This window comes from Hoplias malabaricus, chromosome 12 (assembly GCF_029633855.1).
Source record: "Hoplias malabaricus isolate fHopMal1 chromosome 12, fHopMal1.hap1, whole genome shotgun sequence".
In the NCBI taxonomy this organism is placed as follows: domain Eukaryota; kingdom Metazoa; phylum Chordata; class Actinopteri; order Characiformes; family Erythrinidae; genus Hoplias; species Hoplias malabaricus.
In genome coordinates this window covers 39,958,291-40,030,379 of record NC_089811.1, presented here as the reverse complement: position 1 = coordinate 40,030,379, position 72,089 = coordinate 39,958,291, and the positions used below count along the sequence as shown (strand labels likewise).

Genomic DNA, 72,089 nt, shown 5'->3' with positions numbered 1-72,089 from the left:
GTTGCTGTGGAGGAGTTGTGAAATGAGCGCTTCTGAAACACAATACAGAAAGACAGAAGAACAACAGCTGCAGCATGGAAAGGTGCAATGTCATTTTTAGTACAGAAGCCACTAATTGCAATCAAATTGGCAGCTGAGGGAAAGGTGAAACACAGAAACACAATGTGTTATCACACTCTATACAGAAAATGGCTCTTGTTCATGCCAAAGTTCAGATCATGGAAAAGAAAAAAAGGAAGAAAGCCACTTTAATATTTCTGTAGTTCTTCCTAAACAAAAAGACAAGATGGAAAAACAAAAAGCACTATTGCTTAACCCTTTAAAGCCTGACACATTAAACAACAATACAATAAAACTGATTGTTTTGATGATCACACATTATGTGGCCCTTTAACTAAAAATCCTAATGTAGTTAAATTATACATTTTGAATGCATCATATTTAGGCATTTACCAATATATTTCTTTCTTTAATCGCTCTTTCACTTAGTTCCCTGTGATTTCAGTTAAACAATGAATAGCAAATGATTGTCTCTGTTCTTCAGAACTTTTCAGGTAAATGTAACCTTGAGCCCATGAGACACACTGCTCCAGAGGTACTTCACCTATGAGTACTCTGTTCTTTTCTCTGACCTTTTTACATTTCATATACTGGTGGTAATAAAAACACCAAATCTGCAAAGGCTCTTTTTAGTTTATCTCCACAAACGTTTCCACATTTAGAGGAACTACAGTTGTTTCTGTTACTGTCTGAAACTTGGCTTGAGGTCTGAGGTCATTCAACAGACCTCCCACACTCCTCTGTATCATCATCTTCTTCCTCTGAATCTCTCTCACAAAATCTATGTCCACAAGTGAGCTGACACATTCTGCACACAAAGGCTTTTAAAGAACAGATTGAATTTTCTGAATATTTATGATAATTAATGAGCATTTGACAGGTAGAATACACTACAGCCATGAAATAGAACAAAATGCTTAGTTCTACTACAAGTAACATAATTTGTATCCAGAGGCGATTGCTCTAAGACTGCAAGGGAAGCTCAGCTTCCCCTAAAACGTCAAAAAATAAGTGATCAAATATATACTGTTGTGTGTACATGTCATTGAATAAATATGCACTACAACGGGCTCAACTTTTGTTCAGAATCAGCTTCTTATCACTGGTAAAGACGCGGCTTTCCTCTCAATCATTCCCGCAGCTTCACAGTGTTTTAAATGGTGTAGACGCTGAGCGTCCACAGAGTTCAATTGCGAAGCAGCGAAGTGCAGCGAAACGAGACGAGTCATTGGATAAATGCTGGGCTTTGTCCCGCCCATCGGACGCTCAGCGTCTCTGGGGGTCTATGGGGCAGTGGGCTGGCCTCGGCTGGCCCGGACGCTCAGCTTCTGCATGATGATTGGATGATCTGTCTGAGGCTGAATGCCTTTTTGATTGACAGCGAAGTGAGCGAATCAGTGATCCTTTGGTGTAAAGATCCGTGGGAGCATTACATTTTCATTCTGTTCTGAATTGAACCAGACTTTCTTAAACCTTTTAGCAGCATTTTCTTTGTTAAAAACGACTACCAACAAATCAAGCTTCTATTTCGGGTGGGTTTTTTGTAGCTGCTTGTGTTTGGAGACTGACTTCTATCACTCTTTCTGACTTCTATCACAGTTTCTGTGCAGCGGGTGCTGCTGAGCCCCTCCACCGTCACACACACTCACAGGCGGACACACTTCACATGGGCCAAGGCCGTTTAAGCAGCCTAGCTCTGCTGGCCATTGAGAGGACACTAGTCAAGTCCCTGGAAAAGACGCCTTGTTGGTACGACAGGGTCACAGATCATTTTCTTGAAAAGAAACGGAGGGTAGAATTTACGTATAAATAAACCGACACATTTTATGATGTAGGCCGAAATTGAGCTTCCCCTCCTTGAAAGACCAGCATCCGCCACTGATCGTATCACACCTGGAGTTGCTTGAGTTTGGCAAAAAAAAGTAGCCTTTAAATTTTCTCCTGTGTTTTCATGAAGAAAGCAACAATTTGGTAATGGTTTGGTAAATGCATGGAAATGCTTCCACTTCATTCACAGTTCAGTAGAGAACTCAGAACACTTGCCCCAAAAGGATGGAAGTTTGTTTTGGTTTTTCTCTTCATTAGATGATGAAAGAGCCACCTCCAAAGATCATGTATCATATTTGATACGTTTGGCTTTAAAGGGAGACTTAAGTCTCCGACTGCTCAGATATTTCTCCTTAAAAAAAGAACCCAGATTTCTGGTGTGTGCCTCCCCTTGAGTTTAAGTGAAGATCTCAACGAAATCTCACACTGAACACACAGTCCTTTTTATCTGCAACTGGACGGAGGGTTAAACAACATTTATATATTGAGCCGAAATATCTCAAGTGTCTAATGCTATTTCTCTTAAGGAATTTTAGGAGAATCATCATTAATTCCCCTGAGCAAACAGCGAGCAACATTTCAGCAATAAAACGTACTGTATCAGAGACAGTCATGTTCTTCTGAAACCTCTCCTGATTTTCTCCCTTGTGCCCTTCACCGAATCTGCCTTAAATTATTAAGGCTATGTCACGGGTGGGTTTAGGTTCCCATGGTGGAACTAGGGACTGGAGGAGGTTTGTTCCTTACACTCGAGTGTCAGGTTTCAGAGATCATTGTGTTGTAACAGGAGAGCTGCTGGAGAAGCAGGGGCCCTGGGAACATATTTCTCAACTGCTTCAAAACCCTGACCTGAAATCAAGTTTGTACTGAATCAGTTTATTACTTCCACACACCTTGTATCTACACACGTAGGGCATTGTATCTGGTACGTCTGCGACTGCACAATTAATCATGCGGCCTCTACTCTAGAGTGCATCTATCTATTAATCACAAAGTAACTGTCAGTAAAAAGTACTAAACATGTACAGCACTGTGCAGAAGTCTTAGGCCCCTAAGATAGTGATATATATTTAAACTAAAGCCTCCTCAGTGAGTGTGGGGCTGGTATAAAGTTCTATATAATCACAGTAAACACAGACTAATAATAATATAAAACACATCAGAAATATAAGATAATGTTTCTCTATAAAGCAGTGGGTGAGAGTGAGTTTGAAGAACAGTGTTTTGTTCATTATTAATTCACCACTAAAACTAGGCACTGGATGATCACCTCAAATAATACAGACTCCACGAGGAGAGACTTGGACAAAGTTAAACACATTCACACACAGAGGACCACACTGGAGGAATGTGACTGGGTTTATTCTAATGGTGGGGTGTTATTTGTTGTTTGTTTTTTTAGGAAATAAACACTTCCTGCTCAGATAAATACCTTTTAAAATCATAATCTCTGCTGCCTACAACCTTTGCACAGCACTGTGCATTTTTTGTTCACTAAGTTACGAACAATGAAAAGGAACCCTCAGAATACATTGGCCTTAAGGAAATCAATCCCAAGACTGGTCACAGCCTCCGTGAACACATTTTATATATTGAGTTTTTTGTATTACTCTAAACTTGAGTGTTATCTAAAACACATGGAAGAGTTTAACTAGAAAACACAAAGCAGAGATATAAAGATATGACACGCCTCAATAATCACCAAAATGCTCTCATCAGACCTCTCTAAAGATGGTGTGGGTATTAATAGTCTAATGAACCTGTGAGACTGACAGCCCTCTAACACTGGAGAACATAGTTTTAATAATTTGAGGCACAGAAATTGCATTTTTTGGCGTTATATTTTGAGGTTGCATAACTTTAGGGCATACAGAGATTTTGATCTCTGTAATTGAGATACCAGCCCATTTATATGTACACAAAATAATGGCATGCACAGAGAATACGAATTATACAGCCGCAAGTGTACAAACCTAACATTGAGAACCTTGAAGGTAATTCAGAAGTTGGGTTTTCTCAGTGGGAGCCTCTGAAAGACTGAGCTTTGGAGCCAGTGATTGAACTGAAAAGTCTATATACGATGCAATTATGATTCTTAACTTAAGGCACTAAAAAATTGATGAGGCTACTTTCCCAGTGTTGAGAGGTAATGCCCCATAAATATTTCACTATTTTTTATTGTATAAACCACAAAGGTACAAACCGGATTCCAAAAAAGTTGGGACACTAAACAAATTGTGAATAAAAACTGAATGCAATGATGTGGAGGTGCCAACGTCTAATATTTTATTCAGAATAGAACACATCACAGATCAAAAGAGAGAATGTTAAACTGAGAGAATGTAACATTTTAAGGAAAAAATATGTTGTTTCAAAATTTCAACAAATCCCAAAAAAGTTAGGAACGGAGCATTCATAAAAACTTGTGTTATCCTTGTCCTCTCTGGTCTGGATGACATGGCGTCCCAGTGTTCCATAAAGAAATTCAAATCGTGACTCATCTGACCACAGAACAGTCTTCCATTTTGCCACACTCCATTTTAAAAGACCCCTGGCCCAGTGCAAACGTCTGAGCTTGTGGAGCTTGCTTAGAAATGGCTTCCTCTTTGCACTGTAGAGTTTCAGCTGGCGACGGCGGATGGCACGGTGGATTGTGTTCACTGACAATGCTTTCTGGAAGTATTCCTGAGCCCATTCTGTTATTTCCTTGACAGTGGCATTCCTGTTTGAGGTGCAGTGACGTTTAAGGGCCCGGAGATCACGAGCATCCAGTAGAGTTTTATGGCCTTGACCCTTACGCACAGTAATTGTTCCAGATTCTCTGAATCTTTTGATGATGTTATGCACGGTTGATGATGATAACTTAAAAGTCTTTGCTATTTTACACTGGGTAACACCATTCTGGTATCGCTGCACTATCTTTCTGCTCAACAATGGTGGAATTGGTGATCCTCTTACCATCTTGACTTCAGAGAGACACTGACACTCTGAGAAGCTCTTTTTATACCCAATCATGTTGTCAATTGACCTAATTAGTGTTAATTGGTCTTCCAGCTGTTCATTATGTGCTCAATTTCCTTTTTCCAGCCACTTACTGCTACTTGTCCCAACTTTTTTGGGATTTGTTGACACTGTGAAATTTTTGAATCAACATATTTTTCCTTTAAAATGTTACATTTACTCAGATTAAACTTTTGATCTGTCATCTATGTTCTATTATGAATAAAATATTGACATTTGCCACCTCCACATCATTGCATTCAGCTTTTATTCACAATTTGTTTAGTGTCCCAACTGTTTTGGAATCCGGTTTGTATTTACAGTGTTCCATATATACTGCCAGCCCTGGTACTGCATACAACAGCGTTTTAATCTGAAGCAAATTTAAATCTGCACTTGATAATCATGCATTCATAGGCCAAAATGCGAATCTTCTCCAAGACCTGAACTTCTCTTTCCACCTGATTACTATAGACAACATGGCAAGTGATGGCACAGAATGCAATTTCTCTCCATAATGTCCTTTCCCCAGACCCAATTTACCGGCAGATACAAGATAATAAGATGATGTTCCTTTCCAGTAGTGTACTGTATATTTCCCTTCAATTTGCAGAGAAATGCAATCATTATGGGTGAGGCCACTGTGCAACAAAACGTCTCAAGCACCACAAAGAAGCACATGTTATGAATCATGAAAGTGGAATTTATGTGAGTATACATGAGCAATCACAGCACAATCAAAGTGCCTCTTCTTTTTCAGCGTTTTTTACTTGCGTCTGAGATGCATGTTATGGCTAAGTGTTGTCTCAGACTGAAGGCACATACACATTCTCCAGAAGCTCAGATGTGAATGGTGAAAGGATAGATGGGGTAATTTAAAGTGCTATACACCGAGTCTACATTAAAGATGTTGTTACATAAGAGCTTTTCATTCTTTATTTAGCTTTCTTTTAACACTGAGACTATTCAAAATTATGAATATGTACTGTTCTGTGCAGAAGTCTTAGCATTTGAGCACATTATTTTAAAGAAAATATCTTGGAATAATTTGTTAGAAATAAAGCCATATTCTACATGACGAGGTTATGGACACCTTCCAACATTACTCCTGAAATTAGAGGCATTAATAGGCAGTTTTCCTCTCTTTGCTGCAGTAATAACTGTTACTCTTCAGAGAAGGCTTTACGCTAGATGTTGGAACATTTGGTGAGGATTAGATTAAATTCAGAAAAAAATATCAGCGAGGTCAAGAACTTATGCTGAAAAATCCAACTTCTCAAACTCATACTAAATATAGCTGATGGTGATCGATCACACCAGAGAATGTTGTTCAACTCATTTACAACCAACTGTGTGTGTGGGGGGGGAGGGGGCTTAAGATGGTGCATCTCATTCCTCTTCTAGCTTTGTGTCCAAAAGTGACATTCACATAAAAATTGTATTAAATTCTGAGCATGTTTCCTCGCCAGTTGCTAGCACTCCGGTCTAAAGCATATATGAAACACCAGTGTCTGTAAATGGGTGTGAGGAGTGTGGTGTGTACTCCCTGTGTCTGCGTGGGTTTCCTCCGGGTGACTGTCTGTGAGGAGTGTGGTGTGTTCTCCTTGTGTCTGCGTGGGTTTCCTCCGGGTGACTGTCTGTGAGGAGTGTGGTGTGTTCTCCCTGTGTCCGCGTGGGTTTCCTCCGGGTGACTGTCTGTGAGGAGTGTGGTGTGTTCTCCTTGTGTCTGCGTGGGTTTCCTCTGGGTGACTGTCTGTGAGGAGTGTGGTGTGTTCTTCCTGTGTCTGCGTGGGTTTCCTCCGGGTGACTGTCTGTGAGGAGTGTGGTGTGTTCTCCCTGTGTCTGCGTGGGTTTCCTGCGGGTGACTGTCTGTGAGGAGTGTGGTGTGTTCTCCTTTGTGTCTGCGTTGCCCTGTGAAGGACTGGCACCCCCTCCAGGGTGTATTCCCTCCTTGTGCCCAATGATTCCAGGTAGGCTCTGGACCCACCGCGACCCTGAATTGGATAAGCGGTTGCAGATAATGAATGAAGGTAACTGAATGAATGGATGGATGTTGAAAAGCATGAACCTAGATAAGGATATCACTCTATTCCTGCTTTATAGTTGGGTAAAACAGACTTATATATGATGTAGATGGAACTGACTCTAAATACAAGAGAGCACTACATTTGTGAAAATAAACAGAAACAGACTTGAGTACAGATGAGTGGTAATTCAAACAGTGAATTAAAACTTAGACGAGTTCAATTTTGGCCACATACATTTTTCATTTACTCCCACAAAATACACTGTTCCACGTTAATGCAGACACCTCAACAAATGAGAGAACAGCGTTTTCTACAACACTGCCTTTAAAGGGATGTATCTGGACATTTTATATTCTCTTCTACTTCTATTGAAAGTTAAGAAGGTTTTTTTCCTTCTCCTAAAAAATTACAATTATGGAGATGTTTTCTTTGGACAGTAACAATAGTCTCAACAAAATGAAATTATTAAAAACAGATGGACATTTGTCTTAAATATTAAATATTTCATGCAGCATTAAAATAAAATTCAAACAGGAGCAAATGTTAATCTATTTGAGTCAGGCAATTCCAAATTTTCTAATTAACACAGAATGATCCTATTTACATATTCAGTGACAGTGTGTGAAATCTTCTCACCACTAAGTCCTGCATGTGATTAAATCATGGGGATTTCTTTTGCATTAATCTCATTTCTTTGTCATGAAGGCTCTTTCAGATGGAAGTGCAGAAGTAGGAAAAGGCTTAAAAGCCAAATAAATATATAGTTCCTGTCTTTTATTCAGGGATTATTTCTGCTGGAATATTTCTGTGTAGAGGCACAGGACAGAACCAGGGCGTAAAGTGCACTGCACCTGTTTCTCACATGCGCACAGTGGCAGAATGTCCCACTTTTTCATAATGCTTTAAAAGATGAGTGCAAAAGTTTGGACAGTCATTCATTCATTGTCTGAAACACACACACTCAGACACTTTTGAGTCGCCAATCCACCTACCAACGTGTGTTTTTGGACTGTGGAAGGAAACCAGAGCACCCGGAGGAAACCCACCTGGACACAGGGTGAACACACCACACTCCTCACAGACAGTCACCCGGAGGAAACCCACGCAGACACAGAGAGAACACACCACACTCCTCACGGACAGTCACCCGGAGGAAACCCATGCAGACACAGGGAGAACACACCACACTCCTCACAGACAGTCACCCGGAGGAAACCCACGCAGACACAGAGAGAACACACCACACTCCTCACAGACAGTCACCCGGAGGAAACCCACACAGACACAGAGAGAACACATCAACTCCTCACAGACAGTCACCCAGAGGAAACCCACACAGACACAGGGAGAACACACCACACTCCTCACAGACAGTCACCCAGAGGAAACCCACGCAGACACAGGGAGAACACACCACACTCCTCACAGACAGTCACCCGGAGGAAACCCACACAGACACAGGGAGAACACACCACACTCCTCACAGACAGTCACCCGGAGCGGGACTCAAACCCACAACCTCCAGGCCCCTGGAAACTATCTGCTGCACCACAGTGCCGCCCAAAGTTTGGACACTTGTCAATTTTTGGAAACAGTTAAATGTGATCTGTCTGAAAATTTTAGCTCACAATTTAAAATTCTCTATTCTGCATTAAAGCGTATGCAAAGTGTGTTCTTGGTGGAGGATGTTTACTCATTATGACCCGTAAAATTCAGCAAACCATTTCAACTGACTAGAGCACACACCTTTGCACATGACTGCATATAAAAACTGATCTTTGGGCTGACTTTATAAAATTATCCCCAGTAATGGTAAGAGTGGTGTAGGTTTACAGACTGTGAGCTTTTCAAAAAAAGCTGCATTTTGTCTGTTGCATCTATAGAAAACCATGTCTCCATCCTTTTCGTATTTACTTTTTTCCTCATCATTTTTACACAGCTGCTGCTCTTTACCTAAAGTGGGCAGGCCTCATATTGAGCCTGGGTTATCTGGCTGAGATATCCTGCTTTGTGAAACACTTCTTTGATGTAGAGAAAAGGTCCGTTTAAAGCACTTTGATGTAAACCTGCAGAATGACGATAACCCAGTGGGTTGTACAGATAGAACAAGAGCCTGGCAGTCGCTTCATCAGAAGATAACAGAGCTGTGTGTCCACAGCCAGCACTGACAATCACAGCATCACAGGAGGCAAATGAAGTGTCTCAGCTAGAAGACGAGATACAGCTTCAGCCAGGACAGCACAAAGAAGGGACGGAAATAAACATGTGGAGTGGCTTTTCTCTGCAACAAAGGCAACAAAAAGAGAATGACCTTCTAGGCCAAACAATTCCGTACCTCAAACCAAGCATACACGTTTCAATTTAAGTAAACTTGTTCTTGTTCCTGACGATTCACACTGCTAGTTTGAACCACCCAGTGGCCAAAGTCAGTGATTCATACTGTCGCTGTTGGAACATTGTCCCCATATCTCTATCCTTGGCAGTTAATTTTTTACTTGATTTCAAAATTTCAAGACAGGCTCCCTCTGTTGGCTGCTGCAATCCAATATCAAGTTGGCCTCGCTCTCACTCTGGGTGGGTGGCCCCCTCTCTCCCAAACTCTCAGCAATATACAGGCATCATGTGGGCATCTGAAAGCTAACATAGTATAATCAGCAGTCTTTCAAAGCAGTGTGAGTTTTAATAATCAATAACAAAATGGTACTATTAACTTACATTATATTTCTAATTCATCTATGTTCAAAACCAATACTTTCTAATTATTTCCACCCATATCTCAACCTGAGTGTTCTTCCACATAAACTCTATGAATGTTCATATCCAATGAACAAATGCATTCTTTGAGAAATCTTGAAAGTACCATTAGGCTTTTCCTCCAACTGCGATCAGTTGTCTAATGACATTGCATTGGCAGCACATTACATGCTTCCTCTCAGAGGAAGCATGTGATAGCCTTCACCATCCCATCTTGATTGAGAAAGACCTAATTAATAGGTGAAATCTGATCTGCAAGGCCTACATTTGGAGAGAAGATTGGGTTAAAAGAAAGTTATGACAAGTGGGTTGTCACATCCTGGCACTTTCCTGTTTGTTTTCCCCTTCCATGTGGCTCTGTCTGTTTGTTGTTTTCCTATCTCTGCACATGGCTTTGTTTATGTTCACTCTAGCTCCACCTCTTGTTCCGCCTCTCTGTAATTGTCCTTCGTTATCTGTGTCAGGTGTTTCGTGTTAAGTTCGTTTATTTAAGCCCTCTTCCCTCACTTCCTGTCATCGGTCATTTTGTTTTCGTCGTTGTTGTTTGTCATTTGTAGTTTCGCGCTGTTCACGTATCGTTGTCTTGCTCATTTCTCTTGCCCAATAGTTATCGTAGTATTTGTTTCTCGTTTCTCGTTCTGTCTCCTGCCTGTTTCATGCCCCAGTCCTATAGTATTGTTTCCTGCTTTTTCCCTATGTCTCTAAGTCTTGTTATTTCGTGTTTCTCCTCTAGTTCGTTTGTTTTGTTATCTCTTTATTAAATTCTGTGTTGTAGCGAGTGTGTCCGCATAAATCTAAAAATCTACTCCTCACGTCTCCTTGCGTGACATGGGTCAACAGAAAAGCTCAAAAATAACTAATAATATAACTTTTTACATGAATTAACATAGAAATTTACATTTTCTTATGCATGTAAGAAGGTTACTGTTTCAAAGGCACGTTAGTTAGTTATTTAATTAACTAACTAATTTTACTCTTGTTCAGTCTGACCTTGGCTGGAAATCCATGTTTCTCTGGTTAATTTGGGAAAGAGCCTTAAAGCAATGTCACAAGTAAAGTGATGAACAATAATACAAGTGAACAGCTACCACCCAGCCTAAGGCCGTAGTCAAATCAACCAAACAAGATTAAGAACATCACTTTACCTTTTCCCTCCAAGCTTTTCTCCCTCCTAATGTGTACTTTTCTACTTTAATTGGTTCTGTCATTTGTGCACAACAAGGCAAACACACTGAGGCTGTAACAGAAACCCAAATTGTGTATAAATAGCCCTTTATCGCAAGCTTGTGTCCGTTACTAAAGTGCAATCAAAGCAGCAAAATTGGACAGCAGCTTAGCTGCAACAATTTGATACTGCTCCATTTCCCCATATTGGTAAGATCACTTTGCTGTAAATCAAATCATCTCAGACAGAAAGACAATCTAATGTTTACCCACTGCAGTTTCAGCTAGATGGACAGATAAATAAATAAATGTCCATTTCACACAGTGTCAAGTCAAACCATAGGTAGGTGATCAGAATCCTCATTTTATGTATTTATTTTTCCATCAAATAAGCCAAATAAATGCAACATTCCTTCAGCATCAAGGTAAAAATAAAAAAATGTTTGTAATAAATAAAACAATAATGGTAAAATTCTCACAAATTACTATTAAGTATGTCCACCCTTTGCCTTTATTATAGCTTCCATTATTTCTGGGAGACTTGCTTTTCGTTTTATGAAGGAATTCGCACAGGTATTTTCATGGTATTTGTAAATGTCTCCAAAGAAGAGAGTTGCACATTCAGTTTTTTAATTCGTGTAACTCCATACACCAGATGTCCAGGTTCAGTGTTCAGGATCAGTCCATAGATCAGAAAACACCAGCAGCTTCTTTGCCTAGCTGTTTAGTTCCTTAGGAGCTCCACATCCTTTCACATTTCAATCATTAGTCTATGATTAGTCTTTTTTCCCCCCACTTATTTACCTTGCCTCTGTGCCTGTCTAGTGCAAATCAATTATCTTACATCAAATCTTTTAGAAATATCTACTAAACAAATGAATAAAAGTTTCTGAATAACATTTTGATTATAAGTGAATTAAATAAAGACCCACATCTGACTTTGTGCTGTACATTATATGCAGGATGGATACACCAGTTAATCAAGTGGCTGCTTATAATGACCAATTAAATCATAGATATGAAATTAGTAAATTACATCCATTTCTGCTAGAAATTCAGGTAGTAAAGGCCTTGCTTTAAAGCGTTCAATATTCAGGCTATTGACTTTTTACTCCACACAATAACATCTGATAAATGTCAATAAATGCCAGTGCTAAAAGTGTTAGCACATTTTGTTGAATGGAAACAGCAGACTTACATTTTCTGAACCTTTAGTAAACTGTATAATTTGCACATGATCTCATTGAAAATGATTCAGCCCCCACCCTGAGAAATGTTCAGATCTCAGTGGCCCTCATAGTAATGTATTAACTGTGTAAGAACTGGCCAGAAATGCCAATGATGCAACCAATATAATGACGTAGCAACCCCAGCGTTGTTCTGTCTATTGCTCATTGCAGTATTAAAGTGATTAGCCTTGCCGAAAGATTTGTACACAGACAGAGTTTGGGAAATATACTCCGGTTCCACAACAGCCATGAGGTTTTGCAAAAGTATCTGGACATGGAGGGTGTGTTCACTGCGTTATTGGATGACAGGTGTAAACAAAGTCTTTTTTTAATCTCCAGATTGGCTGAAGTCAGGATAAATGGAGTTACACAACAACAGTGACTTGGGAGATAGACCACACCTAAATCTCCACCCTTCCAGCAAATATCCAACCACACAATAAACATGCCTGATGCTACTTGTTCCTAATAATTCGCTTTGACGTTAATTCACAAAGCCATCAACTAGCAACATAATGACAATGCAGCACATGATGTTCAATCCTAATACCGCCCTGCAGTACATAAATCTTTCCAAGTACTGCATGATCATTTCTTTAGAAAGTCTCATCAATAGATTTAACATCACTCTTTGTTGTGAGTGTGTAAAGGTTACAGCTATTTTCTCTTTAAACACATGGGATCAATCAGGATGGATATCCCTGGAAAGCTGGAAAGCAATCAGTCAAACCTGTAAATTAACCTTTTCAAAGGTGGATCGTGTACAGAATATCAGAGACTCCAGTAATGATTCTGGCTGCAGTTCTGGAGATGGGTTCTGCTTTTGTAGCACAAAAAGAAGGAGTTTGGACAATCAAATCTCATCATCGAACTTTCCTTAACCTGGGGTCTTAAAACTCTTAATGAGTCCTCCTTGAGTCGTCTGTCCTTATTCTCTGAGCCAGTTTACATGGAAGTCATCATCAATCTTAAAGGATGTACCAATCATTTCAGACTAATCAACAAGTAATTGCAAAAGTGGGTCTTGTTTATCCTCATTTCCTAACATTTCAAATCAAATCAAATCAAAGTTTTTTTTGTCACATACAGAGTTATACACGGTACAACTTGCAGTGAAATGCTTTGACGACTCTCCACACACGTTAACAAAAATAAGAGTTAAGGAAATTGAAAATAGAAATAGAATAAAATAAATAAAATAATATATATGGACATTCTCAGAATAAATAATACTTAACTAAAAAGAATTAAAGCTTAAACTGTTCAACAAAGACAAATAAAATATATAAAAATGTAAAGAATTATGACAAGTATAAAAAGTGAGCTGTGCGTATGGTAGGGTGACCAGACGTCCTCTTTTACCCGGACATGTCCTCTTTTTTAGACTTAAAAAAAATGTCCGGGCGGAATTTCACAAACGTCCGGGATTTTGTTTTTCTAGAGCTTACATAGAACTTCGAGAAGCGTTTCGTCCACAGACTAGTCCCGCCCTCCCCTACTCCGATTGGTTTGCTTGAGTGAGAAGGGGGCGTGGTGAAGTAGCCTAAAATCTTCTGATTGGACGGTCTGACTGTAGAGCTACCGTTATTGGTCGATAACCTTCTCTGTAAACATTTAATTGGTCAGTCTGCACGTCAGTAGTCCTTGTTTACATCAGGCAAAGCTCATGTACCCACCCTCATCTCCAGCAGCTGTGCCGAAACGTAAATGTAACTTCTCGGATGAATTAAAAAAGAAATTCCCATGTTTTGTGTAGCAAATAAAGGTGTAAAGGACCTAAAAGCACACATAGGTCGTCCCCCCTCGACCCCCCCACCCCCGTGTTCTCTTTTTCACCATCTCAGATCTGGTCACCCTAGCATATGGCATACAGATGTGGATTAAAGTGCATAATGTGCATCTGAATATGCAAATTAACGCAGTGCAAAAATTGTTTCATTTTTGTTCGTCATAGTTGTGGACCTGAACCATTCATGCTTTAACATGTTATTTTTACATGACCTTTTCCTACCAAAGTAAATACTACTTCTTGAGATTGGATTTAGCCAACTCTACTCAACAATGTCAGATGGCAGGAGGCACTGAAATGTACCTGAGGAAGAGATTCAAGAAGTGTTTTCTACCACAGAGCTTCCTTTAAGCTTCATTTAACCTGCTGCTCATCACCCTTTTCAAACACCACTCAAAGCCAATACATCAACAGCGTTAAGAAGTATATCATATTATATTATTCACATAATCATTCAGTTCTTGTCAGTGTATTTAGTGGCAAGAGTGGTTGACCCTTTGGGTTCTTCCCCAGTGGGCTGCACACCTCACTAATGAAACTGTAAAACTTCACACAGCACCATCCTCACCAATCTAGTTTTCTTTTCCATTCAAGGTTGCTACGGGCACCAGACACAACAGCTCTTCAACTAGCATTTACAAGCCTACATCTTCCCAGTAGCTTTGGACCAAAATAATATTCAATATAAAGATGATTTTGCAGCCTTTTCAAATTCAGTGACCATGTCTCATTGGACAAGTGTAGGGCAAATATTAAAGGACCTAATAATGTGAGGTGTCTTTTATTCTGAAGCTTATCTTTGTTCATGGCCTTGTCTTGATTAGCTCTTTGATCAATGAGGAGTTTTGGTGGCCAGAGGCGAGCATTTTAAAACTGCCATAACAATAAAGTGTGTCTAAAAATCTAGACGAGAAGGCCCCTGAAGACCTATCCTGTGGGGTTCTTAATCAGGGTAAGTAATGCTATCGCAGTCGAGGTAATCAGAGATCATGTATAATTCATGCCATGATCTGGGACTTTGGTATGTAAGGCATCTGTGGCAAGAGCGTGGGTGATGATGGACTCCTGCTTTTCAGAGCATCTGAGGAAATCAGTTGAAGAGGAAAAAGACAAAGAAACAAAGGAACGTACTGAAGAATTGCTTCTCTGTTACGTGTCCAAAGGTTCAACAACATTTCTAATGAGTTTTTGCAGCTACTTTACACTGAACAGTGACTGGATTAAGAACACCTACTTTGTGTCTACACTTATTATCTATTTTGTCTAATAACTCCACTGACCACCTTGTAGTTCTACAATTACAGACTTTAACCCACATATATACATCTCTACATACATTCTTATCCCCATTTCAACCTGCTCTTCAATGCTCAGGACCCTCACAGGACCACCGTATAGCAGGTACGATATAGATGGCGGCATATTCTCAGCGCTGCAGTGACACTGATGTTCTGGTGATTTGTTACAGTGTGTTGTGTTGGTATTGGTGGATCAGACACAGCAGTGCTGCTGGAGTTTTTAAAGCACTAAAGTGTCACTAAAGGACTGAGAATCGTCCACAAAGCAAACATATCCAGCCAACAGCATTCTGTGTCCACTGATGAATGATTCCAGGACGACAAACACAAATAACACAGTAAAAGATGAGCTCTGATTTTACATCTACAAGGCGTTCTACATGAGTGTACAGTGAGTGGACATCAATCAGTCACTCCATCAACCTACGCTTTCACTCAGAAATACATTGAGGGTAACCCATATTTTCAAAGAAGAGTATTTACTTCTTAAAAGGACTGAAAAAATATATTAAAACAAATTTAATCAAGGGTATATTAAAATGAACAGAATCACATACATTTACAATTATGTTAACAAGGTAAATGGCAAAAGAAGGCAAACAACCTAACTTCATAAACAAGCAAACTTCAATTTTAAAGTTATAAAAAGTTATAAAAATAAGTAGAAAGAACTGGTAACAAAATTAAAATAAGATCAAGTAAAATAATGTAAGAGAAAATCTTATGAATTTAGGGAAAAAAGATAAATATTGTATTAAAATTAAAAAAAAAATAAAAAACTAAGAAAAATAAAACTCAACTAAAATACTTGCAGGCTGTCTGAAGGCGGCTAGAGACTAGAATTTTAAAATGTGTGAGTGATATCATTAAGATGAGTTTTAGACTCCTGTAGTAAATTCCAAGTCACTGGTACACTGTTGCTAAAAAGCAGATTTTCCCAGGTCAGCACAAATTCAGTTATCTGGCAATTAATCCAGTCAATAGAGCATTTCTGATAATTACTGTTATTTATAGAAATCAAAGATAAGTTGCAAATGGCCAGAAAGTGATTTCTAATCAAAAATAGCAGAACTGATGTGTCTGATCCAATTGTATCAGTGCAACACACACTAAATCAAATCAAATCAAATGTATTTATATAGCACCTTTTACAGCTTCACATTTTCAGCCCAATGTAATCAAAGCCCAATGTGAGCAAGCTGAAGGCAATAGTGGCTAGGAAATTCTCCCTCGAGGCTGGAGGAAGAAACCCTGGGAGGAACCAAGACTCACAAAGTGGATCCATTCATCCTCTGATCCACTAAAACCGCACCACCACCCAAATCATACCTGCTTTGTGGTGGTCCTGACCAATGAAGAGCAGGCTTAAACAGTGATAAGAAATATGCAGAGATAGAGGTAGACAACAGTCTATAACTGTAGAACAACAAAGTGCTCCTGTATGGTCAGTGGAGCTGATAAAACGCATGAGTGTAGATACAAGACTGGTGTTCCGAATTCAGTGATTGTTCAGTGTACAAAAAGTGTTTGTAGTTTGTACAGCCTTCATAAAAAGCATTATCAGCGGACACTCCAGAGTACACACACAAAAGTCTAATCTCATCATGCTCAATTTCAGCATCGGCTAGATGTGGATAAAGCCCCCACCCAGTGGGATGTGGAGTATTCATTCATTCACTTTCTGTAATCATCGTCAGGGTCATGGAGCCTACTCAAAATCACTGGGAGTAAGGCAGGAATACACTCTGGACAGGGCACCAGTCCATCACAGGGGCATGTGGAGAACATATTAAACTCCTTCCCAGGAGGGAACTGAATCCACCATGCCAAGACACTATATGTTGCGCCACCATGCCGCCCAGGTGTGGAGTACTGGAACTGTATTCTCTGCAGAACCATCCATCATGTTGAACTGGTATTTGGGATCAGAACAAATAACTGAACTGTATTTGTGGCTTAAAGTTTGTAAGATGGTCGTTAACTGGAAGTTCATTGGCATCCATGGTTGGCGACCACCAAGACAGGTGTATTCCTGCCATCAAATCCTCACAGGAGCTTTCCAATTTAAAGCGTAAAGCATTACATAAGCAAAAAAAAAAAGGCTGTTACTGCAGTTAAGAGGTGGACAAACAACAGTGACTGAGTGTTTACCAATGTTTGGCCATTGAACCTGTGTAATACACAATGTAAATAGATAAGGGGCACTTTAAGGAAGGCTTGGACATTCAGACAACAGTCATAAGTCATACAATATCAGTTCTAAATCTAATAAAGCTGTTTCACCAGCAGGGGATTGTTGCACTGATAATGCACTAAAGACTTTGTAAAATATCTTGCCACACATTCCATTCAAATGAAATAATTTCAGCGATCCTCAGAAAACATCTGATTGTTTTTCAGAAGGTTCCTCGTGCACGTCCCTGCTCTGGCTGCTCTTTTGGCCAGGCCAGCCTCCAGCTGGCAGCATTCCTTCCATATCATGTTCAGATTATTGAAGTGAAAATATTCCCCCTCCAGTTTGGAGCTCCGGTTCCACGACCCACCCCACGCCATTCTTTTACAATAATGTTTTCATGCTCTTGCATTTCAAGTGGGAAGAACTGAGGCTCTTTCCTGGAAGGGGATTGTGTTGGATATCCAGCTCTGCAGAGATGGCGAAAACATACCGCAAGCAGAGCATCCTTGGTTTGGTTATCCCATCTGGATGATATAGATTCCAGAGCTATAAGGGATGAGAGTGACAGGGAGAAGTGTATGCTACCATGAGAGTTGACTTGGAGAAGTAACTCTAATGAAACACTTACCTCAAAACACTGCAGAACAATGCTCAGGAATCCAAGACCAAGCACATGTGCAAACTATTAGGCCTAAGAGAGAAAAAAAATTCACAGAGAATCACAATTTTATAAAATAAAAAAAAGTGTCAATGCTTGAACGCTCACTCACTGATAAAGTTAGTAGTTATTATTATTAGTATATAATAGTTACCTACAAAAACAGTACAGTACGCTGTAAAAATGTTATTTATCTGATATTCTTTTGAAGATATCTGAGCAGTAAGAGTATATTTGCTCCAAACATATATTAGAAAAATGAAAACAAATAACATTGTTACAGTGAGTAGTAGCTTTGTTTGTAAATGTATTGGTTTAACCCTTTCTGGCTTAACCCAAATCTATCCTTGTGGCAGTCCAGTATCATCTGAAGTTTCCATACAATACCTAGTTTTGCCCGTTAAAATAATACTTCATTATGTTAAATCAATTGTGCTGTTTATTTAAGAAATCCATACGATCAAAACATCTGGAAAATATATTTGTTCTTCACAATAGCTCATCTACTACTTTTTGGGAGAATAAAAAAAAGATTTTACTTTTACTGCATTTATGTTAATGTATTTATTGTAATTTATAATTTACACAAGCACCATGTTTATTGTGAAGATAAATTATTTTAAATAATAATTATAACCTTAAATCCCTAAGAATATTGTACATTTACTTTTAATTATACTTTTTAATTATTTGGGAACTGAAGATACTAATTGTTGTAGCTTTGGCAGTGGACCTGAGCTCATGTTTTGAATAGGCGTATCTCAAGTCAGTAACACTTTTAAGTACAGCCCGCTAATTACCGGGTAGGCGGCACGGTGGCGCAGCCACACAGCTACAGGGACCTGGAGGTTGTGGGTTCGATTCCCGCTCTCGGTGACTGTCTGTGAGGAGTGTGGTGTGTTCCCCCTGTGTCTGTGTGGGTTTCCTCCGGGTGACTGTCTGTGAGGAGTGTGGTGTGTTCTCCCTGTGTCTGCGTGGGTTTCCTCCGGGTGATTGTCTGTGAGGAATGTGGTGTTTTCCCCTGTGTCTGCGTGGGTTTCCTCCGGGTGACTGTCTGTGAGGAGTGTGGTGTGTTCTCCCTGTGTCTGTGTGGGTTTCTTCCGGGTGACTGTCTGTGAGGAGTGTGGTGTGTTCTCCCTGTGTTTGTGTGGGTTTCCTCCGGGTGAGTGTCTGTGAGGAGTGTGGTGTGTTCTCCCTGTGTCTCGGGTTTCCTCCGGGTGACTGTCTGTGAGGAGTGTGGTGTGTTCTCCCTGTGTCTCGGGTTTCCTCCAGGTGCTCCGGTTTCTTCCCACAGTCCAAAAACACACGTTGGTAAAAAAAGTGTCCGTGGGGTGTGTGTGTGTGTTGCCCTGTGAAGGACTGGCGCCCCCTCCAGGGTGTATTCCCGCCTTACGCCCAATGATTCCAGGTAGGCTCTGGACCCACCGCGACCCTGAACTGGATGAGGGTTACAGATAATGAATGAATGAATGAATAATTACTGAGTAAGTAAGTAAAATAAGTACAGAGTAAGTAAAGGGTATGACACTAGAAATGTGTGGTTATTACTGAGTATTTAACAAACACTTTACAAATAAGGCACATAATTACATTCTGAATCCATTCCACTTCTGATCATAATTATAGATTATAAAAGTTAAAGTATGACAGTTTATGACGGTGATTATTACTGTTATATTTTATAAATAAGGAATGCAGCTACTATTCTGAATTCACTGTGTTTCTGAATGTAATTATAGATCCTTTAAATTTATTTACAGCTTACAACACATCTACTACTTAAAAAAAGGTTTTACTTTTACTGTATTTATGTTAATGTATTTATTGTAATTTCATAATTTACAAAAGAAGCACCATGCTTATTGTGAAGATAAATTATTTTAAATAATAATTCTAACCTTAAATGCCTAAGGATATTGTACAGAAATGTATAAATGTTAAAGTTCAGCATTTGAAATAATTACCTTTGTTTTATATATATATATATATGGGACAACTCTACAGAAATGAAACTTGGATATAACTTAGAGTAGTCCGTGTACAGCTTGTATAGCCGTATAGATTTACTGTCTTCTAAAAGTGATTCACCACACAGCCATAATGTCCAAATAGCTGGCAACACAAAGGAGTACACCTCACAGTGAACATGTCCAAATTGTGCCCATAGTGGCTATATTTTGTGGGATTGCCATTATCTCTACAGAGTTGTCCCATTAAAAGGTATAATAAAATATCTGCAGAAATGTGAGGGGTGACTCATTTTGTGAGATACTATACACACACACACACACACACATCAATCAACCATAACATTATGACCACCTCTTTGTTTTTACACTCACTGTCCATTCTCGCAAATCTACTGACCCCTCAGGAGCCTTTTGTATTTCTGCAACTACAAACTGTAGTCCACCCGTTTATTCCTGTTCTTTAAGGGTGTGGATGATCCGCTACCCAAATCATACCCGCTCTGTGGGGGTCCTGTGGCTTTCCTGACCATTGAAGACCATGGTGAAAGGGGGCTAACAAAGTATGCAGAGAAACAGAGACAGACTTAAGTTTGTAATTGTGGAACAACAAAGTCTTCCTGTAGGGTCAATGGAGCTGAGAGAATGAATAGTAACTGTAAAAACAAGAGGGTTTTTTAGCTATATGCCCTGACTTTCCTAGTTAATAATATTAGGGCAAGATGGACGTTAACTGAAAGTTCGTTGCCATCTATAGGTGGCGACCATTATTCATCGACCTAAAGCCACTTGAATGCATATCATGTTGTAATTTCAACTTCTGAATCCATAAGCCAGAGCTTCTGAGGAAAACATGAATGCATTTTAAAAGTTCATATGAAGTTAAAGGGAAACATACAAAACAATAAACTATGTGTTTAGTCAGTAGAGAAGACAGCACCTAAGCTATAGTTAGCTAATGTAGCTAAGTGAAATAACCAGTCAATCTAACATTTAAATGTAAATTTCAAGGAATTGTAATATGTAACTTCATTAAAACATCAGCTGGATAATCTGACAAGTGTAACCGTGTGTGTTCTAATTAGCATACATGCTAGCCAAACCATGTACTAGCATTTTTTCCCTTTACACACAGTTTAGTGTTCCAGTTCTGTCCTTCAGTCTCGCTTAATTTGTTGTTTGGTAAATTCACAGTTTTGTTTTGCTCCAACTCGTTAAACGTTTTTAATTGCATCAAATGATAGGAACAATTTTCAGTTTGGTGTGGCACGGTACAACAGTTCGTGTCGCTGTCACAAAGTTTCTGCATCCTGGATTTGATACTGGCCTCATTTTTTTTGCCTTGTACCCAATGATTCCTCATAGGTTTCAGCACGTTGTGACCCTGATTAGGATGAAGGGATTACAGAAGTTGAACAAATCATTTGTAGTTTAATGGTAAAGTGGTGAAATACCATCCCTGTTGTTGCACTATAATAATTATTTATTATGCCCTGTGTAATAACGTGTGAAACATTTCGGATAGGTAGTTGTTTACACTAAGGCATAGGGTAACATTAGTTCCACTAGCAGGCTAGGTCATTTTATGGCTAGCATTTCAGTGACGTTAAGGCTGCCCAGGCAATGTTTCTGATGCTTGGATTTGTGCTATTAATATTCCAGGCAGATTGACCAAGTCTTGTTGTTCATGGCATGGGGTGGCTGCCTGGTTGAGAACCCTTCAGTGAGGCAGTTTGCCAGGCATCACCGACCATGTGGATTTTGACGGTCTAAGATTAGACATTGACTTACAGTGGGAGAACATGAATCTTGGGTCAGGAACAAACAGACTCTAAATCTATTAAAGAATGATAAGGGTGAGACATGGCATTGGGCCTTAGGTTCTGTGAATTTGTGAAGGTACAGTAGTTTATCCCCTACTTCACTGTGAGCTTCTCATATCAGCTTTTATGCATGTACAGGCAATGTATTTGTGAAATCTTTATTGTTAATATCACATTTCCTCATACAACAGCCCAGAGAAAATAATGTAAATTAATACATTAGAGATTTTTACTTCTGAATGGGAGAGTAGTTTATCAGCTAAGCTTAGATAAGGGTTTGGAATATTGCAGTGGGTAACAGTGCTGGCTGCAAAACATCAGACTAGATTTTGATTCCCAATTTGGGCAGAAACACCACACTGTACAAATTAGCTCTTTGAACAAGACCTCTAGTGCCAAACCTTGTAACAGAACACCTCCAGAAGCTAACAGACACCTCTTATTAATGATTACGGTAATGTGCACTTGTTGTGGACTGTAAATTCACAGTAAAACCTCCATAGAGAAGCAAGAATTGAAATTGGAGCAGCAGCACATGAGTTTACGCTCACATTACTCAATGATAAGCTTTGGCTAGAGGAGCAAAAAGCACCCAACATTTGGATGGTTAAGTACTCAATTGTGTGCTCTGAGAGTTGGAGTATAATTAAATATTTTTGGGATTAGTTGGAATTATCCAGAGATAATCACCCAACATCAGTACCTAATGCTCATTAATGAATTATAACATTTCAACATTTCAATGGTGCAGAAACCGTCTAATCTCCGGCCCCAAATATTTCAGAAAAAAAAAGTTGGATGAGCAGATGTTTAAAAACTTTTGACCAAAATGTGTGCGAAACACTAGGTTTTTTATTCTGAACGCCACAATCTTCCTCTCTACACAGTGTGTTTAAAGGCAGAAGAAGAGCAAAACAAATATTATGAACCATGGTCTTTTATCGCCATCTGGTGGAAATTCTAAGTAATTACAACATATCCTTGTCCACTGTATTGCGTCTTACACAAACATGAGGTGACTTCTACTTGTGTTTTTCTTAATTAAATCAGTACATTACATCACAAGACAATCATCTTTGTTTTTAATGTACTTTTATGAAATAATCATAAAAATTCCCAAAATATTGGGACCTTTTCTAAATATATTTTATAATAATATACATATATAAAATGTAATTTATTACTATAACTTGTAACTTTAACAGACATAAAAACAAAGAAAATACTTTACATGTTTTCAATAACACATTTAAGTTCTACTTTTAAAATATAAACAAATTTAGAAATTGATGCCTGCCACATACAGAAAAGGCATGTTTACCTCTGGGTCATATCACATTTTCTTTTAATTATACTTTTTAATTATTTGGGAACTGAAGATACTAATTGTTGTAGTTTTGCCAGTGGACCTGAGCTCATGTCTTGAATAGGCGTATCTCAAGTCAGTAACACTTTAAATTACAGCCCGCTAATGACTGAGTACGTAAGTAAAATAAGTACAGAGTGAGTAAAGGGTATGACACTAGAAATGTGTGGTTTTTACTGAGTATTTAACAAACACTTTACAAATAAGGCACATAATTACATTCCGAATCCATTGCCCTTCTGATCATAATTATAGATTATAAAAGTTAAAGTATGACAGTTTATGACGGTGATTATTACTGTCGTTTTTTATAAATAAGGAATGGAGCTCCTATTCTGAATGTAATTATAGATCCTTTAAAGTTATTTACAGTGCACCTACAGAGAAGGACATGGTCAGTTGCTGTCATTACAGGCTCCAGCAGAGTTTCAGGTGCTTTGTGCTCATTGGGTTCAGGAAGAACATGTGATTAACCACAATAACCATCATTACATGCTTAGGAGGTGTTTTACACTGCTTTGTTCATATGTATTTGGGGCATTATACGAACACAGCTAACAGCTAATGATGAGGAAATGGGTGCTTCTCTTCTGCTCTTCTTCTTTATTTGTAAAGTGTTTGTTAAATACTCAGTAATAACCACATATTTCTAGTGCCATACCCTTTACTCACTCAGTACTTAGTTGAGCTTACGACTTATTCACAGGTATTTACTCTGTACTCACTCAATAATTAACGGGCTGTAATTTAAAGTGTAACCTACTTGAGATATGCCTATTCAAAACTCAAGCTGCTCAACAGCCTGTAGTTACTGTTGTCTGATTCTTCATTTCATGATACGCCATACATTTTCAATAGGAGATGTTAACATGTGGAATAGACATTGCCTTAAAGGAAGCATATTAATTTTTCTGAAAACAGTCTGAAAAATAGACTCCTCTGACCAAAGAACTCTGCAGCATTTCTGCATGGAATTTTTACAGTGTGTTGTGTTGGTATTGGTGGATCAGACACACAGACACAGCAGTGCTGCTGGAGTTTTTAAAGCACTCAGTGTCACTAAAGGACTGAGAATATATGACCAACCAAAACAATCCAGTCAACAGCGACCTGTGTCCACTGAAGGATTAGAGGACGACCAACACAAACTGTGCAGCTACAGATCTGCTATTTTACATCTACAAGGTGGACCAACGAGGGAGGAGTGTCTCACAGAGTGGACAGAGAGTGGACACAGGGTTTAAAAACTCCAGCAGCACTGCTGTGTCTGATCCACTCTACACCAGCACAACACACACTAACACACCACCACCACGTCAGTGTCACTGCAGCACTGAGAATGATCCACCACCACATCACACCTGCTCTGTGGGGGTCCTGAGCGCTGAGGGACAGGGGGAAAGGGGGAATATAATGTATACAAATGGACTATAGTCTGTAATTATAAAACTACAAAGTGCTCCAGTCCGTCCAGTCAAACTCTGAGAAAGAGAATCTGCCAAATCTTCCATGAACAGAAGTGTAAATGAGACAAAGATGTAAAAACAGTAAAAAACAATTGAATCAAAACTTCTCAAGGGCTATGTGTTCTTCCGTGATTTGTTTGGATTTCTTTTTCACTTTGATACACTGGTAGGCGATGAGGGCGGTGGCAATGACCCCTGCAATGCTGAGACTGAAGAGGACATACAGAGCTACTCCAACATCTGGAGGTGACATCTCCAAACCCAGAAAGTTCACCCCGAAGACTGCTTCTGGAGATGGGCTGGGTGGGAGAGTTTCAGGGGCAGATTCTGTTCCTGAAGAGAGAGAGTAGACTATATAGCAACAATCCAGCAACTCATTTTAAACTTTAAATACAAAATTCAGGTGCATCTGGGTGCCCACGTCTCTAGGTCTGTGTGTTCATTCCCCTAATAATGTGTGTTTGTGTGTGTTCTAACTGCCACTGAGTCAAACGCTGATGTCAAATATTTCACCTTTCATTTGTTAACTGTGTGATTACCTTCAGGTTCCAGATTCTGACACTCGTGAGGTCCATGTCTGGGGTCTGGGAATCCATTACAGTTTATTATGGTGGCATAATGTGTGGCTGATTTCTTGGGAATACGTGGCAAAGAGGGGTCTGAACGATTCACATAGAAGAGGCCAAATTTCTCAGCAAAACCAGTGGCCCACTCCAGATTGTCCATCAATGTCCAGGCAGTGTAGCCACGGATGTCCACTCCATCAATTAAATGAGCTAGAAGACAAAACAAGCTCTAAATTTTATAACATCATAATAAGGCTATAATTATAATTTATACATCATTACACTTCATCTCAACCACTAAAGGCTGACACCAAAGCTAGACAGACAACACTACACACACTTCGGTTCAAAGGCTTGAAATCACTGATCTTAATAATGATTGTTGGGTTTTTTCCATCCATTCATCCATCTATTTTCCACCGCTTCCACGGGTCGTGGGGGAAGCAGTCAGAGCAAAGAAACCCAGACCTCCCTCTCCCCAGCCACTGCCTCCAGCTCCTCCTGAGGCGTTCCCAGGCCAGTCGAGACATGTAGTCTCTCCAGCGTGTTCTTGGTCTGCCCCGGGGCCTCCTCCCCGTTGGACATGCCCGAACCACCTCACCAGGAAGGCGTCCAGGAAACATCCGGACCAGACGCCCGAACCACCTCAACTGACTCCTCTCGATGTGGAGGAGCAGCGGCTCCACTCCGAGTCTCTCCCGGATGTCAGAGCTCCTAACCCTGTCTCTAAGGGAGAGTCCAGACATCCTGCGGAGAAAACTCATTTCAGCCGCTTGTACCCGCGATCTCATTCTTTCGGTCACTACCCAAAGCTCGTGACCATAGGTGAGGGTTGGGACGTAGATCAAACGGTAAATCAAGAGCTTTGCTTTTCTGCTCAGCTCTCTCTTCACCACAACGGACTGGTACAGAGCCCGCATTACTGCTGACGCTGCACCGATCCGCCTGTCAATCTCATACCCCGAGGTATTTAAACTCCTCCACCTGAGGCAGGACCTCACTTCCAACCTGGAGAGAGCACTCCACCCTTTTCCAACTGAGTACCATGGACTCGGACTTGGAGGTGCTTATCCTCATCCCTACCGCTTCACACTCGGCTGCAAACTGGTCCAGCAAGAGCTGGAGGTCCCAGCTCGATGAAGCCAACAAGACCACATCATCCGCAAAAACAAACATGGAATCCTGAGACCACCAAACCGGACACCTTCCGCCACTTGGCTATGCCGAGAAATTCTGTCCATAAAAATTATGAACAGAACTGGTGACAGCGGGCAGCCCTGACGGAGTCCAACTCCCACTGGAAACCAGTCGGACTTACTGCCAGCCATATGAACCAGACTCCTACTCTGTTTGTACAGGGACTGGACGGCTCATATCAAAGAGCCCAGTACCCCATACTCCCAGAGCACCCCCCACAGAATACCCTGAGGGTTTTATTTTAAAACATATTTTAAATGAATATCAAGGTTGTCTTGTTTTTTTGTACAGAAGAAAAGGTACGGTGGAGGTACATTATTGGTCACTAAAGGTACACACAGTGTTTAAAAGTCCAGTTGAGTTCCCTAAAGATACAATACACTCTCTTCTCCAGAAGGAGAGGTGAATATTTCGTTTTCATTATAGAACTAAAGAAAGGAAATAAAAACCTAATCTAAGTCCTGGAGATAAAACGGGGCGTATGAAATTAACACAATTTTAATATCTACAATTATAATAGGATAAGGAACAATTATGTTCCCTATAATTAAAGGTACAATATGTGGCCCTGAGGGTACCACCCCGAGACAGGAAAAGATACCACCACAGTGACAAATTTTCTCTAAAAAAACTTTACAAATTATTTACAAATTAAAATTTATTTATATTTGTAAGAGTAGATTTTATATTTTTGGAATATACTCAGAAAATTGGCAAGAGCTCAGTATATACAGGGGTTGGACAATGAAAGTGAAACACCTGTCATTGTAGTGTGGGAGGTTTCATGGCTAAACTGGAGCAGCCTGGTGGACAATCTTCATTAACTGCACATTGCACCAGTAAGACCATGTGCATCCAATGGTTCAAACATTGTGTCCTGAAGGCGGTGCCGTGTATCAGGACGACAACGCACCAATACACACAGCGAGACTGGTGAAAGACTGGTTTGATGAACATGAAAGTGAAGTTGAACATCTCCCATGGCCTGCACAGTCACCAGATCTAAATATTATTGAGCCACTTTGAGGTGTTTTGGAGGAGCGAGTCAGGAAACGTTTTCCTCCACCAGCATCACGTAGAGACCTGGCCACTATCCTGCAAGAAGAATGGCTTCAAATCCCTCTGACCACTGTGCAGGACTTGTGTATGTCATTCCCAAGACGAACTGACGCTGTATCGGCCGCAAAAGGAGGCCCTACACCGTACTAATAAATTACTGTGGTCTAAAACCAGGTGTTTCACTTTCATTGTCCAACCCCTGTATGTCAGCACATGCATCTGAGTAAGTAATTAGTCACTGCCCACCAAGGAGCAACACTTTTCACAATCATTGTTCAGTAGCTGGAAGTTGAAGTAATACTAATGGTACCTTTCAGAGCCTGATTAATGTAGTTTTCATAGTAGTGAATCCTGTGAATGTCATTCAGGTCCATATCTCCTCTTTCAGAGATGCCATTCTCAGTAATATAAATGGGAGGGTTTCCATACTCATTCTTGATGAAGTTGAGGATTGTTCTGAATCCAGGTGGAGTTACTTTGAGCCAGGAAGATCCAGAGTCCAGCCAAGAGCGATCATGAATAGTTCCTGCCCCCCTTTAAAACAAGAAAACACAGGAAACAAATGATCACTTGAATAATGCTGGATAGTGCCTTTCATTAAACGTCTATGACTTTGTTTAACAAAATAATGAGTGACTGTATGCATTAGTTACAAGCCAGTTCCACAAGGTGCTGCACATCTAAACTGCAGTTTGACCATTACCTGTCTGCATCATAGTGCTGAAGTTTCTTGTAATCCAAGTTGAAGGCCAAGACAGTTGTATAGTGATTGAACCCAAAATAATCATGAGTTCCTTTTATTCTTTGCACTTCTTCAGGGCTAAATTCTGGGAGACTGCAAAGACAAGTTGGTTTAGAATATCATTTAAACCATACTTAAATAAGGCTTTATTTCCCCCAAATTCTGTGACTGAAAGCATAGTGTGCTCACGTCTAAACTTACAAACCACTTGACAGATACCTGGATGAATGTTGGATGTTTGTGATCTGATGGAACACTTCACATTAAGAAAGTAATAGTTACCGTGACTTGGCAAGACCAGCTGCTAAGCTTCGTTCCCGAATTCTGTTCTTCATCACATCACTGTAATCTCCATTAAACACAGGATGAGCAAACCAGCCAATCTGGAACTTCATTACAGAATTGTGTAAGGGTTCTGTTCATTCATTCATTTATTTGTTCATTCATTCAGTCATTATCTGTAACTGCTTTTCCAGTTCAGGGTCACTGTATGTTAGAGTCTAAACAGAATCACTGGACGGACCAGGAACACAGTCCAGACCAGGACACATGGGGGTGTTATACCCCTCTGGTCAACACTTGGTAATAAGCTTGGCGACCTCAAGCTCTTCCTCAGATTAGCCAACCTTGTAGTTAGGGCTGTCTAAGCATTTTTTGACATACAGTGTATCACACTCATATTCAGGTGCATTCGATTGAGTTGCAGGAACACGTATTTACCTCCACAACTCGCTGGGCTGCATCATAATCCTCCTGTTTGTAGGGGTTTCTAGGCACTGCCCAGTCTGAGTTTATAGTGATGCCAACAATGCCACCCTGAAGGGCACGGTACTTGTTGTTGTACAAATGCCAAGCCTCAGCATGGGCCTTGAGGAGGTTGTGGGCCACAATATATGGTGCTGTTCCTGGCCGAAGACTTATACCTGGATAGACGAGTACAATCATTATTTACAGTCAATTAATGTCTGAAAATACTTGTATCCCCATTTTAATCATTCATTCATTCATTGCCTGTAACCCTTATCAAGTTCAGGGTTGCGGTGGGTTTAGAGCCTACCCAGAATCACTGGGCGCAAGGCTGGAACACACCCTGGAGGGGGCGCCAGTCCTTCACAGGATGACACACTCACACCTACAGACACTTTTGTGTCTCCAATCCACCTACCAATGTGTGTTTTTAGAGTGTGGGAGGAAACGGAAGCACCCAGAGGAAACCCACACAGACACAGGGAGAACACACCACACTCCTCACAGACAGTCACTCGGAGGAAACCCATGCAGACACAGGGAGAACACACCACACTCCTCACAGACAGTCACCCAGAGGAAACTCACACAGACACAGGGAGAACACACCACACTCCTCACAGACAGTCACCCAGAGGAAACCCACACAGATACAGGGAGAACACACCACACTCCTCACAGACAGTCACCCAGAGGAAACCCACACAGACACATGGAGAACACACCACACTCCTCACAGACAGTCACCCAGAGGAAACTGACACAGACACAGGGAGAACACACCACACTCCTCACAGACAGTCACCCAGAGGAAACTCACACAGACACAGGGAGAACACACCACACTCCTCACAGTCACCCAGAGGAAACCCACACAGACACAGGGAGAACACACCACACTCCTCACAGACAGTCACCCGGAGGAAACCCACGCAGACACAGAGAGAACACACCACACTCCTCACTGACAGTCACCTGGAGGAAACCCACGCAGACACAGGGAGAACACACCACACTCCTCACAGACAGTCACACATAGCGGGACTCGAAGCCACAACTTACAGGTCCCTGGAGCTGTGTGACTCTGCTGTGCCGCCCTTGTGATGGAATTTATATTTTTTAAATGCATTAAATTTTTATTTTAAAATATTTTTATTACTGTACCTGGGGCAGCAGTGCCATAACCATGTCCAATGTTTGCAATGTTGTAGGGCTCATTAACTGTGATCCAAAACTTGACTTTGTCTCCTAGATTACTAAAGACAACATCAGCATAGTCTTTGAATCTTTCAACAATTGTACAATTCTCCCATCCTTTAACATCCTGCAGAGCTTGAGGGAGGTCCCAGTGATACAGTGTCACCTGTTAGTGTGGAACAGAGGAAAACACTAAAATACATGCTGAATATCATTTAGACCAGCAGTGGAAGGTTGCCTCTTTGCAGCTGTGAAATTATAATTTGCTTTTTATCATTTGATTTATTACTATATTTAATATTTTTTCTTCTTAGCTTGATCACAAATAGGTGAAAGTGTGTGAAAGGTTCCTCTAAAACAACCATTTGTTCTGTTCAAATCATTGGAAACTAAACACACTTGGAATCTGCTTGAAATGTTGTGCATATTGAAACTGTATGAAAAACTGAAAGAAGTTCACTGTCCATTCATTCATTTATTCAGACCTTTTTCTGGTGCGTTTGGATCTAACTGAACTGATACAATAACTGACTTTGTGTTTTCCACAAATGGTCACAAATGTGACAGAGAAAACTTTCCCAAACACAGTTGTGACAGAGAAAATGCACAAAATTACTGTCACGTCATAAATGTTTTAACTTGGGTGATTAGTAAATGTGTTTGATAAATGCTTTGCTCACCTGAGGCTTAATGTTGGCTGCCAAAAGTGCATCTATGAGCCGATGATAATAATTCAGTCCAGCTTTGTTGATATTTTTTCTGGTTCCATCAGGCATAATTCTTGGCCAGGATATGGAGAAGCGGTAGTGGTTGACTCTGAGTTTTTTGAGTGCTTCAACATCCTCACTGATTTTGTTGTAGCTGTCACAGGCAATGTCACCAGTGTCATCATTTCCCACTCTGAGTGGAGTGTGGGCAAACGTGTCCCAGATGCTTAAACCTTTCCCATCCGCTCTCCAGCCTCCTTCAATCTAAGAATTGGGAAAAAAACACAGGATAAATCAAAAGGCTTCAAGCAACTATGAACAACAACAACAAAAAATAGTTTACCTGATAAGATGCTGTCGCTACGCTCCATGCAAATCCCTCTGGGAAAATACCATACACTGGTTCCTCTTCAGCTGGTAGTGGAAAACCATTGTCTCTCATTATTTGATAGTAAAAGTGGGCACTGCGTTTGGGAGTTCTTGGCCGCTCTGGGTGTTTGAAGTCCACGTGATGATGTCCAAAGCCAACACTGTAGCCATTAAGCCACTCAAAGGAGTCCATGAGGGACCAAGCAGTGTAGCCCCTAAGACGTACCCCATCCAGGTTATGTGCTAATAACAAAAGACAATACAAATTTCGTATTGTAAGTGTATGCTTTTTATATTTTTTTAATTAAAAAAGCAAAAACAAAACCAAACAATACAAGTGTAACAGCATCACTGCACCTTTTAGGGCCTCGTCAATGTAGGTCTTCAGGTAAAATATTCTATCCGTGTCATCCACTGTGGTGTCAGTATTTGTAGATACACCATTCTCCGTTATGTAAATGTCAGGGTTCCCATACTCCTCCTTTATCCAGTTGAGAAGTCTTCTCAATCCCCAAGCTGCTGCCCTCATCTCTGCCATTGCAGTGCCTTGAGAGTCTGACACATCCGATATAGCAACATCCTGATCATGCTCATACGATTTTGGGGAAAGTCTAGCTGTCACATGACGTGCCATTCTGGTAGTGTATGTGTTGAGGCAGAACACATCAGCGGTGCCTTGGATGTAGGCTTTCTCCTCGTCACTGAAAGTAGGCAACCTGGATACAGCTGAACCTTGAAGTTCGCTCTTGTTCCCCACCTGCCACTTCATGGCATCGGGATAGTCTCCATTTTTAAAAATAGGATGTGCAAACCACCCAAGCACAAACTGGAGTGCCCTGTCAGCAGCTGCCACTTCTCGAGGTGTGTTTACATCTAGAGGCTCAAACCATTCACTGTCCAGGCTGATGGACACCAGCCCCTGTTGTAGTTTTCTGTATTTCTCATCATATGTATGGTATACTTTGGCGTGAGCTTTTAAGAGGTTATGTGCTACTCTATAAGGAGCATCTCCTGGGCTCTTGATATTGGGAGGAAACATTCCCATTCCATAGCCTACCCATGCAATTACATGGGGTTCGTTGAAGGTCATCCAAAACTTAACCCTGTCTCCAAAGGTTTCAAAGCAGAAATCAGCGTAGTCATTGAATATTTTAATCATGTCCTCATTGTCCCAGCCATTGATGTCTTGGAGAGCTTGAGGGAGATCCCAGTGATAAAGAGTCACCATTGGTGTAATATTAAATGCAATGAGACCATTTATGAGTCTGTTGTAATATTCTATGCCTTTCTTGTTTAAGGAAGATCTGTAACCATTTGGAAAAATCCTAGGCCAGGATAATGAGAACCTATAAGCCTTGACTTTCAGTGCTCTCAACATGTAGAGATCCTCTTCCATTCTATTATAGCTGTCACAAGCCACATCACCATTAGCGTTGTTTTTGATGGCACCAGGCTTGTGGGTAAAATTGTCCCACACACTAGGACCCTTGCCATCTGCGTCCCAGCCACCTTCAATCTGATATGCGGAGGATGAAATACCCCACTGGAAATCATCTGGAAATGTTCCATAGTAATAAAGCTTCTTCTGAAATCTGGACTGAGGAGAGAACCTCTCCCAAACTACTTTAGATTTCGAGGGAACTTCAGATGGCGGCAGAGGGGGGGCTCTTGACTGGTCCTTGTTTTTGCCAAAGATTTGGCTCAAGGAAGATGCTCTTGTGTTTCCAAAACCATGACTTTGAATGATCTGAGAGTAGTAGTAGGCTGATGATTTTGGTGTTCTGGGTCTATCAGGATCTTCAAAATCTACATAATGCAGTCCAAATCTTTCACTGTAGCCTTGAGGACCTTCAAATCCATCTAATAGGGACTGGACTGTAAATCGCTGTACATCAACCACGTCTAAGTCAATAGCTGTAAAGACATAATCAAAAAAAAATGTTAAGATTGAGTACAATTTGTCAGGAGAACATTTCTTGTATGTCCTAAATTTGTTTTTATCAGCTTCGTAACATTTGTTAAAATGGCTGTTGTACTGTACAGAACTCTGTTATTGATGTTTGCTATGAACTGACCCTCATTCAAAAATCAGTCCAGGCTAAAGCACTCCTGATAACTCCAGTATGATTTACCAAATGTTTTAATGTTTAATGCTCACGTTTTTTAAAATTGTCAGAGTTTTTCTAATTATTACCTTTGAGGGCTTCATTAATGTATTTCTTAAGGAAGTCCACACGGTATGTGTCATTTATCAGGTTGTTGTTGTATTCTGTTGGCATCCCATTTCCAGTGATGTAAATGGGCACACCAGTCACTGACGTGTACTCGGTAGCAATATAATTCAGCAAACGCCGAAGACCCCATGGCACAGACTGGATTTGGCTTGATGCTGTGGTAGGCCAATTTGGGTCAATGTCTGCCTTGAAATCTCCAACACCGTCTTGTCCAGGAACACAACGGCCCCGACTTACACTGAGCAGACGGGACGTGTGGTGATTTAGCCCAAAGAAATCAGCTGTATGTCTGATATTCTTTTTCTCCTCTTCTGTAAAGCCTGGGAGCATGGCTAGGTCTTTGCCACATTCAGTGTTCTTCAGCGCAATCTGTTTTTTCAGCAATGCTGGATAATCTCCATCTACAAATATGGGGTGAGCAAACCACCCCAGCATGAAGTTCAGGTAGCGATCTGCAGCCTCTACATCATGGAGATTATCAGGGTTCTTTGGTTCAGCCCAGTCTGAGTTGAGAGCGATGCCAACTTTCCCACCCTGATGTTTCCTATATTTGTTGTTGTAGACATGCCATGCTTCTGCATGGGATTTTATGATGTTATGTGTCACCTGAGATCAAATAAACATAAGATTTATAAGAATCCTACAATGTTTACAATTACAGCATTGTGGAAACAATATGAGAAACTTACCTGGTAGGAAGCTGTGGTTAGGTCCTTAATACCTGGAGGATACTCGCCTGTACCATACCCAAAGTTACTAATAAACCAGGGGCTGCTAAAAGTATTCCAGGTCTTCACTCTGTCTCCATACCTGGAGAAGCAAAAGTCAGCAAACTCTTTGAATGAGCCCACAATAGAGTTGTTGGTCCAGCCTCCACTGTCCTGGAGAGCTTGTGGTAGGTCCCAGTGGTGTAAGGTGACTGTGGGTGTTATGCCTGATTTTAGGAGAGCGTTGATCAGATTGTCATAATACAATGCCCCTTTCTCAATCAGGCTTTCTCTGGTACCAGTTGGGAAAATGCGAGCCCAAGAAATGGAGAACTGATAATTGGGGGAGAGAATGCCTCTAAGCAGGTACACATCATAGTCCACCTTGTGGTAACTGTCGCAGGCCAGATCAGCCGTCTGATTAGCATAAACCATGCCTTTATGACCAAAGCGATCCCAGATTGTTTCCCCTTTGCCATGTTCAGACCAGCCACCCTCCACTTTGAAAGACTCAGTTGAGACTGCCCATTGAAATCCAAGAGGGAAAGTACGATTAAGAAATAAATCTCTATCTGCTGGGCTTTCATGTCTGAATTTCTCCCAGATCTTTTGATAAGAAAGTGAAGAATTACTTTGCTCCTTGCCTTCAGCCTCCATGCCATAGGTCTGCACACTGTACAGTCAAAGAATAAAAGTCGTCATGACTCGGGGGGGGTAAAAAAGACATAGAATGCAACACTGAAGTGAAAATACTGAAATGATATTTTATTTTTATGTGTTTTACCTTGCATGCCCTCGATCAAGTTTTCCTATTAGGTCAGTAATGTCACAGCCCATAAGATGAATCTCTTTGTTTCTTAAAGCTGAAAGATCACATTCATTCGGTTGAGTAACACATGCAGCATTGTACACAATTTTTTAGAGTAAAAATGGCAATAAAGTAGAAATTTATTTTACTGGATTTATAGAGGGTAACAAATGTTATACAACTTTGGTTCTTGTGAACTCTGGAGCATGGAAGAAAACTGCTTGGATGAGCAATCAGAACCCCTTACAGTTTATGGTCTTTTATCTTTTTTAGATTTGTGCAGTTGGTACATTATCTTTGGAGCCACATTTACAAGGGTAGATTACACAGGACACTAGACCATATCTTTATAGTGTATAAAGGGGGCTTTTACCTTCAAGGACACTGATGAGGGGTTGAGAGGTTTTGTCACCACAGTTTTTGACGTTCATGTGATACATGAGAATTTGTAGTTTACCCGTCGTCATCTGAAAAGAGACACTGAATTTGATTTGTTTCAATGCAAAGCAGAGCAGTCTCTCTCGGCAAGTAAAGGCAATGCTACAACAAAAACACATGCTAAATATTATATAAAATGATATCTGCACCACATAAACACATATTAGATGTTTATTAGGTGCAGAATGATATTCTGTATTAAGTCAGTTTTCAGGATGAAAAATGTACATATTAATGGTAAATGTGTTCCACAAAGTAAAATTATACAGAATTTTCTTTTGCCTTTGTTTTGATATTATTAACCTTACTAACTCTATCATTTAATCCTAAAACAATCATCGTTTAGGTGGTTACAGACATTTGGAAAGTGGGCACACGTCTGAATTACCTGCATGCTTTTTACTTCCCCTGTCAGACTTGTCTTGACTGCGCAGTCATACTCCATATGCACAGATAAGAAATCCATATATTGCTGAACACAAAATAAAACTTAATGAGTACAGTATGTTCACATATATTTACATACAGAATACATTACAGTTAAATTAGATTATGTGACATATGCTTTGACAGTCTGACCAGTCTCAAACCCTACCTTTATCGTGGGTACACTTTGGTACAGACTGCTGACATCACTGGCTCTAGTTCCAAGGGACAGATGACCATCTGAAAAACAGAGGAATGATCATCTTGTATCATGGAATGTCTATGGGACAAACAGTAGATAGATATTGAAGATACAACTAAAGACTGTAACAGTCTTTTGAATGTAATACACATAGATATATAGGCAGTGGCAGTAAACTACTAAGTTGCGCATATTGCTCTGTCAAAGCTATCAAGGCCAATAACCAATGACCCAATGTGATTTCTGGGTCCACAACTTATTTGTGACTTCAGGGAAAGAAAGAAAGAAAGAAAGAAAGAAAGAAAGAAACAAAATGTTTTAAACCACTCAGGTGTTTTTGATCTAGTAAATCTTCATGAAAACAGTAATCTTTGCATTTTCTACCTTATTCAGATGGGAAATATAGCATCATTGAGTAGATTTCAGTGCAGAAGTGATTTTAATTTGACCAGTTTAACATACTAAACATAAAACATACTAAAACAAATTATGAAATGCCATATTTTTGAGTTTTTAACCCCTGATAGAATCCAACAAGTAAAAAAAACTTAAAGTCTGTGCAGAAATACATTGTATTCTCACCTGGAAACATGTGGTGGTAGAGTGTATACACCTCAGCATGGGCCTGGAGAGCGTTTTGAAACTGCACTGGATCTCTGAGCTTGTGCAAGTGGCTAAAGGTGATATACGAGTTGACCAGGTCTCCGAACTTGGTGAAGATGAAAGCTGCATAGTCTCGGAACAGCCGGACCATGGCGGGGTCCCCCCAGTCTCCATGTTTGTGGCTCAGGGCTTCTGGCACTGCAGAACTGTGGAGCTCCAGCAGAGGCTGGATGCTGGACTCGGTCAGTCCCTTCACCAGGTTAATGTAGCAGGTCACCGTGTCTTCATGTGGCTGGCTGGACTCACCTGTGGGCAGGATGTTTGACCAGGACAAAGGCACTTTGAAGTGGGTCACCCCTATGCTCTGAAGGTACTGGAAGTATTCTCTGGTTTTTGCGGGGAGAGGGTCTCTGCAGTCAAATGGATCGCCAGCGTCAGAAGCGCCTGAGGACAATGTTTGTCTGGCAAGAGTGTCTCTTTCCAATTTCTTGATGAACCGATTGGATAAAGGCCCTGCTAAAAGCATAAAGTCCTCAGAGTCTTCTGCATGACTACAGCTCCCATAAAAACCCAGTAGCCAGAGAAGGACTACTGTGTGTGTCCCCTTCATCTTTGCCATGGGGAGCTTTCTCAAGAGAATCTTTTGAAAGCCCTTTATACATACACTCCCCTCAGGCCTGGAGTTTGATACATTATCAATTTCATAATCATACAATACATCAAAATACACCATGGGTAGATATTTAGTGCAGCCACTGACTGATAACAGCAGACAGACTATGACCTTAGATAAATTAAAATGGTTGATAAGGCAGTTTGTCTGAAAAAATAATGATATTATGATGCAATTATATAAATACTGTTAAAGTTTTTAACATTTCATTAGAAATCATACTTTAATTTTTTAATTGATACTGTTTATTTAACCACTTGTTTCCCATTTTTTCACCTTCATAAAATACTGGAAAAGCATTAAGACCTTAGTGCACATATTATTACTATCTTATCAGAACACTTTACTCCAAAAAATCAAGCAATCAACTTTATTAAGGCTTGCTAAAGTGATAACTAAGTGATTACTAAGCATTTCATCTGTTGTAAAGGTCTGTTTGGCAACTTTAATTTCCAATCCAGTCTGATGTCTGAAGCTCTATAGAAACATTTTCCCAACAAATAATCCTAGAACACATCTTTTCTTAATGGCTTACAGACATTTACCTTATTGGCGAGAGAACTTGAGTTCATTTAATTTGTAGTGCTGCAAGTAAACTGTCCTAAGAACTATATGCCTTACTTTGCAGCTCATTAAGATGCAGAGTCTGAGGCTATTCCTCAGGAAGTCCAATATCCATAAGCATAGGGAACTGCCAAGGCCCAGATTGACCAGTTTTATTTTTTAAAGGAATTTTATTTTAAGTAATTTATTCATTTCTATTAACCTCCAGTTATGGGTTATGGTAGTAATTTATGCATTAATATTCATGTTTTGAATATTATATATTGAATAAAGACTTCCCACCTCATGGAAATGTTTTAATCTCAATTGAAAAATCATATTTTTGTTTACCACAAAGACTCATTTGAAACTGGAGGTTAGCTTTTTAGCATTTCAGTTTGTGTTTACTTTCATGAAGTTAGTGCTCAGCTGTATTTAGTCTGTTCCACATTAAGTGAAGAAAATGCAAAAATGTGTGGGTTTTACAGTGTTCTTATGAATTGTGAAAATGTGCGTGATAAAATCTGAATGGAAAGGGACACTGTTGGATATCTCAAGTTGCAAAAACTAATCTCAGGGAGATACCCTCAGACACGGACCTCGAAAAATCTGTCTCGCCTGGCTGCACTCTTGGCCGCTACCATGTTTCCCCGATAGTAAGACGCAGTGTGGGTTTTAGGGGGGTCAGCTAATGTAAGACGTACCCCGATAGTAAGACACCCCCGATAGTAAGATGCAGTGTGGGTTTTAGGGGGGTCGGCTTATGTAAGATGTACCCTGAAAGTAAGACATAGTAAACTGTACGTTGGAAAAATATAAGCCATAGTACCGGTACCTTTTGCTGCATTACCTGCGGGATGCGAACGGTTAGAGCAGGATGCGGACGGATCTGGAGCGGAATGAGCGGAGGGATGTGGAGGCTGCGGGAGCAGCAGTAATGTTGTCCGCGGTCCAACACGCAGCCTCAGCGCCCTCATGTGCAGCCACTGGTGGCCGCTGATTGGCATGGCCATGGTTGTCATGGAATAAATCTGTTTTATCTTCCAGTATAACATATTCAAACTGTTCGTTCTTACCGTTTTTCATTGTTTTACATGTTATACATGGAAATACCGTCATGATACGGTTGTAACAAGACATTCTTGGCACTTGCTTTTATAAAACTGTTTTATGGTGAATACCATACTGTTCAGGTTGTTAATAAATGTTAATTTTATGGTTAAAACAAAAATCGACATTTTTTACCAATATAAGACATACCCCGAAAGTAAGACATAGTGGGACTTTTGGGGGTAAAAAGAATGTATGACACTGTCTTACTTTCGGGGAAACACAGTAGTTCTAGATTCTGCAAGATTTTATCTGATTTATAGGCATCAGGGAGCCACATATAATATGCAGGAGACTTGGGATGTCTATTGTAGACAGAGCTTTTTTTCTAATCAATTTACATTGACTGGGGCTGGGTCAACACATCAGGCCTGTTTCAAGTGCACAGACAATAAACAATGGGAAATCCTTCTATTTTTCCTATAACAAGTGTCTTCTATTTAAAATTCAACATTCAGAATATGGGGAATGCACAACAGATGAAAAAATGAATGTATTTCAAAGTTTTATTTTGTATTAAACTTGCACAAAAATACAATTTGTACAAAAAAGTATAAAATCAATACAAAAAAAAACAAAAAACACACTCAAGGTGACCCCGCAATATGGTTTCTCAGAATCAATGTTGAAATTACACAGAAATGAACAGCATTGTTTTGCCACATACAAACCAGCCCTTTGCTTTGGCTGAATTTCCTGAAGGAAAAGAAAAAAAAAAAAATCTTGGACCAAGAAATGTGGCCTAAAGGCTTCCAATGAGTATGTTTTAGACTCGCGGTTTCAGCTCCAGGACCCGCTGAAGACCCACTGCGCTACAGAGTTTCCGATAATCCCCATCAGTGAGTTCATCGGGTATTTACCAAGTACATTGTGAGTTGGATCAGGTGTTCTGATGTTAGTGAATGTCTTTAAAAGGTGCATGGCAGTGAATCTTGAGGACTAGACTTGAAAACCTTTGCTTTAATTTAAAGTTGAAGGTTTAACAGATGCCCAAATCTTTAGTCTAAACAAGCACCTTCCTTTACTAAATCATATACCGCATACACTCAACAAATAACAGTTTGTGGCCTGACAAATGATTGACCTTTCAACGGTTTAAGTTCTGGCACATGCTAATACACTAACGTCTTTAGTAAACCAGGCTTAAGTGTTGTACATGAGGTCTTCATTGTTGCTTCACCATTTGAAGAATAAAAACTGCCTTGCAACCAGTTTTTTTTTTTCCACAAAACACTGTAGGGTTAGCTTCAGATTAAAGTGAAAATCATTTTACCACAATGACCTTCAACCCCCACTGTGCTTTTTAGGAAACCAGGCAGAGACACTTCTGCATACCGAAAAGAAGGATTTGGAATAGCTTAATTCGATTTGCATAGAGAAGCAACATTAATGACAATTGAGAAAAATAATAATAACAATAATATTCATCCATAACCTATCCACAACAATAAAACATATGCATTTAAAGAAAAACAAAATAAAGCAACCAAAATGTTGAGTACCTCCAATCACCAGAAGAAATAAGCTGGCACACACACAGCTGTTCGCACGAGAACACAAATGACAAAAAGCCAGACCGATCCACATCACGTAAACAGACATTTTGAAAAAGTAGTAAACAAAATATTCATATAAAACAACTGAACCTTTATACTTCACAGGAGAAACTTTTTCGTCTTTGTTTTAATAAAGCGGCACTCTCAATATCCCCATATACACATCTCACGCAAGATGGAACAAATTACTATCAAAAGCTTCCTTGTAGTTCAGCAATTAAGATTCACAAGTATTCAAGCATTTTCCAGGTTTTCCTTGTTTTGATCATTCTGACAAAAGGCACCAAAAAAGTGGCTTTGAAATTCCACAACAGCCATTCTGAGATACACAGAGACTGAATGTCAGCACTGATTGCTATCACAGTTGCTACTACAGGCCTGTGCAGCATGTTGCTGTTTTTATACACTTCCACTCCAACCGCACTGGCTTCCAGTTCATCCAGAGAAATCTCCCAAAAAACAGAGAGAGAGATGTTTTTGCTCAAAAAGTACCAACTCAAGTCATATTATTAATGCCAACAGCAGTGTCTTGTTTGGCTGCAACACGAGTACAGGCTTAAAAATGCTTTTAGTTTTTCTTAAATATAACACGTATTTGAACTCTAAGACTGGGTTTTATTGTGCAACGTCACAAATCTGCTCGGAAGTGACATACAAATGGAATGGGTATTTCTAATCGTATAAGTGGGGCCACTTGGACGCCTATAAATAACATCGCAAACAGTGATTTTGGTCTGGCATTGTACGTAAACTTCAGGTCTGTCGAAATCAGTCTCGGTCCAAGATCGTTGTTATGACTTGATAGTCTTCATTTTGCAGTGCCGTCCGATTTTTAACCGTTCACTTTCACCTATAATCCCAATTACAGCACAGATCTGAGTCAACAAACAGGATCTAAGACCAGAACAACTTCTTAACAAATATAAACAGAGATCCTTGGTCAATACTACTGCCCTTCCAAACTCAACAAACCAACAACGGAGTATCCACATTCCATTTTAGACAATAAGAAGCCCTTGAATGGCACTGGATCACAAATACATGCAAATACTAATTACGGTTCACTACTAAACACATAACCTACTTCCAATACATGTACCTAGGCTTAACAAAAAGTCTAATATGGTTTTATACTGGCTCATTCATTTTTTTTTTGGAATGACAACATATGTAAACTCCAGTTAAAATTTAAGGCATTTTTGAGATGCAATTCTTAACTCTTCATAAGAAGTGTGAAAAAAATAACAAAAACAAAAAACCAAACTGATCTTTCCCCATGACAGACACACAAATACACACACACACGTAAAATAATATCCACCCTATTCAGTCACCTACATAATGGAAAAAAAAGTTACATTTGCTCTTGGGTACTTTGGAATGTTAGGCAGACTGGTCCTCAAGTATAACTGGCTGCTGAAATGTTCCATGAATGACACTCTCTTTCCTGTTTAATACTGAACAGCACGTTGTTATGATCCACCAGTGCTCTTCCACAGAAACATGAGGGAAAAAAAATTCCTACAAAAACACCTAAGAATGTCCATGTCCGTTTTCTCAACCTCAACCACTGGATGATGTTTTGGCAGGCAAGACATCTCAGACTCATGCTCTGAGACCTGGGGGGGGGGGGGGGGGGGACAACAAGAAAAAGTATGTTAAATTAAAATATTTCTACTTTTTTTATAAAGTAATGTGAACACATATTTGGGCAATGTTATTATTCTCAAAAGCAAAACAAAAACACATTCTATAATGCTGTCATTTACACAGCAGAGCTCGGTTGCCACTGATTGGTCCAACTAGAATAGAACCTATTACACCACAGTTAGTTCTGACCCTGCAATGTGATTGGTTGAGAGAGGTTCCAGGAAGTGCCGTTATTGCACGATAATGACACCCTGACCGAAGCTCTTCAGGTATCACTCTGCATAACGCCTGTAACCTAGCAACAATGCCAGTATTTACAAGACAGTGGTGGGGTGTCTGGACTTTGCTTAATTTTCCATTCATGCACCTCTTTTTAAATAATGTAAAGAATTATGGTGCGGTGTTGAAAACAAAGGAAAATCTCAAGGAAATAAAGAAAACCTAATAATAAACGGTGATAACGAACTGTGGTATAATTGCAATAATACACCCGAGGCTTGTGCTCTAACATGAGATATTGCCTCTGGTGTACTTAACAGTTATTGGGATAACAAATATATTTCAGGCAGGGTCTTACCCTTCTCACATTTGCTTCCTTGCTTCTCCTGCTTCTCAAAGTTCAGTCTGTTCTGTTCAACAGCAGTGCCATTGGACTCAGGGCTGCTGCTGCGCGAGGGGCTTCCTTCCTCGTTCTGGTAGGCCAGGTCCAGTTGCTGCTGGGCCAACTTCAAGTGCCTACGAAGCCTCTCCAGCTCTCGGGAAGACGACTCGTCACCGAATGACTCGCGCCCCGAGTCACCCAGATTGTAGTCGGGTTTCATGCCCATGGCCATTTTGCCCGTGTTGTCCTTTTTCAGGGCAGTGTGGTAGCCAGGGGGCGCTGTCGGGACCTGACTGCACATCAATTGCCTTTGGCCAGTCATTGGCATGTGGTGGTGGCGTCTTGCCCTCCTTTGGAAAACATCACGGATGCCGCTGATACCCAGGTGGAGGATCTCAAGTACAGTGAGGAACAGGCATAATGAACTCACTGCATACATGATCAGCAAAAATATGGTCTTCTCTGTGGGACGTGAAACGAAGCAGTCTACTGTGTGAGGGCAGGGGCTACGCGTGCACACATATGAAGGGGCTACCTCAAAGCCATACAAAATATACTGGCCAAAAAGGAACGAGATCTCAAAAGCAACTCGGGAAAAAAGCTGGAACACATAGACCTTCATTAGGCCGTCACGTTTGATGCGCCTTCTCCCATCGTGCTTCTTTTTCGGCTTTTCAGGCTCCTTCTCCTTCTCCGGCACGATTTCCTCACACATCATAGGGTCCTCCTCACCATTGTCCTCTGCCTCCTCGTAGTCACGGTTGGCACCACGATTGATCATGGGCATGCGCTTGCGTGAAGGTGACCTGTAGTCATCGTCATCCATGCGGGCGATCTTGTGCATGGCGAAGCCCAGGTACATGATGGTTGGGGTGGTAATCATAATTATCTGAAAGACCCAAAACCTGACATGCGAGAGTGGTGCAAACGCATCATAGCACACATTCTCACAACCAGGCTGCCCCGTGTTGCACACAAATTTACTCTGTTCATCGTAGTATATCGACTCGCCACCCACCACTGTCAAAACAATGCGAAAAACGATGAGCAGCGTAAGCCATATCTTTCCCACAAAGGTGGAGTGGTTGGAGATCTCCTCCAGGAGTCGCGTAAGGAAACTCCAGCTCATGGTATTACTGCTACAAAACTCTTCTCAGCACTGGAGAGAGAAAAAAAAAACATGAGAAATTAAGACCAGTTCTAAACCAGACAGGCCTGACTGCACATGAAATATCACCAGTGTTTTCTTTTATTAATTTCATTAATTAAAATTAATAAATGAAAAATGTTTATCATTTAATTTTTTTTTTAAACATTCCACCAATTTTCAAATCACACATTTTTGTTCCCAGAGTAAAGTAGAGCTAAATGTTTTGGGAACAATAGCTATTTACTATTTTTCTGACAGATTTAATTTGCAGTTTAATTTCAAGCTTCAATTTATTATTTACTGTGTAACATTTGAAAACATGACTGTTCATTACTATGGTACAATTAAAATCCAAATAACTATTCTATATTCTAATGCAAAAATAAAAAATTCATTAGAATGTATCTGTGTAAAGTATAGAACATTTTGTATAAAGAGCCATGAATATCTGAAGTTAAACATGATTTGTTTATATATTTACAGACCTATGCAACACCCCTGTTTAAGTAATATATTTTACTGATTTTCTAAATAAAAATAAGTCACCACATCCTCTACAGGGAACACACTTCTGTATATTTTAATACAAATTTAATTTATATCTACAGAAGTTAACATATTGGTGTACTTCGTATAAATCTATACACAGAACTCATAATATATTACACAACAGTTAGTTCTGGTCACGCAATCTGATTGGTTGAGAAGGGTTTCTAATGCAGTTATTTCACAACCTCTATCTGTCTACAGTTTACTTGTGTGAAACATGAGTGGAAATTTATATAGAGGTAAAAACAAAATGTCTTAAGAGCTGAAGCATAAAGAGAGCAATGGCTCAGAGTGATGCAGAGGTTACATCGAGATTATACACCGATATTAATGCCTATAAAAATCACTTGCACCACATCACAGTCATACTGATTAGGAGGCAGTGTGTTAAGGTTTTTTTTTACCTTTTTGAGCCCTTTATACAAAGTAACACTGTTTGAAATTAAAAAACTACTGAATATCTGTTTGTTGACGGCTACTTTCAACCTATGGTGCTTTCACATGTCGATATTTTTCCATGAGGCCATGACTTAAAGACTACTCCACAATAAGAGTGTGCTGTGACTTCTTTTGTTGTACATCCGTGGTCTCAAACTGAAAATATTCTCATATCACTGACGTGCTGCTATTCTTCAGGACTAAAACACTCAGTGTTACGCCAGAGGACATTCGTGAGCATCACAAACATACGTTCCTCTGGTCTCACATGCTACTTGTCTGTGGGTGTATACGCAGGGGTCTTGAGCCACTTCTAATTGGTGGGCATGTCTGGAGCACAGCACTTCTGATTGGTTGGCATACCTGCCCTGCGCTAGTCAGTTGTGTTACTACACTGAATACTCTGTCCCTCCTATTCATCTTGCTAATCCCCCACTGTGGCTTGATCATATTTACCCACCTTGGTTTAATGGGATAGAAATGTAAATATGAAAATGTGCTCAAACTTGGCGCCCAAAACAATTTACATTAGTAGATTTTTCTGCCCAATTTCTATGCAAACACTTCCAAGAAGGGCTCTTATGCAGCTCATATAAGCTAAAGAAAGTCAAGGCCTAGCTCGCTTACATTTTACTCGAGCATAGATAAACAATATTTAAAAAAGGCTTAGGCTTGTTCATTATTTATTCCCCTCCCTTCCCAGTATCAGAGGTTGTATCACGGCCTAAACATAGCTTTCCAATATTTGCAAAATCTTCAAACAGATTAGTTACTATTGAGCAGTCAGGGAGCATTCCTTCTCACCAATACAGCTGTTCTCATCTGTATATGAATGTTTTATTGGTTGTAGACAGGCCACAGGACACATTTTAAACTAGCCACCAATGTTTCCTTTTATCAAAATGATGAGAAAGAATAAACTCATTACATCATCACATTTCAGGTCCTTGAATGAACCATGAATGAAACAATAAATGACTGATCCACTAGATGGAGCCACACCAATATTGAAAATCCCACCCACATTTTACATCTTTAAATTCAGAGGATTACAATTTAAAATAATCTTTATTACTAGAATTCACAATTGCATTAAGTCAGTACTTATTTTTTAGGCTATCCACTAGATTTAGAAGTGAGGAAAATGCATATTGAATAAAATGAAACAAGAAAATTAAGTAAAAATACTCAAAAATAATATTAAACATACATAATTAAAGAAGTGCCTATATAAGGGTAAGATGTCAATGCTAGCTAGTGCTTAAACTTCAAATAACACGTGCAATTGACTTTCCTCTGGAGTTTTGTAATACTGAAGGTGTCGAATTGCCATCTGCTAGACCAATGTGGGTTAACACCTAATTACTGAAACAAGTTCAAAACACACACATCCAGGTCGTAAGAGTGTGTCGACAAACTGAAAGGTGGGCTGGCTCACAAAGGAACGAGAAACAAAAGGTCTACTTTGATCTGCTCCACAGATCCAACAAGCAAATTTTCTTTAAAGAGAGGAGAAGAAAAGAAGGAAGAGAGAGAGATTCCCCAGAATGTATTTGAACTGTGAATGTGACAAACACTAGGCTGTGTCTAAGTTCACCTGCACCACCCATTGCAAACAAGTGCCATTTTGAGCCTATTTCTTGCCTATTACACTTCAATGGTTCCACTTTACCTGCAACTGTCTGTGGCCCACAACATTCAGTCTGTGCCAAGTTCTAGAATATTCATAAAGGAGGAATGCCTTCCCCTCCCAGGGCAAGTAGCATCATGTCAAAATAAGCCCAGAACAGACTTACATCACACGGCTTAGCTTTCCTAAAAGAGGAGACTTCTAATTTCTGTGGTACAGAAGCATACTTGAAAGCTGTTCAGCATGTAATACAATATAAATGACGGGTTGAGCACATGCGCAAGGTAGGATCCATTTAAATAACTGCATACAATGTGATGCTAATGATAAAACTGCAGTCAGAGAGTGAGGTGGAAGGATTTATTGGAGGCTGTATCTCCGCACTGTAAAACACATGCTGTGCTCTAAAAACAGGCATCAAATCAATGCAATTTGTACTTAGAGACAACGCATCCATTTGGTATTTAGCGGCATAATGAACCTGTTGTGACAGGCCTCTTCACCCACAGCTGGTGCCCATCCGGCTTTCTACTCCACACTAGCCTCTACTACCAAAACACCTTGCTAGCTGAAGGACCATCTGGTAAATCACTCTAAATACCTTTAAGGAATGAGGAGGAATTCTTATGTTTCTTCATCAAAGAGAAACCAGAATCAGTATTCACAAGCTTTCAAAGCAAACAGACTGCAAACTGCAATATCTAATAAAAGAGTACCAATAGGGAGTAATCACATGTTTATTTTTTTATTTTTATTTTTTTTTTTAAGTCCAATAATTCATTCATTCATTGTCTGTAACCCTTATCCAGTTCAGGGTTGCAGTGGGTCCAGAGCCTACCTGGAATCATTGTGTGCAAGGTAGGAACACACCCTGGAGGGGGCGCCAGTCCATCACAGGGCAATACACACACATACACTCACACCTACGGACACTGAGTCGTCAATCCACCTACCAACGTGTGTTTTTGGACCGTGGGAGGAAACCGGAGCACCTGGAGGAAACCCACGTAGACACAGGGAGAGCACACCACACTCCTCACAGACAATCACTCGGAGGAAACCCACGCAGACACGGGGAGAACACACCACACTCCTCACAGACAGTCACCCGGAGGAAACCCACACAGACACGGGGAGAACACACCACACTCCTCACAGACAGTCACCCGGAGGAAACCCACGCAGACACGGGGAGAACACACCACACTCCTCACAGACAGTCACCCGGAGGAAACCCACACAGACACGGGGAGAACACACCACACTCCTCACAGACAGTCACCCGGAGGAAACCCACGCAGACACAGGGAGAACACACCACACTCCTCACAGACAGTCACCCGGAGGAAACCCACGCAGACACGGGGAGAACACACCACACTCCTCACAGACAGTCACTCGGAGGAAACCCACACAGACACGGGGAGAACACACCACACTCCTCACAGACAGTCACTCGGAGGAAACCCACACAGACACGGGGAGAACACAACACACTCCTCACAGACAGTCACCCGGAGGAAACCCACGCAGACACAGGGAGAACACACCACACTCCTCACAGACAGTCACCCGGAGGAAACCCACACAGACACGGGGAGAACACACCACACTCCTCACAGACAGTCACTCGGAGGAAACCCACACAGACACAGAGAGAACACACCACACTCCTCACAGACAGTCACTCGGAGGAAACCCACACAGACACGGGGAGAACACACCACACTCCTCACAGACAGTCACCCTGAGAAGTCTAATAATTAAATGGTTAAAATTTAACATGTTTTTCACAACTGAGATTATGGAGTCTCTAGATGTTTCGGCACCACTGTTAAAAACATGAATACTTCTTTACAAGAAACAAACAAAAACAAGCAGGGTGACTATCCATGAGAGCAAGCATCAACTTCACAGAAACAGCTTTGTGGGAGACATCTGGGAGAGTAGTTAACGTTTCAGTCCAAACACTTCACCTCAGACAGAAAACGAAGAAGCAGAACTTGCAGAGACACAGAAAGAAAAACTTCTAGATAATAATCACTGCTACTACAAAATGGAGTGAAGCTACCACCTGGAACAATGTGAACATACAGCCAGTGTCTGAATATCATTAACCAACTGTACGTCTTATAAGAAAGCATAATTAATCCTGTTTTATGGGACATAGGGAAGTATAACATTCGAATTTACAAACAAATGTTGTGCCGTTACTATGGCACACTCTCTACAGTTATTGAGTGTTTTTATGAAAATGGCTCCCTATATGATGCTACGATTTAAAGACTATGCTCATCCTGTTAAAAAAAAAGGATTGTCTCAAACACTTAAAGAGGGCTCTGTCAAAAGCCCTCCACTGGTGTGGTATGTGTCAAAATATCCGAGACTTCTAACAGACGCCTAGCTCTTTACGTCTATTCTATATGCTTTTTCGAGAGACCCCTTTCAGACTGAAAAACAACCTCTGACAATAGATCCCACATGGTCTGCTCACCACAGTCAAAACACTGGGGGAGTAAAGCTGAGAAGCGATAAGAAAGAAAAACACGTTCAGACAAGAATTAACTGTATTTCAACATAAATGTGAGGGGAAAAAAACTGAATACGTGAATAAAGCCCACTTATATTTAAACAAGTTGGACAAGCAAAGCTGAAAACACTGAACTGGATTTCTGAGGGGTCGGTACGTAGGAGAAAGTTCGATGCTGAGCCCTGTAAATTTCACTAAACCAACGTAAAAGAAACCTCAAAAAAACAAAAAAAAAAACACTTCGAATCCTAAGTCAAAGGGGGTATTATTCCACTGTCGGAGTAAAGGCGGTTGGGTGGCGTCTGCAACGTGTCGCCTCAGACTGGCCCGCAGCAGAAGCGACGTTGGAGCAGCTCCTTTTTCGAATTTTCCTTTCCACCTTAAAAAATGCGGCGGTTACATTCTGGCGCCAGTTTATTTAAGGTGGAAAGGAAAATGCGAATAAGACCCTAGCGAACTGGGAGTCGGTGTGGTTCAGTTAGCTAACTGACATTAACGTTCCGCTTTAAAGTGACTTAATAGTTGTGTTTAAGACCCGTATTTTAGAGTTTAATGTTCAGGCGGGCTAATCGCGCCTAAAGTAACGGCACCCCAAAAATGTGAATCCGAAGTATAGCTAGAGTTGAGCGTTACTATTGTTCTCACGCAGAGGCGGGAATTACTGCACTCTCCCTGAGAGACACTTTGTTTAAACTCGTGAAATAGCTAAAACTGCAATTTCCCCTAAAGACTAACTAATGGAAGAGACGTTTAAACGCACCTCGTGGTTAAAATGTAATTTAAAGCTAAGCTAACGCCACATGACGGGACGCTGTAACGTAAAGAATAAAGGAGAAAGACCAACATACCGTTACGAGTAGATTTCCACTCTCTTTCCTTTGGTGTGTGAACTCAAGTAAAATATCACCACATTTTTATATCTACAGACTAAAGTTTTCACACCTCCACCCATTCAGAAAACTCTCATGTCTCTCCCGCTGACTGGGTGCTAGAAAGACCGTGTGGACAAAGAGCCTCCCGAAATCCCTTCTCCTTCTCCTCCTCCGCCTTTTCTCCTTCCTCCCTCCTACGGCACCCCACCCCCAGCAGGCCCCAACATCTCAAACCCCAGTCTGACTGCCCTCTGCGTGTTTACCACTCATACTCACTTATTTAATCATTCACCATTCATTCCCGTTCTCCACATTAATAAACCCTTATTGTGTGTTCACTCTTTAATCATCTACTGAAGCAGTCAAACTATGATTTTCTACAGCAGACTCCTCCATCTGGATGATTGAAATCATTTTGTCTATTAATATCCACATCAAACTTTTCTTGTTTTACGTTTCATTGGTTTCTTTGAGGGTTTGAACAAATCATGAAGCTATAAAGTGAATTTGAACACTTCATTTGCTGTGTTGAATCAGGACATACAATGCAAATTAGACTGCAAATATAAAACTAAATTGTAATCCAAGAATTAAACAACATTTTTAAGTGTTAGACCACTATTTGCCTTTAAATATATGCTACTTTACAGTGCTAACCTCCCTATTTTCCTAATAAATATAGTGTTGATAATAAATATGGTTTTGTACATGAAAGACCTAATAAAGCAGTGACTATTCCAAAGTCGTAATGCAACAAATTACTAGAGTAACTTGTGGGAAGCTCCTGTGCTGGAATCGGTGCTCTATTTTTTGTTGTTGTTGTTGTTTTCTCTTGTTTACACACCTGACTCAGCTCGTAAAACTTTCATTACTAACAGATGAGTTGAATGAGGTGTATCAGAGCAGGAGAACCTCAAACCCACACTGGCGCATAGCACACACAAGGCAGTAGTAATGAAGAGAATGGGTGGTCTTTTTGCCACAGATTTTGAGATACAGCTACAGTACAGAAAATGTACATTTAATAATAAAAAGTCAAACAGAGCTGCCTCAGAGTGGCACTGAATGGATATTGTGGACTGTGTAAATCTCCACTAATCTCCAGACCCTTACATACTGACACACGGTCTGCACATGGTCACTGCTCGCGTGGCAATAACAGCTTCCTCTCTTTCTGCTGGAGAGGGGCGTTCGGAAGTCATTGTTATTTGAGATCTTTCCTCAGTTGCATTTTTTTCAAAGCATGGAGTGTTTTTACAAAGCATGGAGGGGCTCCTTCTGTTTTTTTTCACAAGCCTCTCAGAAGTTGTTTGCTTGGGTCTCTTATCATTGAGTTTATCACAAAAATAATGCCCTCACTTATAAACAAACAACAAACAAACAACAGCTTTTAAAGATTTAACGCAGTGGGTTTTTTTTAAATTAACAAAAGTAAATCCTGAAATAAATAGAAAACATTGTATTTAATGTGTTCTGTTTGTTTAAGAGGATACACAAAAACAGCAAACTTTTGTGTACATCTTATGTGTTTTGTGTGAATGTAGATACAAACAAAAATATTTGACAGAGAAATGCTATAGTTTAAATGAATGGTCATACACTGTGAAAAAAAAAACATCCTGTAAGAATCAACAACAAAACGAATAAAGCACACAAAAATAATGGTGAAGAGCAGTATTTTCAGGTGTATGTAGCAATTATATTTGCATATGATTAACATAAAAATCCAGGTAATTATCAACATAGAATCTAATTTGAGTATATTTAAAAAAACATTAAGTTATAATGAAGTGTGGATCTCCACTGTTTCAGTTACTAGTACCTCAAAAAAAATAGATCCTTTTCATTCATTCATTCATTGTCTGTAACCACTTATCCATATTCCAGGTTCTGGTGGCTCCGGAGTCTATCTAGAGTCACTGGGTGCCAAGAAGGAACACACCCTGGAGGGGGCACCAGTCCTTCACAGGGCAACACAGACATGCATACATTCACTCACACACTCACACCTACGGACACTTTTAAGTCACCAATCCACCTACCAACGTGTGTTTTTGGACTATGGGAGGAAACTGGAAAACATGGAGGAAACCCACGCAGACACAGAGAGAACACACCACACTCCTCACAGTCACCCAGAGGAAACCCACGCAGACACAGGGAGAACACACCACACTCCTCACAGACAGTCACCCGGAGGAAACCCACGCAGACACAGAGAGAACACACCACACTCCTCACAGACAGTCACCCGGAGGAAACCCACGCAGACACAGAGAGAACACACCACACTCCTCACAGACAGTCACCCGGAGCGGGAATCGAACCCACATCCTCCAGGTCCCTGGAGCTGTGTGAGTGTGACACTACCTGCTGCACCTCATTGTGGCTGCACCTGTTTTTAACAGGTTTGTGGCCAAACCTCACCACAACCATAAATCAAACCACCATAAGACATTTCACAGGCATCAGACAATAACCTTTTTTGAGGTTAGTTTTAGATGCATTTAACCCTTGAGATGTCAGGTTTATCTCCAGCAATGTGAAACACGCTGTTACACTAATATTAACAAGATATTGTTACCAAACCTCTCTAAATTATTGATACAACTGACCTTTTAATTCTGTACTCATTTAGAAAATTCTGTGGAGTTCCTCTTTATCTGAGCAGGCTTTCAGTGAGCAAACACGGGGTGAGTCTCTGCTGATGCCACCACAGCTTTGTTCTGGTGAACATAGTCATGAACTCTTAGTCATTAGAGAGAACAGATGTGGCTTTGTGGTGTTCTCACCTAACAGTGTTTTTTTTGTGGATGATGAATGATTACAGAACATGCTTCATTTTGCAAAAGCAGAAGGAGGTTACAAAGTGGGTGTAATGCTGAGGCATCACATATCTGAAGCAGTAGGGGAGGAGAGTTTTCCTGAACAGCTCCAAGAGTGCTATCACATACTTGAGACAATCTCCATGCCAACCCTTGTAATAAGTCTTTGTGCTAATATTCCCTGCATGGAGTTTCAATGGCTATTTACTGCATACCTCTGGTAATTTAATGGAAGCTCCAAGATTCACTGAAAGATAAGTTTGTCTGGTGGAAGCACATTCTTTTTACTGTTTGGGTGCAAGGAAATTCCAATATCTGGAGCAGCATGTCACATAAGTACATCTCACACAAGTAATGGCATCTGGTTTGTAGTATTTTTATGGCGCTTCATGCTAGTTTTGCCAATAAACACAAATTTCCATGTTCAAAATATAACATACTGCACATCAGACACCAACCACAAAGAGCAGTTGTCCAGGAGCCAGGTAGTGTTTACTGATTGCGTGTATGCCAAACCAGACTTTTACACGCTGCAGTAATTAACAGTATTGTGCCGTAAACATTCACCTTGTGGTTACAGTTCAATTCACAGGTTGGAAATGAACTGCAGTCAGGTGCCTGCTACTAATCTTAACCATCTGCGCAGTCAACTTGCATGTGTTTTTGTTCTTCTTTTGTGTTTTCCAATGCTATTCCAGTTTGCTAGACAAGGTATTAAAAATGAGTTTTAGACAGGATGAGAAACCACATTTTCAGAAATGTTTCGTGAAGTGACGTGGTTCCGGTAAGAACCATTTTGCTATTTTATTTAAATGTGTAAAGAAGCTTAAGGCTGAGTGATGGGATTTTAAAGGGACATTTAAAGCGGGAAAATAGACCAATAGGAGAAAATGAACGGTGCTGTTCACACCACATTGTGTTTTCAAACGTGTGTATGGGAGTGTTGGGGGGCTGGGGGTACAAGGCAGTGGGGGTGGGGCAGATCAGACGGCTCCTCTGCTTTGTTGTTTCTAAACTGGTTGATAGAGCAAAAGGGTCATTGGTGAATGTTCCATTCCATCACTTAGTTCCTCACTGCCTCACCAACCTTCTCTCCCACCCAAATATTGTCGAATTACAAGCAGAGAAGTGAATGGAACACAATGGAACCCCTCCAACTCTGCAGGGAGTGGGGGTTGCCATGGAAACAGAGTGGTCTGCCCTCAGACTACCCCCACCATTAAAACAGATGGTTGGAGGTAGAGGACTTCAGGGCTTGAGTTAACCAGAAATTTACTGAAAATGATATATTTTTCCCTCCTATCGCCTGAAAACTGAGCCTAAGTGACCTATATCATCAATACAAAAGACACTTTAGGATATTTGTTTTGGGACAAATGCATCAAGGCTTGGAACTACTCCAGCATCCAGAAGCTCAGAGTTATATTTCAAAAATTAAAATCCCAATCCAAATAACGTTTTCACATGTAGTACCCCAAACACGATTATCAACACCATCAACAGCACAAGTACAGAACATGTAACTGATCTCTGCCACTGAGCTTGAGCCCCCATTATGCAACAAAGTTCTTCTGTACTTAAAAGTGCAACTGCCATTTCCTGCAATGAATCTTCCTCACAGTAGGGACCAGGATGTGTCATAGCTTCTGGATTAAACCTAATTTAAACATAGCTGCCCCCATGAAATTTCAGGGGTAGAGGCCCGACACTGGGCTGATCTGAGATTTAATTAAAACTCAACAACAAAGAAGTAGGCTCAGAGCTGAACTTTTACAGGACTGACAAAGGAATTTTAGAGGCATGTTCTACAGAGCAGACTGCATTAAGGGAACCAATGAGAAAGTGGTGGGGGGAACTTTAAAAGCAGAAAGAAATTGTTAATTGCTAATCTGAGCTAAATGGTATGAAAGGGGAAAATTTAATTTTGTGTTAACTCTTACAACACCCATAATTTGTTATTTTGGCCTTTCATAGACTGGGAAAGGTGTTGCTTTCAAACAGATCACACACATTTTAATGTGAATAGAATAGCTTTTTATTGTCGCTGAGAAAACAATGTTCAGAACAGTGTTAAAACAGTGAAATACAGTTTTAGCATCCGCTCTCAGGCAGCAGTTAAAATATAAAATCTATACATGTGCAAAATAGCAGATTGTACAGAGGTGTTAACACAGAAGATATATACAGGCTTCATTTAAAAGTGCCGTGTGCAATTGCTTGTCCATTACAATGGGTGTTTGTCCATTGATTCTACTGATTATCAATTGGTTAAAGTAGTTGGGGATGGGGGTTGATGGGTTGATGGGCATAGAAGCTGTGTTTCAACCTGTTTGTGATCAGGAGCAGTGAAGCATCACCAAAACACACTAATCTAATAATTGATAATAACATCTAAGCTGGTAACATTTTAAATATTCCACAGTATTTAGAATATACCCAGTCCTTTCAAAAATATTTCAATTAATTAAAACATAGCATTAAGGATAACTTCTTAATCTTTGAATTATTCGGCTGAAGATATAAAACATGTTGCTCAGTATTTCAGTGAAAAACAATTCAGTTTAAAGTCTATTGAATACCAGACCAGAGACTTTATCTTTCTTGGCCAGTTGTCAGGTCATCCAGACTCACTGAAATAGGCTGGGTCCTTCTCCATTGGTAAGGGTTGCAGAAGTCAGTTTAACAGAAGGAAGAATTTAGATCTGCAGCATACTGCAGTCCGTTACACACACCCTCACTGACTCAGCATTTAAAGTAAAAGTAGCTTCTCAGAAAAAAATAGGGTATAGTTCTGTTAGTACATTAAAGGAAAAGGGAGTTCATGCTATCATTAGGGATTCATGCTATTATGAGACTGATGGAAAAGCACACGTCTAATTCATTTGACTACAACTTTTTGACCTCACAAAATATGATAGTTTTGAAAAAATTAGGGGTGGGTTTCCTGTGACTGTCTGTGAGGAGTGTGGTGTGTTCTCTCTGTGTCTGTGTGGGTTTCCTCCGAGTGACTGTCTGTGAGGAGTGTGTTGTGTTCTCCCTGTGTCTGCATGGGCTTCCTCCGGGTGACTGTCTGTGAGGAGTGTGGTGTGTTCTCCCTGTGTCTGCATGGGCTTCCTCCGGGTGACTGTCTGTGAGGAGTGTGGTGTGTTCTCCCTGTGTCTGTGTGGGTTTCCTCCGGGTGACTGTCTGTGAGGAGTGTGGCGTGTTCTCTCTGTGTCTACGTGGGTTTTCTCCGGGTGATTGTCTGTGAGGAGTGTGGTGTGTTCTCCCTGTGTTTGCGTGGGTTTCCTCCGGGTGACTGTCTGTGAGGAGTGTGGTGTGTTCTCTCTGTGTCTGCGTGGGTTTCCTCTGCCAGTGTAATAGAACAGCCAGACTCGAGCCATGCCATTACCAAGACCAACACTCAAGTAGCGGGGTATAATAACTCTGGCTCTAAAGTGTAGAATAGTGGAGCCAAATGTTCTGTAATGATGATGTACACTTGGGGTTACCTTACCAACACAAAATACTGTTTACATTTCCGACATATAGGGCCAATCCTTTATTAGGTGTTTTAAAGTGGTTTTGTGTAATGTATCATTGTAATTTAAAAGTCAACTCAGTTTTTTAAACGTTGTGTAGTATTAAAATGGCAATTTTCAAATTTTGTTAAAGAAAAAAGATCAAAGACAATTGTGTTTTTAATACTATGCAACAGTTACCACAAGATGGCAAACGAATGGGAGAATATTTATTTACAGTAGTTTTAGAATGTTTTGAAGTGCTCTTGGCTGCCTTCGGCTTCCACTAAAGAAAATCATTATTCCATTATTTTTATGTTCATATTTACATCAGTTGCCAGGTACTATTATCCTTTATTTGCCAAACATATTATTCAAAAAGGAATGAATAAAGCCCCATGTCTGTCTTTTCAATTGATTGGCAGCTATCCACTACCAGAAGTCAATAAGTCAATATTCCAGCTTGTTTACATGCTTAAAAAGACCACCATTTTCATGCCAGTGAGATGAGGTCAGGTCCTAGGTTCTATCAGCAGAGCTTAAAAGGGGCCTCACAAAGGCCTCTGGTTACATTTCGGTTTAAAGCTTAGCTCAACCTGAGGCTGAGAGGAATCAGAGAGGAAAAACATACACCAAAAAAAAACAGACTGTTTTCCAAAAGGGCGTCTGAATAAAGAGTCGCTTCTTTACAGCCAGTGAGGACAGTTTCTTCATACGGAATGAGTCCACAGCAAATGCTCAACAACAAGGCAGAAAAAGTGACTGTCTGTCTATGAGTGGAGACTTTGATGACTTCCGTCTGCTACAAGATGTGCCCAAAGGGTGGGTGTGCATTTCTGAGAGCTGGTCAGGGGTCCCAAGACTCATTCGTGAAGAAGAAAGGTCAGCAATCTTAAGTTCTTATGAAAAGCATTTTTAAAGCGCTCTAATATGTTTCTCATCAGATTCTGATCAAAGGAAAGTTGTACATGATGTTAACGATGTGCAATTTTGTCGTTCTTGGTGTTCTTTTCTTTATTTCATTTTTTTTTAAGATTTAAAAACTGTATGATTTGTATAATTCAAAGCAGCAAAATTTCATGTGAAATACTTAACAGCAAATTTAACATAGACAATAAACTTACCAGTACGTTTTTGTTTTGCAAACCCACACACTTGAAAGAAACCCATTCAAGAAAGGGGAGAACAGACCATTTTTTTCCCAGTCACCAAAGGTAGGATGGTACCCAGAACCACATAATCCTGTAGCTGTGTGTTAGCAGCACTACCTCACCATAGTGTCACCATCCTGTTTATTCTAATATTGAACCCTGTACTGTACTCACTCTAGGCCTGTTTGCACTGGACTGTGTTGTACCCAGCCCAAGCAGGACTGCCTCCACTCCCCAGGACACTTACCCCATAAGGCTGCACTGTTTTGCAGAGTAAAGTTCATTAATATATACTTACTTTGTTGTTTGTTTGAAGTCAGCAATGACTCTTAGCCCTCTGACAGAAACCTATAGATGTGTTAAATATGCAGTGCAGCGATTTTCTATTTATTCTGCCACACATAAGTACATTTTGTGAAGGCAGATAATTGCGAATTTGACCAAATGTCTTCAGTTATTTTTGTATGCTCTCGTCTGCCCACATTTCCAGCAAACACCGCACATCAGCAGTTGACCAGAGTGATCCATTTGCTGGTATTTGTTATTTATTTTTTGTCAGTTTACAGTACGTTTTTCTATAAGTGATGTCACGTTCTACAGTAGGTGTAGCATGTCTTAATCCCACTGAATTGTACTCAAGCCTGTCTCTTTAAGCAGGCCAAGGTATGGACCAGTGAATTGTACCTGGGCATGGTACAGCACGCTAACATTAGACAAAAGAATTGGACTTTGTTGGTCAAATGTGTTCAGGCACAGCACTGATAGCACTGAAGGAATTTGTGCAATGAGTAGAGTGCAGAAGGCTAGGAACCAGACCTGTGTTCTTCTAACTTTATGCCTTTAACCAACATGGTCAGATATGTTTGAAAACACTTACTGCACTTATGCACAGAACTTTAAAAAAGACTATTATTCTGCCTTGGTACATCTCTGTAATTTACTGTTATGCAAGAATTCTCATCATCAAGATACAGAACAGTGCTTGATTATTCCACAACATGGTGTTTAAAAAGAGAGAGTTACATAATGTGGAGGAGCACATGACTTTAGAGCTCGCCTTCATTGTTCACTGAACTCACCTGACTCAGTAGAGAGCATGTGCTCCTGCAAATCACTTTCTTACAATTCCTTAAACTTTACTGACTTATTTTATTTAAACCTGAACACAGAAAGCAGGGTTGTATATTATATATTTCTTAAATTATATCATTCTTAAATTAATTCCAAATTTAACAGGAGGGTGTTCCCCCGGCCAGGTCACTGACCTTAACCTTGTGTGTGTGTGACCCAGTAAATCTCAATCAGCCCCATGTGTTTCCACAGATTTGCAATTTGCATTTTCAAAAAAGCCACCAAGTGTCTTCTCTAGACTGGTCAGGGGACTTGTGTCATTTATCACAGGCTTTGAGACCACAGTTAATGTTCAGATGTATAATGTATGACTGGCCACTTGGGTCCTATCAAAAGAAGTTAGCAACGTACCATCATGGTAATTTTGGGTCAAATCATATTTGCCAATGGTAGTATTTAAACATTTGTGAAATTACACATTTTTGACACTGAGACTAGATTTTTTCCCTTTTAACAATTGATTACAAGCAAAATGAATTAGGTTCTATGGCTGAGATATAAATATTGGGATCTGGAAACTATGCCTATGTTGTAAACACAGAATTCTACTTCCATAGCACAGACCAAAAGGCATCTGTCCCTGTCCCTGTCTCAAAAGGCATCTGTCCCTGTCAATGACCTTCAGCTTCTCGTCAGTCATGACAAAGACATTGTCCACACAACGGACATAGCTATTGTCTGTGTCAGATGCTGAAGTGTAAAGTTCAGTGTCTACAAAAACGAACTGAATTCTCAGGAGAGCATCTCTTTGTTTTGAGTGGACTGTCTCAAATCAGAGCCCCTCTTGAGCTCCAGTGAACTCATCGTAAAGTTTTATAGCACAAACGTCTGATTGTGGCAGATGGACAAAGCTGAACTGGCCGTTCATCTCTAAGAATAAGGGAAGACAAGGCGACTTTAATGAACTAAAGTTACGTTGAGCCTCCTAATGTGCTCTTATTCCTTAAGGGACCAGTATTTTTTTAATTTATTGACGACTTGAACCTGAAACAGATTTTAATATTTCATCTGAACATGAAAACATAATAAAAAGATGGAGTGCATTCATGATCAAATCTGTACCTCCCAAATACGCAGGACCTTCATACCAGAACAAGTGGAATCACAAGTAAACCAAATAAAATAATTATTCTCTCTGGACTCTCTCAGCATGCAACAATGCCATAAAACATCTGTGCTGAGACTCGTACATCAAATCAGAAACATTCCACAGTTTCTGCTGCCCATTCCACTCAGCATAGTGCTATGTAGTGCTATGTATCTGAAACCTCACTGAGACAACAGTGAGACTACAACAGTGAGACCTAACTTCTGAGATGTGAATTAAGGTTTTAGGAAGCACTTTGGTGTGTGTGTGTGTTCACTGCCCCTAGTATGAAAAATTGCTCACTAGTGTGTGTTTGTGTGTTCACTGCCATGAAGGGGGTCAAATGCAGAAAAGCAATTTCCTTAAGGGGATCTATAAAGGTGTTTCTTCTTCTTCTTTTTGAAGTCTCCAGAAAAAGACTGAAGATATAAACATTGAAAAGGCAGGGCAAACAAAACGGTGAAGGATATTAAATGATATAAAACCACAATGTAACTTTTACTCAGGACTGATAATAAAATCATAGTAAGAGTGGTCTCTGACTTATGCACAATATTGTTTTTTATAATTATACACAAGATAAGATATAAAATGTCTTATGCCAATCAATTACAGCTTCACATAGGACCCACCCCACTCTCTTCCTACCCGCAGCCACAAAAATCCTGTTATCACACATTGTCCCTACACCTAACCACTAAAGTCGCTGTGGCCATATATCTGTGCGCATATCTGTGCGCATATCTGTATGCAAATCTGTACGCATATCTCTGTGTATATTTGTACGTATATCTGTACGTATATCTGTACGCATATCTGTACATATATCTATACGCATATCTGTACGCATATCTGTATGCAAATCTGTAGGCATATCTGTACGTATATCTGTATGTATATCTGTACGTATATCTGTACGTATATCTGTACGCATATCTTTACGCATATCTGTATGTATATCTGTGTGTATATCTGTACGTATATCTTTACTCATATCTGTATGTATATCTGAGTTCAATGCTATAAATTAAGATCAATGCTATAAATGTGCAATTATTTGTCATTGTTCACCGTACACTGAAATGTGTCTTTCGCATTTAACCCTTCTGTGGAAATGAAGACACAAACACTAGTGCAATAGGGGCTGTAAACACACACCCAAAGCGGAAGGCAGCCACCCCCAGTGCCCAGGGAGCAGTTATGGGGTCGGTGCCTTGCTCAAACAAACCAACAATCTTTTAGTCCTAACCTGTGGCCTAAACCATTACAGATTCTTTGATTTGTTTTATCCAAACACAAAAAGTGGCTAAGGCTTTGAGGTTTGTGTTACTAAAAGCAAAATATCAGCATTGAAGTGAAGTGGTTTGTTTTAATTTTCCAACACTCATCCCACAAATTATCTCATTTGACAAGACAATGGAAATTAATTTGACTTTGTTCCCAGTATTTGCTTTAAATCCCTTCCAGGTTCCCTCTCAGTTCCAGAGTCTGAAGAAACAGATGATCCTTTTGCTTTGGCTGCACACCACCAAATGCTGGACACCTCCCCTCAATATTTCACCACTACTTAAGATGCAAGCAAGCACATGGCTGCACGTTAGATTCACTTTATCTCTCTTTTGTCCCTTTAGCCCAGGGCCTGGGATTAGTCTTCAGCTTTCCAAACTTTGCTTGAACTCAAAAGTGTCCGTAGGTGTGAGTGTGTGAGTGTGTGTCACCCTGTGAAGGACTGGCGCCCCCTCCAGGGCATGTTCCTGCCTTGCACCCAGTGTTTCTGGGGAGACTCCAGACCCACCGTGACCCTGAACTGGATAAGGGTTACAGACAATGAACCACAAGACACAAGGGCACATGGCAAACACATACTATGACACAAAAGACAAAAGAGAAAAAAAAAAAACGTCTTCAAATCTCTATTTGTGGCAGACCACTATTATGTCAGGTCACATACACAAGGTATCATCCAATACTGTAATTATACATCATTTTATACAACCACCATAGATAGATAGATATATTTGGGAAACACTGCCACTTGGAAATGTTTTGGCAAAGTTCAGACCGTCTCCGCCACTCCACCCAAAACCTGTGAGACAAGGGAGGAGATCACCTTTCTATGGCTTTACCTGTTTGCTTTTGCTGATGACCTCAGTCCCCATTACACTGCTCGTGTTACTCCACCTGGAAATAGACCTGTTTAAGAAGGGTGGCCAGTACTTCTTCTAATCCTCCTAATCATTGCTGATGATGTGAAAAACAAAGCGTTGATCTGTTGTGTTTGACTGTCTTTCCAGAGCTTTGTGCTTGGTGCTTTTTGATTTAGGCCTTATGCCAAACGCTCTGTTAAGACACGTGGCTGAATAATGACCTTGACTTCTATATCAGGGACTGGATTTTTTTTTTTTTTTTTGCATTCATTCAGTGGTGAAAGATAAATTTGTTAAAAGTGTTTTGTTTTGTCAGTGGCCTAGAACACACCTCATACAAGCAATGGGATGAAATAGGGTTTTAGCTCAGACGATGAAAGTCTAGGGAACTATTTTCAAAGGGAGTCAGTACTTATAATCCTTTACTGCTGTAATAAGTGTGTGTGAAATCAATTGTGTTGAATGCATCTCAGCTAAGAACTCATGCAGCTGGACCGGTGTGTGGTTGGCTGCTTATAAGATTCTGCAGAAAACAGGAATTAAAAAAAAATAAAAGAAGCAGCAGATGTGGCTTAAAGCTTAGTGCACTTAAGCAAGGCACACAACACTGAACTACTCCCTGGGCACTGTGGCTGGCTGCTTGCTACACTTATGCTTTCTATAAAATTTTTAAGCCAACAGAAAGATTTTATAATAAATATAAAATGTGCCATGGCGGCACGGTGGAGCAGCAGGTAGGTGTCGCAGTCACACAGCCCCAGGGACCTGGAGGTTGTGGGTTCGATTCCCGCTCCGGGTGACTGTCTGTGAGGAGTGTGGTGTGTTCTCCCTGTGTCTGCGTGGGTTTCCTCCGGGTGACTGTCTGTGAGGAGTGTGGTGTGTTCTCTCTGTGTCTGTGTAGGTTTCCTCCGGGTGACTGTCTGTGAGGAGTTGGATTGTTCTCTCTGTGTCTGCGTGGGTTTCCTCCGGGTGCTCCTGTTTCCTCCCACAGCCCAAAAACACACATTGGTAGGTGGATTGGTGACTCCAAAGTGCCTGTAGGTGTGAGTGTGTGAGTGAATGTGTGTGTGTCTGTGTTGCCCTGTGAAAGACTGGAGCCCCCTCCAGGGTGTATTCCCCGCCTTGCGCCCAATGATTCCAGGTAGGCTCTGGACCCACCACGACGATAAGGGTTACAGACAATGAATAATGAATGTGCCCAAACAAAACTGTGGCATAAATAGAGATTTGCACAGATTGATTTAGTCCTGATTTCCAAAAATAAAGAAACAAAAAACAAACATCAGATTAACATTCCCCAGTGTACCCCATGGAGCAGCATGCCATGCAGTGGCGCTCGCCATCCAGCCCTAACCCCGCATCTGTACTTGATCTCACTAATGGTCTAATGTTCTTGTGGCGGAAAGCAATCAGCTCCTCACAGCAATATTCCCACATCAAATGTAAAGTCTTCCAGGAAGAGTAGAGTCTTAAAGGCTGCTTTTACAATTATAATCAAAAACACTTTTAAGATTCTGAGGATGTTTCCTCACCGTTCGCTAGCTCTCCAATATATGTGTGTGTGTGTGTGTGTGTGTGTGTGTGTGCTTGAAACCAGTCTAATGTGTTAATGAAGCCCCAGTGTCTGTAAAATCAAAATCAGACCGGTGTAATAGGATTTCTCTCTCTCTCTCCTCACAGCAGAGCAAAGGCATCTGGAGTTTTTAAATGGACAAATGAAGAAAACTCCAAATGTTGAAAATCATGAACCCAGATGGGAATATTGCTCTTTTCCTGCTCCATAGGTGGGTAACATTGGTTCATTTTTGCTGTTTCTGATTACTTAAGTTGGAATGTCTTTAAATTCGGATGAGGGTTAGCTTAGGGTGACCAGATCAGAGATGGTGAAAAAGACGACACCTCTCGGGGGGTGATGATGAGCTCTGTTGTGTTCTTAGCTGAACCTATGTGTGCTTTTAGGTCCTTTACACCTTTATTTGCTACACATGGGAAAACATGGGAATTTCTTTTTTAATTCATCAGAGAACTTACATTTCCGTTTCTGCACAGCTGTTTGAGATGAGGGTGGGTACATGAGCTTTGCCTGACGTAAACAAGGACTACTGATGTGCAGACTGACCAATTAAATGCTTACAGAGAAGGTTATCGACCAATAACGGTAGCTCTACAGTCAGACCGTCCAATCAGAAGATTTTACGCTACTTCACCACACCCCCTTCTCACTCAAGCGAACCAATCGGAGTAGGGGAGGGCGGGACTAGTTTGTGAACGAAACTTCTGGAAGTTCTATGTAAGCTCTAGAAAAACAAAATCCCGGACGTCTGTGAAATTCCGCCCGGACATTTTTTTAAGTCTAAAAAAGAGGACATGTCCGGGGAAAAGAGGACGTCTGGTCACCATAGGTTAGCTACTGAAAGTGCTACAAAACTAAACAACTTGAATTACAAATGAGTGAATAAAAACAAGTTACACTTCAGACACCAACAAACAGCAGTCATTTTTTCTCCTCAAACATACCATTCCACCTTAAAGGACATGAAACCTCTGAACACAAACAAATCAAAGCGAAAACCATTTCTCCACAACTGTAGACATCCCCTTTAAAGCCTTAGCTCTCCTTCCCAGCAGGTCTGAACACAAACCTGATAACTGTACAGCAGTTAGGAAACTGGATACTTTAGAACTGGACACAGAAGGTGTTTTTAAAACACTTAGCATGTTAATATCAGAGAATCCTTCTAACAGAGTGAGTCATGAAGAGTAATATTATCGCTGAGTCACTTTATTGGGCTTTATCCAGACTTCTCTGACATTGGATGAAAGAAAAATATCCTTCATTCATTCATTGTCTGTAACCCTTATCCAGTTCAGGGTCATGGTGGGTCCGGAGCCAAGCCGGAACCCCTGGGCGCAAGGCGGGAACACACCCTGGAGTGGGCGCCGGTCCTTCACAGGGCGTGAAAGAACACCAGAAAAACCAGAATACAACAAAACACAAAGACATGGAAAACAATGAACAAGGACCATGAGCAATAACACTCCTGACTTGGGAAATTCAGATGTCAGAGACTTCATAACAGGCTGCGGGATCTCATGATAAACACAAAAAACAAAACAAAACAAGAACTACAGTTACACATATGTGAATATGAACAAAGGCTTAATAATTACTGACAATAAGGAGAAGTTAAGAAGGAAACAATATAAGACACAAGGCACTAGGACCTACTCAAAGCAGATATACAGTACCCATCCAAAGTTTGGACACGCCCACTCAGGGAGGGCTTTCTTTGTTTTGGGCCATTTTCCACATGTTGTGAATGTACAGCACCAGTCAAAAATTTGAACATCTTTTCATTCAATGGTTTTTCTTTGTTTTTAATTATTTTCTACACTTTAAATGAATGTGAAAGACATTAAAATTGTGAATTACATATTATTTACACCACCATTGTGGAGACTGGTAAAGCATAATATGTGTTACCACTGTGAATATAAAAACAACTTCATAAATACAGCATGAAAGACTTGGGTAGGCAAGCTATTGTGGTGCAGCATGGGCTCTGTGGTCCTGTAGGGAGTTTTGTGGGCAGAGGCATAAAAATGAGTTCGCCTCATGCTCCATGCTCTTGGTGAAAGAGGTATTTCATTCTCTTTATTGCTGTTAACTGATGTTTAGTAGTTGATGCCAGTGGCTTTGATTTCGTTTCAGTGATCCAGTGTCCTCACACTTCTTTTGTTTAGTAGTCAACAAGTTGCTAGAGATTTCCACCCATGTTTACGTCAGCCATTAGAGCACAACTTCCTTTTGGTAAACCCACAAAACCCAGTACACCCAAATGTGGCCAAACAAGGGTGGAGGTTCCACGATTGAGTTTCAGACATTTCACCAGCTTCTGTTATTTTGGACAAATACAACCCATTAGGACATGTACTGTATCAGTACAACACATAACGCAAGCTGCTCTTTTGTTTGCCACTGGGCAAACAGTCAGTATAGGCTTAGCATAATTGGCACAATACATGTTCATACCATATATACAGCTGTTTGTCCAACAATTTTTTTTGTAGACGTACACCACTCCCCCCTTCGTTTAGGTAAAGCTGATCCAGAGAGCTGTGTGGTAATCTACCAAATGTTTTGAATAAAATATTTAAAAAAAATAGCTTAATGGAACAATATATAATAAACAATAAATGTGGTGGACGAGCAAGTAGTGTCACAGTCACACAGCTCCAGGGACCTGGAGGTTGTGGGTTCAAATCCCACTCCGGGTGACTGTCTGTGAGGAGTGTGGTGTGTTCTCCCTGTGTCTGCGTGGGTTTCCTCCGTGTGACTGTCTGTGAGGAGTGTGGTGTGTTCTCCCTGTGTCTGTGTGGGTTTCCTCCGGGTGACTGTCTGTGAGGAGTGTGGTGTGTTCTCCCTGTGTCTGCGTGGGTTTCCTCCGGGTGACTGTCTGTGAGGAGTGTGGTGTGTTCTCTCTGTGTCTGCGTGGGTTTCCTCCGGGTGACTGTCTGTGAGGAGTGTGGTGTGTTCTCCCTGTGTCTGCGTGGGTTTCCTCCGGGTGACTGTCTGTGAGGAGTGTGGTGTGTTCTCTCTGTGTCTGCGTGGGTTTCCTCCGGGTGACTGTCTGTGAGGAGTGTGGTGTGTTCTCCCTGTGTCTGCGTGGGTTTCCTCCGGGTGACTGTCTGTGAGGAGTGTGGTGTGTTCTCCATGTGTCTGCGTGGGTTTCCTCCAGGTGACTGTCTGTGAGGAGTGGGGAGTGTTCTCCCTGTGTCTGCGTGGGTTTCCTCCGGGTGACTGTCTGTGAGGAGTGTGGTGTGTTCTCCCTGTGTCTGCGTGGGTTACCTCCGGGTGACTGTCTGTGAGGAGTGTGGTGTGTTCTCCCTGTGTTTGCGTGGGTTTCCTCCGGGTGACTGTCTGTGAGGAGTGTGGTGTGTTCTCCCTGTGTCTGTGTGGGTTTCCTCTGGGTGACTGTCTGTGAGGAGTGTGGTGTGTTCTCCCTGTGTCTGCGTGGGTTTCCTCCGGGTGACTGTCTGTGAGGAGTGTGGTGTGTTCTCCATGTGTCTGCGTGGGTTTCCTCCGGGTGACTGTCTGTGAGGAGTGGGGAGTGTTCTCCCTGTGTCTGCGTGGGTTTCCTCCGGGTGACTGTCTGTGAGGAGTGTGGTGTGTTCTCCCTGTGTCTGCGTGGGTTACCTCCGGGTGACTGTCTGTGAGGAGTGTGGTGTGTTCTCCCTGTGTTTGCGTGGGTTTCCTCCGGGTGACTGTCTGTGAGGAGTGTGGTGTGTTCTCCCTGTGTCTGTGTGGGTTTCCTCTGGGTGACTGTCTGTGAGGAGTGTGGTGTGTTCTCCCTGTGTTTGCGTGGGTTTCCTCCGGGTGACTGTCTGTGAGGAGTGTGGTGTGTTCTCCCTGTGTCTGCGTGGGTTTCCTCCGGGTGACTGTCTGTGAGGAGTGGGGAGTGTTCTCCCTGTGTCTGTGTGGGTTTCCTCCGGGTGACTGTCTGTGAGGAGTGTGGTGTGTTCTCCCTGTGTCTGTGTGGGTTTCCTCCGGGTGACTGTCTGTGAGGAGTGTGGTGTGTTCTCCCTGTGTCTGCGTGGGTTTCCTCCGGGTGACTGTCTGTGAGGAGTGTGGTGTGTTCTCCCTGTGTCTGCGTGGGTTTCCTCCGGGTGACTGTCTGTGAGGAGTGTGGTGTGTTCTCCCTGTGTCTGTGTGGGTTTCCTCCGGGTGACTGTCTGTGAGGAGTGTGGTGTGTTCGTAGGTGTGAATGTGTGAGTGTGTGTCACCCTGTGAAGGACTAGCACCCACTCCAGGCTGTGTTCTTGCCTTGCACCCAGTGATTCCAGCTCCAGACACACCGCGACCCTGAATTGGATAAGTGGTTACAGCCAATTAATGAATTTCCTTCATATACAAAACATTTCCAACTACAAACATAAATACATTCATCAGATCCTGCTGGTGTGGATATTCTCTCGTTCAGTGATCCTCAAATGTCTATTGTGCTATAGCTCCTCTTTTTGAAATATCTTCTGATTTTTGAAAAAAAAAAAATTTGAGAAAGCTAAACAATTTTATGTTTTAATGTTAGATTTTTTTCTGTTGACAGTGTTCATGGTTGTTAAACTGTGAGAAAAATATAATCACTGCAGATCTTTAAAAAAAATCAGAAACTACAGTTCACAGAACTATGATTTATGATCTAAAAAAAGTGCAAAAATGATGTGAAACCACATACCCACTGAGTATTTGAGAACTACCCTCCTCCTTTGGATGAATGGAGAAAGAGATTCTAAATGGGTCTTCCTTAAGGATAAAGACTAGCGCTTTGGCTCTGTGGCTAAGGTTTCAAATTCTCATAAATGTGGGGTGGACGTAATGCAAAATAGCTGTGGCGCACAAAGGACTTCTGGTAAATATCGCTGCCCCAAAATGAGTCACCACTTATTTAAAGACAACTCAAAGAGTCTTTAAAATAATCTCAGGTTTGCACACTCACTTTACAAATTCCCTTCTGAATTCAAATGCAGACGAGCTTCTAAAAGAACTGCACATATCTCAAAGGTAAATCTCTAGAGTCTTGGAGACACGTGCTAATTGCTGACAGATTTCTGGTCCTAAACACCCTCTTCACACTGGGAGAGGGCCATTGTCCAAAAAGAATTTGGTTAACTATTGCCTGAGGTTGACATCAAAAGGGTCTCTCTGTCTGACCTGCTTCCTTCCTGGAGTCTGTGACAATAGGGTCCACTGTTAGCCACTTAAATATGTCACAGAGAGGTCACCCCCCTTTATTTACATATGTTTATAAGGACAGGGAGTCGCAATATGCTTACGGCTATAGATTTAACTTGTCTTCAAGGGCAACTCGAGTTTGAAAGGCCTATTGTCATAGTTTGTGCTACAATTATTTTTTGTTTGTTCACAGGAAGACCAGGTTATCACACAAACACACTCTGATTCTGCTACGCTGTTGTAACACATGCTAAAAGTGGCATGGTGTTTTTATACGGAAATAGGCATGGGTATCCATGAGGAAGACACTGTTTAGAAGGAAACATGGGTTGCTCCACAGATGATGTGTATATGGCAATATACATATATATCTTTTGACATGTTACTCATGCCTTGGGCATTGGCTTTTGAGTTCTGTGCAGATAAGAATCTAGACAGCCCTTTTCTTTTTTGGCCTAGAGAACATGTCCACTTTCTTCAAAAATGATTTTAAGATGAATTCAGATTCATTCAAATGTAAATATTCCCATGTAAATTTGACAGATTTGACAGACACCACACTCCTCACAGACGGTCACCCGGAGGAAACCCACGCAGACACAGGGAGAACACACCACACTCCTCACAGACAGTCACCCGGAGGAAACCCACGCAGACACAGGGAGAACACACCACACTCCTCACAGACAGTCACCCGGAGGAAACCCACGCAGACACAGAGAGAACACACCACACTCCTCACAGACAGTCACCCGGAGGAAACCCACACAGACACGGGGAGAACACACCACACTCCTCACAGACAGTCACCCGGAGGAAACCCACGCAGACACAGAGAGAACACACCACACTCCTCACAGACAGTCACCCGGAGGAAACCCACGCAGACACAGAGAGAACACACCACACTCCTCACAGACAGTCACCCGGAGGAAACCCACGCAGACACAGAGAGAACACACCACACTCCTCACAGACAGTCACCCGGAGGAAACCCACACAGACACAGAGAGAACACACCACACTCCTCACAGACAGTCACCCGGAGGAGACCCACGCAGACACAGAGAGAACACACCACACTCCTCACAGACAGTCACCCGGAGGAAACCCACGCAGACACAGGGAGAACACACCACACTCCTCACAGACAGTCACCCGGAGGAAACCCACATAGACACAGGGAGGACACTGAAGTGCATAAAACTTAAATTGAATGACTCATGAGAAAGTAAAATCCACATTATTAGCCTCCTAGATTTTTGGCTTTGAAAATAACTGAATATTTCAATCCACGTTCAATGTTTGAGGATATGAAAAAAAAGAAACAATGGGAATAAATAACAGAATGTTTCTATTTTAGTTGTTGATTGACAGTGGAAAGGTGTGGCAAGTATTTGGATAGCATTCATTTTGAAAGTTCAGATTTTCCCTTTCAGTAACCTTTAATAATAACATCACCCCATGTGACTAAGCACAGTGATGTAAAATATCACATGGTTTCAAAGAAAACCTCTCCCTATATTTTGTGTTCTGTCCAACAGAACCCCACAGCAGAGAAACATAACCCTTCAGACCATGTGAAAAATTCTTTGTCCGTCTACTCTTTCCTCTCCTACCTCTGCACTAACTGTGTTCTTCTCTGTACAAAACATATGCTGCAGTTTTTACAAAGAACGTATTGAATGTTACTCCAATGAATACAAAGGGGATTTCAGTGACTGACCGGCAATGACACAGCCCACTTTTGTCCACGTTACTGTGTCACTTATTTATTACAGAAACCTCATTCGTTACTGGGCAAATAAACACAGATAGCTATTAATGTAAAACTGGGATTCGAATTAAATATTTTGTTGTTGTGCCAGCAAACCTACGAGCAGCACAAAGTGTTGGGTTGACCCATTGTCTCTGAGCCTTATATTGGCAGAGGAGCTTATAAATGATCACCGCAGCAACTAAGTTTTGAATAAACAAAAGTGTATTAATCAGGGTAATTAATAGGCTGTTACAATAATCAATGTTATTAAATATGAAAGCATAAATCTATGTTCTGGCATCAATAAGTGTACATAATGGCCAAAAGCATGCCTGCAAATGAAGAGAAGCAGAGTATGATAGTGACATAACGGTACACCAAGTACACTGGCTTGGTGGTGGTGTGTTAGTGTGTGATGTGCTGGTGCAAAAGGATCAGACACAGCAGTGCTGCTGGAGTTTTTAAACCTCCACAGTGTCACTGTTGGACTGAGAACAGTCCACTAACAAAAAACATACAGCCGACCGCGCCCTGTCTCACTGATGAAGGACTAGAGGCCGACCGACACACACTGTGCAGTGACAATTGAGCTACTGTCTCTGACTTTACATTTAGGTGGAGTAAGATGGTAGCTGCATCTAACAGAGTGGACAGTGAGTGTTTAAAATCTCTAGATGCACTTCTGTGTCTAATCCACTTGTAACAGTAGAACACACATTAACACACCAGCACCACATCAGTATCACTGCAGTTTTTAGGGGCATGGCGTTGAAAAAAAAAAAAGATTCAGAGAATAAAGTCAGAATTCTGAGAATATTCTCAGAATAATTTGGAGAATAATCTTGGAATAATTCGCTGCACGTATAATGGAGCAGACACAGTGTAACTGTGGAATGCAGTGTGTTGCTGAATTCATACTATGGGATAGATTTCAGGAACAAACACTCACACTGAATTGGTGCACGAACCCATGGCATGTAGTTTCACAGGATACAATTAATGATCACGAAAACTATGGATCCAGAGCGAGAGGAACTCCGGCGTCCCCATGAGGCTTCATCGCGTTACGGCTCGGACTCGTACAATAAACTAAAGCCTTGTGCATCACAGTCAGGGGCTGCACTGATGGGGGTTAGTCGTCATGTCGTGTGAATGTGTTTAATAAATAATTCTGCTTCTTTCACAACTCACTCATGACGCACAATGAGTCTGTCTACGTTTTATAATCAATAATAAGCCAAACAGTGTTTCTCTACATATTCTGATTATATTCGCTGAGTTATACCACAAATGTACTCAAATATTTGGAGATTTTCCTCAGAATTATTCAGAGAATATTCTCAGAATGCTGACTTTATTCTCTGAATCTTGTTTTTTTTTCAACGCTGTGGCCCTAAAACGCCATCGTAGGGTCCCGGCCACTGAAGAGCAGGAGAAAACGGGGATAGGAAATGCAGCAAAACAAGTGGACTACAATCTGTAGAATTACAAAGTGCTCCTGTGTGGTCAGAGGAGTGGTTAAAATGGACAGTGAATGTAGCTAAAAAGTAGGAGTTCCTAGTCCAGTGATCATTCTGTGTTTATTTTTATTGGTATACACAAAGACCTGTTCAGACATGGTTATTATTTCATTGCTGCCTCAATGTGATGCAACATTCTACACTTTGAGTCATGTTTCTGATACAAAGACTAGGACACAATGAAGTGTATAAAAAGTAATTCCACAGATAAGAAAGTTAGAAACACCTTGAAGTTCCTATAATTCTACACCATTCAATGATTTTGTGTTTCCTTCATCCTTTGTGTAACTCGTCTTGTTGTTTTGCCAAGAGCAGGAAAGAAGTGAGG

At 40.8% G+C, this 72,089-nt stretch overlaps 2 protein-coding genes across 2 annotated transcripts; both read right to left on the bottom strand.

The window, feature by feature from the left end:
* Window positions 1-24,701: 24,701 nt before the first annotated feature.
* On the bottom strand, window positions 24,702-37,225 carry LOC136664007 (lactase/phlorizin hydrolase). Its single transcript, XM_066641002.1, has 17 exons — window positions 36,586-37,225; window positions 35,971-36,041; window positions 35,764-35,847; window positions 35,311-35,404; window positions 34,914-34,992; window positions 34,112-34,802; window positions 33,383-34,028; window positions 31,546-33,102; window positions 31,163-31,431; window positions 30,793-31,083; window positions 30,080-30,278; window positions 28,889-29,091; window positions 28,451-28,557; window positions 28,130-28,261; window positions 27,737-27,960; window positions 25,144-25,380; window positions 24,702-24,937 (listed from the first exon to the last, which is right to left on the bottom strand). Exons 1-17 carry the CDS (start codon window positions 37,223-37,225, stop codon window positions 24,702-24,704), a joined length of 5,760 nt encoding a protein of 1,919 aa, XP_066497099.1.
* Window positions 37,226-39,470: 2,245 nt separating this feature from the next.
* gjc4b (gap junction protein gamma 4b) lies at window positions 39,471-50,093 on the bottom strand. Its single transcript, XM_066686546.1, has 3 exons — window positions 49,885-50,093; window positions 42,716-43,898; window positions 39,471-42,107 (listed from the first exon to the last, which is right to left on the bottom strand). Exons 2-3 carry the CDS (start codon window positions 43,866-43,868, stop codon window positions 42,094-42,096), a joined length of 1,167 nt encoding a protein of 388 aa, XP_066542643.1. The 5' UTR covers window positions 43,869-43,898; window positions 49,885-50,093; the 3' UTR covers window positions 39,471-42,093.
* Between the last annotated feature and the right edge of the window lie 21,996 nt (window positions 50,094-72,089).

Bases quoted from the DNA above. Each gene is read 5' to 3' on its own strand.
- LOC136664007 (XM_066641002.1), bottom strand. From the start codon at position 37,225: ATGGCAAAGATGAAGGGGACACACACAGTAGTCCTTCTCTGGCTACTG. The intron at 28,558-28,888 runs GTAAATACGTGT...TCTGTAATGAAG, and splicing joins CAGCCCAGCGAGTTGTGGAG to TTCCAGATTGGCTGGTTTGC. The intron at 27,961-28,129 runs GTAATGGTCAAA...CTTGTTTTAAAG, and splicing joins CAGCACTATGATGCAGACAG to GGGGGCAGGAACTATTCATG.
- gjc4b (XM_066686546.1), bottom strand. From the start codon at position 43,868: ATGAGCTGGAGTTTCCTTACGCGACTCCTGGAGGAGATCTCCAACCAC.